This window comes from Pelophylax lessonae (genome assembly GCF_965119305.1).
Source record: "Pelophylax lessonae genome assembly, chromosome: 2".
In the NCBI taxonomy this organism is placed as follows: Eukaryota; Metazoa; Chordata; class Amphibia; order Anura; family Ranidae; genus Pelophylax; species Pelophylax lessonae.
Genome location: NC_138769.1, coordinates 390,609,943 through 390,682,031, shown reverse-complemented (window position 1 = coordinate 390,682,031; position 72,089 = coordinate 390,609,943). Strand labels below are relative to the sequence as shown.

Genomic DNA, 72,089 nt, shown 5'->3' with positions numbered 1-72,089 from the left:
CTTTACAGAACTCTGGTTTAGCTACATTTTGAGTATGCTGTCAAGCTCTGGTCAACAGTCCACGGGAGGCATGTGCTGGAACTGGAGAGAGAAGGCCAACAAAACGAATAAGGGGACTGGAGGATCGCAGTTATGAGGAAAGGGTACTCATATTAAAGTGATTGTAAGGCTGCATTCACATGTCAGCTTATAATCGCGGGCAGAACCGCCGCGGTTCCGCCCGCGATTCAGAGATTTATTGCAAATCGCGGGACGCCTAGCGTTGCCCGTTGATTTGCAATAGCCCCCCAAACGCCGAGCGATGTTGCCGCGATTTACGCCCGCCGAATCGCGGCAACATCGCGCAAACAAAATCGCGGGACGCAATACGCTCCAAAGAAGCTCTTGTACTTTTTTGGAGCGTATTGCGTCCCGCGATTTTGTTTGCGCGATGTTGCCGCGATTCGGCGGGCGTAAATCGCGGCAACATCGCTCGGCGTTTGGGGGGCTATTGCAAATCAACGGGCAACGCTAGGTGTCCCGCGATTTGCAATAAATCTCCGAATCGCGGGCGGAACCGCGGCGGTTCTGCCCGCGATTATAAGCTGACATGTGAATGCAGCCTAAAGTCTCATTTTTTGTTTTGTTTTGTTTTTTTTTAAACAACAAACATGTTATACTTACCACCTCCGTGCAGTTGGTTTTGCACAGGGCCCCTCTGATCCCCCTCTTCTCGGGTCCCTGGCTGGTGCTCCTAGCCTCTCCCTCCTGTCGAGTGCCCCCACAGCAAGCAGCTTGCTATGGGGGCACCTGAGCCTAGCTTTAGCTCCGTGTGTCCATTCCGACACTGCGCTGCCATTTGGCCTCACCCCCTCTCTCTTATGATTGGGTAACTGACTAACTGATGGGACTCAGGTAAGTAGTAGGGGGTGTTGTGGAGGCTGCTACACACAGAAAGATTTTTATCCTAATGCATAGAATGCATTAAGATAAACAACCTTCTGACTTTACAACTCCTTTCAAGCTTAAGAGATGCTTAACCTCCTTAGCGGTATTCCCGAGTGTGGGTCGGGTTAACTTTCAGTACCAAAGGTGGTAACCCCCGAGCCACACTCGGGATTACCCCGCAATGTTACTCACCTTCCCTGCGCTCCCGCGCCATCCTCCCTGGCGTCCTCACACTCTCTCCCCGCTCTGTTCACGGCCGATTGCAGGCACTTGCCTTGTAAATATACAAATGACATGATACAAAGCTGTGATCCTAACGGATTACACTGTATCATGCCATTTCCCCACTGGATTGCACCTGGTGACTTTTCCAGTGCCCTGCCTGTGCTTTTCCAGTTCTTTGTGCCTGGAAAATTTTGAATGACCATGGCGTCTAAAAAGCTTTCTTTTTGCGCAAAAGGGCTTTTAGACTAAATGGAAAACAGCGACAGCTAAAAGCGCTTTTTTTCACGCAAAAATAATGCTTTTTGGACACCATGGTCGTTCTCAATTTTCCAGGCACAAAGAACTGGAAAAGCACAGGCAGGGCACTGGGAAAGTCACCAGGTGAAATCTTGTGGTGAAATGGCAAGATACAGTGTGATCTGTTCGGATCACAACTTTGTATCATGTCATTTAGTGTATTTACATTTTTGAAATTGCCGCCGGTTTCACCCCCCTGCGTCGCAACGCTTGCAGGGAAGGGAACTGGAAGACAAGTGCCGGCATCGGCTGGGAGGACAATGGGAGGACGGCGGGGGAGGATGGCAGGGGAGGACGGCGGGAGATCGCAGGGGAAGGTGAATTTTTAAATATAAAACAACAGATTTCCATGCAAAAGAATGTACCGCTTTTAACACAGAAATCTGGACATAATCAGACCGCCAGGGAGGTTAAAGGGGTTTTAAATGCTCGTTTTTTAATTAAATAACAAACATGCCTATACTTACCTGCTTTGTGCAATTGTTTAGTCATCCATTGACACAGACAGCGGACTCAGCCCTGGTCCCAGCTCCCGTGTCACTGGATTTAATTGACAGCAGCGGAAGCCAATGTCATGCTGTCAATCTGTCAAATGAGGAGGAAAAACCTTGAAGCTTTACGACCACTTTAAGAGGAGATATGATCACAATATATTCATATCTAAATGGTAATTCTAGCATAGGGAGAAAACAATTCAGTCTCAGGTCACTCAAGAGGACAATCGACCACTCAATGAAGTTGGATGAGAAGCAATTTGACTCTAAACTACATAAAGGGTTCTTTACTGTTAGAATGGTAATGATGTGGAACTAGCTTCCACAATCGGTGGTGTCAGTGGGCATTGTCAACAGTTTAAAAAAACTTTTAGATAGGCATCCTAGTGTACACAATATACAGGGATATGGGAAGTGGTAGAGACTTAATTACATAGACACACCCACATAGGTTGAACTGGATAAACTGGTGTTTTTATTCAACCTTACCAGCTATGTAACTATGAGTATAATTGCTGCGGGGACATTAAGGCTGAAATGCCAAGGGACAGTCTTTCATGGGTGAGTTTCATGCCTCCCAAACCCTTGGAGTGCTACGTGGCTGTGGAGAGGTGGCTGAGAATCTTCAGGGACCACAAGGACTCTGGTTCCCCTGCCTCTAGTAATTTGCAAAGCATTACCTCCCTCTTGCTCTATAGCCTGCAAAAGGAACCTAGAATTTGTGGCTTTAAGAAGAGGGACTGTTACTGGTTGCCAACCCTCCTTGATCCACGTTACAAGGGGAAAGTTGCAGAGCTCATCCTGCCCTTCCATAAAGAGCACAGGATGAAACATCTGGAGGATGCACTATGAAATAACCTGTGTCACTAATTTCCAGAGACTGGCAGAGGAAAGGTGGCAGAGGAAAGGTGTCTGCTGGTGAAAGGAAGAGCAGCTGTAGGGGTGGTTGCATAGGTGACACCTTTAAAAAGCACTCAGATCTGTCTGCTGCCAGCACCTATTAGCACCTGCTGCATCACATGGTGGCCAATTACCCGGGGTCAAGAGCAGATATAACTACTGGGTCATGATGGTGGACACCTGTCCAGAGCATGACCAGTATGCAATTGAGCTGCTCTCTGAACATGTATTCAGTGTAGTAATGGGCTCTGTGACAGACTAAAGTGTGCATCTGTTCATGAACACTGCTGTTGCTGACATTAGTGAAAATGAATCAGTCTTCAATCAGCAGCAGCTCCCACTACAGGTCCCAAGCTCCTGATACAGTTGCTTTTGCTTAAATATTTGGGGGATCCTGTCACCCTCCTTTTAATGCTTCATTCACAGCTGCCACAAAAACATCTCACATGCTGCCACCATTTCCATGCCTAGTCTCTATGAACCCACCCAGCCACTGTTAACATCTCCTGCCACTGTTGTATACCTGCTACTATTACAGTCAAAAAATTGGGCAATAGTTGCTGTTCTTGCAACAGCAGGGAGAATGTGTGGCCCTCAGGCTCCTTCCTCCCCTGCTCTTTTCGGGAGAGCCCCCCCGATCAAATATTCGACGGTCGGCTTCGGCTGACCTAGAAGAATTGGGTCTGCCAGGCCTTCTGGCTAGGTAGGCCATTGGAACTCTATGTCCCTGTCAGGAGCCTTGCGCTCCGGGGGATCAAGGAGAGGCCCTACCCCTGTGGGGGATGTACAAAGCACACCCTAAGTGCACTTTTTTGTGTGTTTGTTTCACAGGCACGTTTTTTGTACACTTGTTTTTTTTGTTTTTAGGTTTTTGCACCACCATATGAAAAAAAAAAAGAAGAAAAAAAACGCAATTTTAATGTGGTATCCACAATTTTTTAGCAGCTATTTCATAGTTGCATATGCTGTGAATTTGTTTAAAAGGGTCCATTCTGTGCTCTGAAAGCAGCACCTAAAACCCATCTTTTTGCAGCTGGGTCCACCCTGTGTTCTGCAGGATTTGTTGTCCCCACGTGAGTGGGTTATGATTATATCAATGCATCTATGATTTTTTCACATGCACGGCTCCAACTATGATGTATATTCTATGTTTACAATCTGTGACTAATGTTATTAACCATGATGTATAATTTATGTCTCCAATTTGTGATTGCTGTTATTGTAATAAACATCAGTTTTTATATATGATATTCTGCTTCTGGTAGATATTATTAGGGATGATCGAACGGTTCAGGTCAACCATCGGTTCGACCCGAACATTGGGTGTTCGAAATTCGGCCGAATTCCGAACTTTTTGCCGTAAAAGTTCGGAATTCGGTCACCCGAACCGCCCAAAATGCAATGGGACAGGAAGTGGGCTTTAAAAGCCAGTGATTGGCCCAGAAACGTCAGTAAAAGCCAATGAGGGGGCAGGAGTCTGCTAGGAACGTGATTGGAGTGACTACGGGGACCAGAGGCCAATCAGGAGTGAATACGCCCCCCAGTATATAACATAGCCCCGACTAACCTCTAGCACTGTAATACAGAGGCTTTGGAAGAGAGTGGAAGCATTTGTGTTTCTCCTGCTGTGTTAAACAACGTTTGCTGCATAGCCGATTGCTTGTAAAGCTCAATATCAGCAGAAGAGCAGTCAGCTTACAGAAAGATTGTCAGTTTGGTTAGAAATACAGCGATTGTGCTGTTTGAGTTAGAAAAAATAAAAAATAAAAAATTTAAAGGGACAGTGTCAGTTAGAAATTATCTTCTGCTGTATGGAGCTGTTCTTTTAGTGTGAGGAAAGGGATATGCAGTGTAGTTAGGGTACTATATACCACTATAGTTACTTTTTGTAGGGATACTTTTATGTGTCAGGGTTCCGTCTAGTGAGCACGTTGTACTGCTGATATATCTACAGCAGGTATACGTGCTTGCTAGTCAGCTATTGTGCAAAATACATTTCAGCGATACACACATCTGCTGTATTTAGCAACAACTTTGGGTCGCATAGCAGTGTGCGTTTTGCAGGTGAATTTCACTGCGCAGAGTTGCCAAAGCCTCAGTGACAACTTAACGGCTGTTCTTGTTGTAAGCGTTAAGTCCACTGCAAAAGGCTTTGCTACTCTGCGTCACACACATCTACTTTATTTAGCGACAACTTTGGGTCGCATAGCAGTGTGCTTCTTGCAGGTGATTTTCACATCGCACAGTTGATAAAGCCTCAGTGACAACTATACATAAATTAAAATTCATCACAAAAAAAAACAGATTATTTTTCTTCGAATTTCAGTAGCACAGGGATGGTGTTACCCTCCTTTCCTAAAGGGCAAATAAATAAAGTGCATAAATTGCATAAATAATCCAAAACATCCAACTAAGCAAGAACAGAGTCCTTCAAAAGTCTTTTTTTATGTAGTGCCAGAGCAATACACAGTGCCTTTAATGCAGGGTCATTGGTGTCAGTTATAGGAACCACCATACAATGTCACCACCACCAGCTCTGGCACTACATAAACAAAGTCTTTTGAAGGACTCTGTTCTTGCTTAGTTAGATGTTTTGGATTATTTATGCAATTTATGCACTTTATTTATTTGCACTTTATGAAATGAGGGTAACACCATCCCTGTGCTACTGAAATTCTAAGAAAAACAATCTTTTTTTTTTTGTGATGAATTTTAATTTATGTAGTTGTCACTGAGGCTTTATCAACTGTGCGATGTGAAAATCACCTGCAAGACGCACACTGCTATGCGACCCAAAGTTGTCGCTAAATAAAGCAGATGTGTGTGACGCAAAGTAGCAAAGCTTTTTGCAGTGGACTTAAAGCCTCAGTGACAAGTTAACGCCTGTTCTTGTTGTAAGTGTTAAGTCCGCTGCAAAAGGCGTCACACACATCTGCTTTATTAGGAGCAAAAGAAAGGCGCGGTTAAGCAAAAAAGTCATTTATGAAGGTTTGGCATGCTATAAAATTTTTTTTTCAATAATTTTTTCAATAATTGGCTCTTTTTAAGAACTTTTTTTTGCCTGATTCATAGTCCCTGGGGCATGACCCAGAACCCTAGGCACTTTCTAGGGGCATTTATTAGGTTTTAGGGCTTCAAAATGATGTTTTTTGATTCCCGAGGTTCGGGTCCCATTGATTTCAATGGGGTTCGGGAATCCGAACTGAACTTTCGGGAAATTCGGGTGTTCTAGTCGAACCAAACTTTTCAAAAGTTCGATCATCCCTAGATATTATATACTTGGCACATGTTACCAATTAGTATTAGTAACACGCCTCATATAAAGTCCCAAAATTCCCCCTCTCTTATATATGATTAGGGATGGAGGCACACGGCATCATGTACCTCATAGACAGTCCCAAATTCCCCTTGGTTTGCATTTAATAGGGATAGAGTTGTGCCACTATAGCTATATCCATTTACTTAGCCCTCATTGCTTATACAGATGTTTGGTTCACAACCCCCCCCCCCCCTTCCTGAGACCCGTAACTCTTATACACTCTTTTTTTTTTTTCTTTTGGCCGTGTCCAAAAAAAGACACATTCTAGCTGTGGTATAAATCGGTATGCTATTTCCATCACCAGTATCCAAATAAAAAGACACCTTTTTTTGATGCTAAATGCACGCTCAAGCTCTCAGAAATTGTAGATTGTCCAAATGGTCTTTTTAACTGTTGCAAACCTATATGCTTTTTCCATCTATAGTGTCTTCCGTGTTTTCAGATGCTAAGTGCCCCAAAAACAGATGCAAAGTGCCTGCTCAATCTCTCAGAAATTGTGGCCTATTCAAAATGGCTTTCTAGCTGTAGAACCAATCTGTATGTTTTTGCCATAATTGATGTCCAAAAAAACACTACAAAAGTCTGCAAACAATACCTCATAATGTCAAAAATGGGTGGTGCGCTTTATCAATAAATGTGAATGCATAAACTGTGCATGAAAATGAATGTGCAAATCAATATACAAACATATAAGGCACATATAACGAAATCAAAGTCCCAAAGTTTTCTTGATGAGAATCCAAATGAATATTCAGTGACTGATGTAAACTGGTGATGACAAATCAAAAGTAACAGTGATTCCCTCCACCAGTGTGAATTCCTCCTTACCGGACGGATAAAATAAGTGCTCCTCTATACAAATATTAGATGTCTGTGCTCAAGCCCAAAAAAACGATCCGTGTTCACCACCGTGCATGCTTATAAGCCTGCTTGGCCCCTTACCAGATCGATATGGAAAAGCACTTTGCCACAAATTCCTGGACCGCAATGGCTGTCTCTCAGAATGTCCAAGCAACCGTAGGGAGGACTCGGCAGGAAGATGGTATCATCCAACAATTGCATGTAAGAGAATGACCGCTATAGTGCATTACCTTTTAAAAATTATTTATTAAAAGAAAGATACACTTACAAGTATGCGGATTAGACACAGCGAATGAATGTAGAGGAGCAATGAGGAATTCTAATGAGCCCGGGTCCGGCTGCAGCTCAGATCCCGAGCGACGTCGTGACGGCACGCCTCCTGTCTAACGCGTTTCCACCGATTGGTTATCTTCAGAGATAGGAGGTTCCCGCGCGCCGTCACTTCCGTCCTTTTATTTTCAATGGGGCCGCGTCACTTCCGGTGTCAACAATGGAAGCTCCGGAAGTATCTCACGGCTCTCCATCATTTAGAACTTATCTAATCGTTCTATCTTCTCCAAAATGCGGATGTATATTAGTGGGGTAGCGCCTACTAATGAGACGATTTATTCTCAACTGCAAAAGGAGTATTAAAATTGCTCATCCTGTATCGTCGCCACCTGTTAACTTCCGCTAGTGTGCATATATTTTAATTGATGGGTAAATTATAATAAAAACTTTAAAAATGTGGGGGACAAATATATCCACTTCCACATTACCAACTTCTATCAATGGATAAAATAAATGGCGTAAAATCCTATGCAAGCTATTTCAGCACAGTGACACCGGAAGTGACCAGCATTATACTTCCTTTCCAAGAGGACAACTGTTTTGCTTAATGCTTATCTCTCAGTGTACTAATTAGACCAAACGGTCTGAGATACATATATTGACCGGTATATATTACATAAGGTTCCATAAAAATATGTGTAAACACCATATATATCTTAATATAAAATGACAACAAACGGAATAAAAAGATAAAAAATAAAGGTACTAGATGTCTAATGTGAATTGTGATAGAGGGAATATACTGGCTATGTGTTCAACTGTTATTAATATGCGAATTGATATCCCATTCTATATTGTGGCCTCTCGGCCTAAAGCATTTCAATTCGTAAATCCAGAAAGTCTCGCGTCTCGAGATGGACCTTTCTAAATTACTGCCTCTCCAATGAGGGACATGTTTCTCAATAACAGTGATTTTTAGTTTCCTGGAATCTTTATTGTGACAATTGGCATAGTGTTGTGACACACTGTGCCCTGGGAAACCATTATGAATGTTGGTCAAATGCTCTCCAACACGTATGCTCGCTGTCCTTATAGTTCTGCCTACATATTGGAGGTTACATTCACATTGTAACAGGTAAATGACCCCTTTGGTATGACAAGAGATGAACTCTCTTATGGGATATTCCTTCCCTGTTACTGTGGAGGTAAATTTCTTTGTTTTCACTGTGGTTGCTTCAGTACATATCCTGCATCTTTTGCAAGGGTAGAAGCCTTTCATGTTCGGGAATACCTCTGTCTTGAGCGGTCTCTCGACAGGGTTTCGGGCTATCATTTCTTTCAGATTAGTCGCCTTCCTAAAGATGATTTTTGGTTGGGTGGGCAAAGCTGGACCCAAGATTCTGTCCTCTTGTAGGACCCCCCAGTATTTTTTGAAGACATAGTTGAGCCATTTGTATTTGCTAGAAAATTTGGTAGTAAATGCATATTCAAAGTGTGGAGAGATCCCTTTAGTTTTCTGTTTATACTCTACAAGGCTCTTTTGCTCCATTGGAGTGACTTTTTCAATTTCTTCATTCAACTCTGAAACATCGTATCCTTTTTCAACAAATCTCTGTTTGAGAGTGCCCACTTGTTGTTGAAAATCTCCTTGTTCTGTACAATTCCTTCTAATCCTCCTAAACTGGCTGCTCGGTACCGATTTAAGCCAATTGGGATGATGGCAACTATCCTTGGCTATAAAGCCGTTCCTATCTGTGGGCTTAAAAAATGATCGGGTGGCAAAGCCCGAATCTTTCCGATAGATGACCAAGTCCAAGAAATTAATGGAGGTTTTACTGTATTGGTAGGTGAACCTGATGCCCCAACTGTTACAATTCAGGTTGTCCATAAAACTCTTAAGAGAGCCTACGTCACCCTTCCACACCAACAGTGTATCATCGATGTACCTCCTCCAAATGACTAATTCCTTGGCTCGATTGGAAAATATGTTGCGATCTTCCCAAAGGGCCATGAACAGGTTGGCTAAACTTGGGGCAAATTTAGCTCCCATGGCCACACCTGTTCTCTGACGGTAAAAATTTTGATTATAATAAAAATAATTGTGGTTCATTCCAAATATTAGGAGGTCCAGGATAAACTGTTTTTGTTTAAGCGGAATCTCATGGTTAGCATCAAGGAATGTGCTGACGGCTTCGTAACCCATTTCATGCGGTATGATGGTATACAATGAGGTCACATCGGCTGTGACAAGCAAAACATCTCCTTGAATTTCTACCTCCGTTATATCCCTGATGCATTGGGAAGTGTCTTTAAGGAAGGCCGGTGTTCCTTGTACAAGGGGCTGGAGGAAATAGTCAACATATTTTCCCAACCTTGAAGTAACAGACTCTACTCCACTAACTATAGGCCTTCCTGGTGGGTTATCAAGACATTTGTGCACCTTTGGAAGGTAGTATATGGTGGGAACCCTGGGAGAAACTGGAACTAAAAAGTCCTTTTCTTTTTCGTTTAACACACCTGTGGTAAAACCTTGGTGTATCAGTTTCTCCAACTTCCTTTTATAAACCAAGGTGGGGTCATTCCTCAAGATTTCATACGTGGTGGGATCTGCTACCAGGCGGTCCATTTCTCTGATGTAATCATCCTTATTCAATAGCACAATCCCCCCACCTTTATCGGCTGGCCTGATTACTAGGTTTTTTCTCTCACACAGAGACTTGATTCCCTTTTGTAAATCACCTTCAGGTTTGGATTCCAGCTTTTTCTCCTCCAGTTCTCTTAATACCAAATCTCTAAAAACCGTAACATGATGGTTTGGTGCTCCTGGAGGGTTAAATAGTGAGGCGTTCTTTAGGCCGGAGGGAATAATAGATGATGTTTGATAGGATACATAGTTCCTTTCTCCAGCTTTTGAAAGAAAGTGTCTTTTTACATTCAACTTCCTCACATATTTGTGGATGTCCACAAATGTCTCAAACTTATTTAGGGTTTTTTTCGGGGCATATTTTAACCCTTTACTCAGTGTGTGTTTTTCAGATTCAGAAAGCTCCACCTTACTAAGGTTAAAGATTCCTTGAGTTTCTTGGTTTTTGATTTTATTCTTTCTGGATCCTCCTCTGCATCCCCTAATTACTTTCTTCTTTTTTTTTTGCCCTTCTTTGGGCCTTGCCCTAAAAAATTCTTCTTATTGGCTTTATTGGGTGTCCTAGTCTGTGGAGGTTCAAATACCTCTTCCCTTTCATCATATCCATTATGTCGCAAGGGTTCAAATTTATTTTGGGTATATTGGGAATAAACCCTGGGAGTATGGGGAGAATCCGTGCAATTCCCTAGATAGTCCACAGGGACTCTTCTTGGTGACCGAGATCTCGATCTTCTGGATTGTCTCTCCCATGAATTCCTTCGATATTCATGTTCTCTTCTATAGGAGTCATGTCTCGCGGGTCTCCCTCTTTCTCTGTTGTTGTAATAATAGTCTCCTCCAGCCTGGTGTTTGGTGTTTTGACTTGAGCCGCTTTCTTTCAAGGGTTTAAATTTCTCAAAATTCTTCGGTCCTGATTGGTCCTCCCCCTTTTTAGAAGGTTCTGCTATTTTCACCTCTTTCTTAGGCACCTCCTTTGGTTCTTTAAAGCCAAAAGGTTCTAATCCCTTTTTGGAGGTCCCTTCACCTGGTGAATTTTGAATTTCCATATTGTTTTCTTCTTTGTCTACAAGATTCGATTGCCATTTGAACACTCTTGATCCATGATAATCTTCAAGATCCCTCAGGTATTTTTTCCTTTTCTTAGTCTTCTGTTCTTCATCCTCCATAGCCAGTATTTCCCTCAATTCTTTATTGTATATCTTGTAGGCTTCTTCTTGCATAGAAGGTAATAACTTCTCTTTAATCTCTAGTATCTCTTTATTCAATTTTAAAACTTTTTTCCTCTTCCTGTCAATGAGGAAATTTAATAGGCCCATCCCTGCCCCATTGAAAAATTGAAACCACTCAATGAGGTCTTGGTCTCCCTGGTCCGGGTGTATGTTCCACCTTAGACTCCTGGGGACCATTTTTTCTTGGACATATTTCTCGAGAAACGCTATGTCCCAAGAGGCATGTAATTCTGATACCATCATATTTTTCAATCTCATAAAGATTCCTCTTAGATCTGTGGTCTCCTGGGTGGTTTTGGTGAAAATTTCATCTACTAGAAGTTTGCGTGTGCTATGATACTCAAAAATATCCATAATGACCTGCTGCTACTCGAAATGAATAATAGGTTGTGAAAAAAAGAAAGTGCGCTAGGTCTGTGATAAGCTGCTACCAGAAAAATAATGTGAAATGTCAAAAATGGGTGGTGCGCTTTATCAATAAATGTGAATGCATAAACTGTGCATGAAAATGAATGTGCAAATCAATATACAAACATATAAGGCACATATAACGAAATCAAAGTCCCAAAGTTTTCTTGATGAGAATCCAAATGAATATTCAGTGACTGATGTAAACTGGTGATGACAAATCAAAAGTAACAGTGATTCCCTCCACCAGTGTGAATTCCTCCTTACCGGACGGATAAAATAAGTGCTCCTCTATACAAATATTAGATGTCTGTGCTCAAGCCCAAAAAAACGATCCGTGTTCACCACCGTGCATGCTTATAAGCCTGCTTGGCCCCTTACCAGATCGATATGGAAAAGCACTTTGCCACAAATTCCTGGACCGCAATGGCTGTCTCTCAGAATGTCCAAGCAACCGTAGGGAGGACTCGGCAGGAAGATGGTATCATCCAACAATTGCATGTAAGAGAATGACCGCTATAGTGCATTACCTTTTAAAAATTATTTATTAAAAGAAAGATACACTTACAAGTATGCGGATTAGACACAGCGAATGAATGTAGAGGAGCAATGAGGAATTCTAATGAGCCCGGGTCCGGCTGCAGCTCAGATCCCGAGCGACGTCGTGACGGCACGCCTCCTGTCTAACGCGTTTCCACCGATTGGTTATCTTCAGAGATAGGAGGTTCCCGCGCGCCGTCACTTCCGTCCTTTTATTTTCAATGGGGCCGCGTCACTTCCGGTGTCAACAATGGAAGCTCCGGAAGTATCTCACGGCTCTCCATCATTTAGAACTTATCTAATCGTTCTATCTTCTCCAAAATGCGGATGTATATTAGTGGGGTAGCGCCTACTAATGAGACGATTTATTCTCAACTGCAAAAGGAGTATTAAAATTGCTCATCCTGTATCGTCGCCACCTGTTAACTTCCGCTAGTGTGCATATATTTTAATTGATGGGTAAATTATAATAAAAACTTTAAAAATGTGGGGGACAAATATATCCACTTCCACATTACCAACTTCTATCAATGGATAAAATAAATGGCGTAAAATCCTATGCAAGCTATTTCAGCACAGTGACACCGGAAGTGACCAGCATTATACTTCCTTTCCAAGAGGACAACTGTTTTGCTTAATGCTTATCTCTCAGTGTACTAATTAGACCAAACGGTCTGAGATACATATATTGACCGGTATATATTACATAAGGTTCCATAAAAATATGTGTAAACACCATATATATCTTAATATAAAATGACAACAAACGGAATAAAAAGATAAAAAATAAAGGTACTAGATGTCTAATGTGAATTGTGATAGAGGGAATATACTGGCTATGTGTTCAACTGTTATTAATATGCGAATTGATATCCCATTCTATATTGTGGCCTCTCGGCCTAAAGCATTTCAATTCGTAAATCCAGAAAGTCTCGCGTCTCGAGATGGACCTTTCTAAATTACTGCCTCTCCAATGAGGGACATGTTTCTCAATAACAGTGATTTTTAGTTTCCTGGAATCTTTATTGTGACAATTGGCATAGTGTTGTGACACACTGTGCCCTGGGAAACCATTATGAATGTTGGTCAAATGCTCTTCAACACGTATGCTCGCTGTCCTTATAGTTCTGCCTACATATTGGAGGTTACATTCACATTGTAACAGGTAAATGACCCCTTTGGTATGACAAGAGATGAACTCTCTTATGGGATATTCCTTCCCTGTTACTGTGGAGGTAAATTTCTTTGTTTTCACTGTGGTTGCTTCAGTACATATCCTGCATCTTTTGCAAGGGTAGAAGCCTTTCATGTTCGGGAATACCTCTGTCTTGAGCGGTCTCTCGACAGGGTTTCGGGCTATCATTTCTTTCAGATTAGTCGCCTTCCTAAAGATGATTTTTGGTTGGGTGGGCAAAGCTGGACCCAAGATTCTGTCCTCTTGTAGGACCCCCCAGTATTTTTTGAAGACATAGTTGAGCCATTTGTAATTGCTAGAAAATTTGGTAGTAAATGCATATTCAAAGTGTGGAGAGATCCCTTTAGTTTTCTGTTTATACTCTACAAGGCTCTTTTGCTCCATTGGAGTGACTTTTTCAATTTCTTCATTCAACTCTGAAACATCGTATCCTTTTTCAACAAATCTCTGTTTGAGAGTGCCCACTTGTTGTTGAAAATCTCCTTGTTCTGTACAATTCCTTCTAATCCTCCTAAACTGGCTGCTCGGTACCGATTTAAGCCAATTGGGATGATGGCAACTATCCTTGGCTATAAAGCCGTTCCTATCTGTGGGCTTAAAAAATGATCGGGTGGCAAAGCCCGAATCTTTCCGATAGATGACCAAGTCCAAGAAATTAATGGAGGTTTTACTGTATTGGTAGGTGAACCTGATGCCCCTCATAGACAGTCCCAAATTCCCCTTGGTTTGCATTTAATAGGGATAGAGTTGTGCCACTATAGCTATATCCATTTACTTAGCCCTCATTGCTTATACAGATGTTTGGTTCACAACCCCCCCCCCCCCCTTCCTGAGACCCGTAACTCTTATACACTCTTTTTTTTTTTTCTTTTGGCCGTGTCCAAAAAAAGACACATTCTAGCTGTGGTATAAATCGGTATGCTATTTCCATCACCAGTATCCAAATAAAAAGACACCTTTTTTTGATGCTAAATGCACGCTCAAGCTCTCAGAAATTGTAGATTGTCCAAATGGTCTTTTTAACTGTTGCAAACCTATATGCTTTTTCCATCTATAGTGTCTTCCGTGTTTTCAGATGCTAAGTGCCCCAAAAACAGATGCAAAGTGCCTGCTCAATCTCTCAGAAATTGTGGCCTATTCAAAATGGCTTTCTAGCTGTAGAACCAATCTGTATGTTTTTGCCATAATTGATGTCCAAAAAAACACTACAAAAGTCTGCAAACAATACCTCATAATGACAATGTGAAAGAAGTTTGTTTAAAATCCTTGCAAATTTATTACAATTAAAAAAATGAAGAAATCACATGGACATGAGTATTCACAGCCCTATCTATGACACTTAAGATTGAGCTCTGGTGCACCCTGTTTCCACGGTTCATCCTTTAGATGTTTCTACAACTTGACTGGAGTCCACCTGTGGTAAATTCAGTTGATTGGACATGATTCGGAAAGGCACTCACCTGTCTATATAAGGTCCCATAAGGAAACAGTGCATGTCAGAGCACAATCCAAGCCATGAAGTCCAAGGAACTGTCTGTAGACTTCCGAGACAGGATTGTATCAAGGCAGAGATCTGGGGAAGGGTACAGAAATATTTCTGCAGAATTAAAGGTCCCAGTGAGCACAGTACCCTCCATATTCTGTAAATGGAAGAGGTTTGGAAACACCAGGACTCTTACTAGAGTGGGTCGCCCGGCCAAACTAAGCGATCAGAGGAGAAGGACCTTATTCAGGGAGGTGACCAAGAACCTGATGGTCACTCTGACAGAGCTCCAGCATTTCTCGGTGGAGAGAGGAGAACCTTCTGGGAGAAAAACCATCTCTGCAGCACTCCACCAATCAGGCCTGTATGGTAGAGTGGCCAGACGGAAGTCACTCTTCAGTAAAAGGCACATGACAGCCAGCCTGGAGTTTGCCAAAAGACACCCGAAGGGCTCTCAGATCATGAGAAACAAAATTATCTGGTCTGATGAAACAAAGATTGAACTCTTTGGCCTGAACGGGAAGCGTCATGTCTGGAGGAAACCAGGCACCGCTTACCACATGGCCAATGCCATCCCTACAGTAAAGCATGCTATGGTGGCATGCTGTGGGGATGTTTTTCAGTGGAAGGAATAGGGAGACCAGTCAGGATCAAGGGAAAGATAAATGTAGCACTTTACAGAGACATCCTTGATGAAAACCTGCTCCAGAGCGCTCTGGACCTCAGACTGGGGCGAAGGTTCATCTTCCAACAGGACAATGACCCTAAGCACCCAGCCAAGATAACAAGGCAGTGGCTATGGAACAACTCTGTAAATGTCCTTGAGTGGCCCAGTCAGAGCCCAGACTTGAAGCCGTTTGAACATCTCTGGAGAGATCTGAAAATTGCTGTGCACTGCTCCCCTTCTATCCTGATGGAGTTTGAGAGGTCCTCCAAAGAAGAATGGGAAAAACTGCCCAAAAATAGGTGTGCCAAGTTTGCAGCATTATACTCAAAAAGACTTGAGGCTGTAATTGGTGCCAAAGGTGCTTCAACAAAGTATTGAGCAAAGGCTGTGAATACTATGTACATGCAATATTTTTTCGGTTTTTATTTGTTATAAATTTGCAAAAATTTCAAACAAACTTCTTTCACGTTGTCATTATGGGGTATTGTTTGAAGAATTTTGAGGAAAATAATGAATTTAATTCATTTTGGAATAAGGACATAGCAAAATGTGGAAAAAGTGAAGCGTTGTAAATACTTTCCGGATGCACTGTATATAGAAAAGATATTTTGTGCGCTCAGTGTATAATAGGATGCAGAATTCTAATGGTCTGAACACAAAACTGAACGAACTATCTGCGGCCTGTTCAATAAGGTTTTCTAGCTGTGGTGCAAACTTGTTTGATATTTTCATTGTCGTTGTTCAAAAAAGACCCTTTTTATTTTAGATGCTGACTATTCCTCAAAATCTCAAATAATGCAACCGTTTCAAACTGACTTTTTCGCTTTGGTGCAAAAAAATACATAATTGTTCTTTGTGGTAGGGACGCAACAGAGTGTGTTATTGAATAGAAGGTCCCAACAAGCTATGCTCTGTGACTTGTTTTGCCCATTTACATGACATTGATAGTGTTAGCGTTTTTATTATAGAGTATACACAATACATATGTAACAATAGTTTATGGCTGTTTTGCCTTTTCTGCTTTCAATGTTCAATTATTACGTCTAAACAGAATTTTTTTTGCAAAAACTACCTATTACACATTTCTTTTTAGGGTGGAAATCAGTAACTTTGGGTTGCTGCTGCCATATGTAAGCAGAGCAATTATGTAAAAGTAAAGTACATGAAGAGACATGCAATTTATGTGGTGCCAGAATATGGTGTTGCTGACACTGTCTGCAGGGGTCTTAAAGTGATATTAAAGTCTAAGTGTTTTTCCTTTAAAAATAACAAACATTTTACACTTACCTGCTACCTGCAGTGGTTTTGTTCAGAGCAGCACAGATCCTCCCCTTCTCGGGTCGCTCAGCAGTGCTCCTGGCTGCTCTCTCCTGCCGAGTGCCCCCACAGCAAGCAGTTTACTATGGGGGCACCCAAGCCGAGCCACAGCTCCCTGTGTCCATTCTGACACAGAGCTACAGTTTGGCCTCTCTCTCCTCATTGCCTCACTGACTTTGTTTGACAGCCAATGGTGCTGCGCTGCTGTCTCAGCAAATGGGCAGCCGATTCTCTCCTGCAACATTGCTGAATCGAGATGGGGCTCAGGTAAGTATTAGGGGGCAGAGGGGGGCTGCTGCACACAGAAGGTTTTTTATCTTAATGCATAGAATGCAATAAGATAAAAAACCTTCTGACTTTACAACTATTTTTACGTACTATAATTTCATGTACAGCTTTGAAGAAATCCCAGGTATGTTATTTAAAGTGTATTTATATGTTACTCATCTATGATTAGTTTCAAAGTTGGCTTCATACAGCTCAGTATAATCATAGTTACATAGTTAGTCAGGTTGAAAAAAGACACAAGTCCATCTGGGTCAACCAAAAAACCCAACCATACAATCCCATATACACAATCCTATACCCGCAGTTGATCCAGAGCAAGGTGAAAAAAAACCCCAGCAAAGCATGATCCAATTTGCTACAGCAGGGGGAAAAAATTCCTTCCTGATCCCCCGAGAGGCAATTGGATATTCCCTGGATCAACTTTACATAAAAAAAAAAAATTAGTACCCATTTATATCATGCAATGAGGTTTGTAATGACTGGTCCAAATTGGTATTAATGTGATAATGAGTATGTCTTAGCACTGGAAATTCTTGTGCAACACAGGACCATTCTTACAGAAATACTTAGCACAAGATGATTCCTATTATTCTCCTGTCTTGGAGAAACCGGTTTAGATATTATAGTTGTGCTGTAAAAACTTGGTTTACTAAAACTGCTTGAACATTTCCTATCTCACATTCTGAGAATCTAAAGGACTGTACCTAATACACAGTAAATCCTCTTGTGTGCACCAATCTTGTTAACAAAAGCACAACATTTCCACATACTTAACTTTGTTAATTAGGTGATGTGTCTTTGCGTTAGGTCACCTTGTGTCTTTCTCCGTTGATCTCCTTTTAAGTAAAGAAAAAGAGAGTAGATTACAGATTCAAAATCATAAGCTTAAATGTTTTAAGAAAAAGATCCTCTTTGGAACTTTAAATCTCCTAGGCTATATAAACTTTGCCAGTTATTTTTACTCTTCTTTTCTTTGTCTCAAAAGCACTTGTTATAGTAAGTGAATTACAAAAATGAGAGCAGCAAACATGTCAGCTCAGAAGATTCCTGGACCATTTGAAGGACCCCAGTGGCCTCACCTTGCCACTCGTAGTACCTACTTAATTATAGTAGTCCTCATGGGTTTGGTGGTGGTCCTAGCTTCTTTTGTTAATAGTATGGTTATAGTGGTCACAATTAAGTACAAGAAGCTAAGGTCCCCTCTGAATTACATACTAGTCAATCTTGCTATAGCTAATCTGCTTGTCACTATTTTTGGGAGTAGTGTTTCTTTCCACAACAATATCTTTGGGTACTTTACTCTAGGCAAAGCAATGTGTGAATTTGAAGGATTCATGGTGTCCCTAACAGGTAAGATACATTTTTATGATGTGTTAATACCATTTTAATATTGCACACGTTTAATGAATTGCAGTAGATCAATTAGTAAAATACTAATTTGTATAAAAGTACTTATTTTAATATAGGTATGCTAAACATATACTAGCTGGTTTTAATGCAATAACAGTAGTGTTCATTAATAATCATTATATAGGATTATTTATCTATGCAATATATGCCACCTTCTACTACATACAGTATATGCATGTTAATGTATATTATTCAATTGGTTCTTACTATATATACAGTATTTGTTTTTATATATACATATATATATATATATATATATATATATATATATACTATCTATTTTTACACTATATTCTTGAAACACATTGTTGATCTGATCTTGGTTGTGCATTTGAGGACAGTGGAAAAGAACTATTTTGATGTTGTAGCAACTGTCATTATTATTCTACTGACCTCTAGCAGTAAAGTGTTTTATATCTATTTAATCCAAATTTGGTTTGAAACTATGGCTATTCCTATTAACACTAAAACAGACATTACTAAATGGCGGACCGTGGGCCTAGTCCGGATCGGGTCAATGCTCAGTCCAGCCTCGTCGCGGTTGCGTCATTTAGGATCGTCTTTTTTTACCCTCCGCCACCGCTGCCCGCTAGCTCTGTTGTCTTTACAGAGCTGACATCGGAGGAGCAGCACAGTAATGCATGGAGGGCCCAGATAACTGATTGATTGCTAGAACCACCCTGTGTTCTAGCATCCAATCAGTTAACTGGGGTAGGTCCCGCCCTCTGTACATCCCTTTGCTGCACTTCCAAAGTCAGCTGCTGCGCCTCTGATGTCAGCTGCTGTGCCCTGTGTAAGGCAGGACAGGAAATAAGGCACTGCTGATATAAAGAGGGGAAAAAGGGGTGATATAAAAGAGGCAGGGCAGAAATGTAAAGGGAGTGATATGAAGAGGGATATGTTTCTACAAAGAGGTTGAGGACAGAAATGTGAAGGGGGGCTGGAGACTGCGGTGTGAAGGGGGTTCTAAAAAAAAGGGGGTGAGCACAGGAATGTCGGAGGGGGGGGGGGTGTTATAAAGGGAGTGAGGATAGGAATGTTAAGGGGGGGCTGGGGACTGCAGTGTGAAGGGGGGTGCGATAAAATGGGTGAGGACAGTTATGTGAAGAGGAGTGCTATAAAGAGGGTGAGGACAGGAATGTGAAGGGGGTTTGCTGTAAAGAGGGTGAGGACAGGTATGTGAAGGGGGGTGCTATAAAGAGGGTGAGGACAGTTATATGAAGGGGGGTGTTATAAAGGAAGTGAGGACAGTTATGTTAAGGGTGTTGCTACAAAGGGGACAAGGACAGTTATGTGAAGGGGGTGCTATAAAGTAGATGAGGAGAGTTATGTGAAGGGGGTGCTATAAAGGGGGTGAAGACAGGAATGTGAAGGAGGGGTACTATAAAGGGGGCAAGGACAGAAATGTGAAGGGGAGATGATATGAAAAGGGCTGGGAATTGCAATTTAAAGTAGGGGGTAATATAAAGAGGGGCCGCAGACAACAATGTGAAGGGGGGCTAAGGACTATAATGTGAAGGGGGGGGGGGGTGATGTGCAGGGGGTCTGAGAACACTTATGTAATAAAAAGGATAGTGATGTAAAGGATCTGAGACTAGGTTCACATTATTGCGTAATGCGTGTAGGTGGCCTATTTATTTCAGTGGGCTGCCTTATAAGCAGAAATGCAGAAAAATAAGTCCTTGACCTTTTTTTTTTTCTTTTAATTACTGTGGCACCATGCGATGTGACACTCGTAAAGACGCGCCACGTTTGCCCATTGTGCAGAGGTACCATTGAGAGCCAAACATATGATTCGGACCTCGGCTGGAAGAAAATTTTACTGACTAGACCTTCATGAACTTTAATTTAATATCCCTGGCTTAAAAAATATGTAAACCCAACATTTCATCTTCCTGATATGTGCCTGCTATACTTTTAACATTTACTTGTTTAAAAAATTCTCCTGTTCCCTTTGTGTTGCTTCCTTTGTGTAAAATCCCTGGCGATCCTGCCAGTACCTCTGCTTTCCTATTTAAAAAAATACCACACTAGGCATGAGAGCACATTGTGCTCAGTTTTCTAGCTGTGCTGGGAACTCAGCCTGCTCTCCTCCAATAATCGGACTTGTCCTGAAAGCCCCCCCCCCCCGCACAGACATTTCCTGGGAAGATCAGTGTTCCGCTGTTTATCCTCCCCCAGCTCTTATGCAGCCGGCTGAGAACAGAGGAAATGTGGTCACTTGTAGAAAAAGGGAAAAAAGGTATATATAATGTTTCTTTTTTACACTAAATGGGTTATTTTACAAGCTGAGGGTTTACATATGCTTTAAGGTACTTGGTGTCTTTTAATGACTTTATAAATGGGGGGGTTGAGACCCATTTAAGGCCCCCTTTCATACCTGAGCATAGCAGTAACAAGTGTTCCTCTTTGCGTTTTTTTTTTTTTTTTTGCATGTTTATCACACAGTATTGTGCCTTACACCTAGGGCTGCTCTTTAGCTTGAAGTTAGCCATACAAAGTAGTACAGTAGAGTCAATGTACTTGTTCATTCACCTCCGCTCTCATTGTTCTGTTTGGAGGGGACTCCTGTGTGCCGTCCTGCTATGTAATAGTATGATGTCACCTGAAATCCCACTTACCTAATTCCCTGACCCTGAACTACAGCCTATGAAACTGAATGAACCAGTGCTGGGTCACACAGCATCCTCATAACCCAACAACCCGGCCCTGATGTACAGTATGTTGATGGAGTGACTTCACTTAAATTGGTTTAATTCTTTTTTTCACAATAAAAGTTTATTGAGTTATAAAAATTGTAACACAGCAGTATACATAATATATATCATAGATAAACATATACATAAAATTAAGGTTAGAAAAAGAGAACAAGGATATATACATTATATTACCAAAAGTATTGGGGCGTCGGCCTTTACACCAGGCATCAATAAATAGTGGACCGCGCACCAAGTCCGGACCGAGTCAATGCTCTGTCCGGCCCCGCTGCGGTTGCGCCATTTAGGATCTGCTTTTTTCCCTGCCGCTGCCCCCTAGCTGCCACAGTACCAAGCTGCATGGTACTGTAGCACCATGCAATGTGACACTCGTAAAGCCGCGCCACTTTTGCCCTTTGTGCAAAGGTACCATTGAGAACCAAACATATGATTCGGACTTTGGCTAGAATAAACTTTTACTGACTGGACCTTCATGAATTTTATATCAATACCACTGCCCTACTCTATTCAAGACAAAAAAAATTTTGTATAGACATACACTTTAACCACTTAAGCCCCGGAGGATTTTCCTGCTAAAAGACCAGGGGGTATTTTGTGATTCAGCACTGCGTGACTTTAACGGACAATTGAGCGGTCGTGCGACGCTGTACCTAAACGAATTTGACGTCCTTTTTTTCCCACAAACAGAGCTTTCTTTTGGTGGTATTTGATCACCTGTGCGATTTTTTGATCACGCGCTATAAACAAAAAAAGAGCGACAATTTTGCAAAAATAGCAATATTTTTCACATTTTTTATGTGAAATTCCCCCAAAAAAAATGTAAAAATCAAAATTTTTTAACATTTTCGGCCAATTTGTTTTATCCTACCTATGTTTGGTAAAAAAAATTGCAAAAAGCGTATTTTTATTGGTTTGCGCAAAAGTTATCGCGTTTACTAACAAAGGGAAAGATTTTTGTCATTTTTGTTTTTTTTAACGCGTAATGGCGGTGATCTGCGATTTTTTTTGCGGTACTGCGACATTGCGGCGGACAGATCGGACCCTTGACTGACATTTTTGACACTTTTGGGGTTACCAGTGACATTTCTACAGTAATCAGTGCTATACATATGCACTGTTACTGTAAAAATACACTGGTAGTGAAGGGGTTAACTTTTTTTGGGAGGGAGGGGCTGTGTGTGTCCCTAGGGGCGTGCTTTCTACTGTGATTGGCTGTGGCTTGAGCTGTAAGGACACTGATCAACGGATCTACATAGTAGATCCGTGTGATCAGTGTCTTTACACCGAGGAGAATGACAGGCAGCTTGTTTACACAAGCTGCCTGACATTCTCCCTCTCCCCCGACGATCGCCGAGTGACCGGCGGACATCGGGTCCGCTGGTCACACGCGCGGGGGGGGTCCGTGACCGCGCGGGAGCGTGAGCGCGCCTCCGCGGGCGCGCGCCCGCTCCCCAGACCCTCCCAGGCTAGTGACGTTAATTAACGTCACTCTGCCTGGCAGGGGCTGACCGCCGCAGTAAATCTACTTGCGGCGGTCGGCAAGCGGTTAAGAAATCAAATAATAATGTTTAACCACTTACCCACTGGGCACTTAAACCCCCTTCCTAACCAGACCAATTTTCAGCTTTCAGTGCTGAATGACAATTACTCAGTCATGCAACACTGTACCCATATTAAATTTTCGTCCTTTTCTCACACAAACAGAGCTTTCTTTTGGTGGTATTTAATCATAACTTGATTTTTTTTTTTTGCTATAAATGTAAAAAGACCGATAATTTTGTAAAAAATGCATTTTTCTTCGTTTCAGTCTTAAAATTTAGCAAATTTAGTAATTTTTCTTCATAAATTTTGGCCAAAATGTATACTGCTACATATCTTTAGTAAAAATAACCCAAATAAGTATACATTTTTAGGACTTTGTGAAGGTTATAGAGTCTACAAGCTATGGTGCCAATCATTGAAAATTGATCACACCTGATGTACTGACAGCCTATCTCATTTCTTGAGACCCTAGCAAGCCAGTAAAGTACAATTACCCCCCAAATGACCCCTTTTTGGAGACATTGCAAGGTATTTAGTAAGAGGCATGGTGAGTTTTTTGAAGTTGTAATTTTTTTCCACAATACTTTGCAATATGAAGATTTTTTTTTTTTTCACAGAATGGTCATGTTACCAAGTTATTTCTCACACACTTTATTGGCATACTTGCAACTACAAAATACATTCTGCTACTCTGCTACTCCTCTGAGTATGGCAATACCACATGTGTGGGACTTTTCCACAGCCTGACCACATACAGAGGTCCAATATCCAAGTAGCACCTCCAGGTGTTCAAGAAGCAAAAATTACACATATAATTTCCTGACAGCCTATAACATTTTTGAAGCACCAGGACAATGGAAACACCCACAAAATGACCCCATTTTGGAAAGCAAACACCCCAACACATAATCTAGGAGGCATAATGCATCTTTTGAACATGTAATTTTTTTTCCACAAGTTTTTGGAAAATGTGGAAAGAAAATGAAAACGCTTTTTTTTTTTTTTTTTTTTTTTGTATAGGCTTTATTTATAATTATAGAAAATGTAATAAAATAATTGTAATTAAATATGATTTTATTTTGGCTGTAATCTTTTAAAAAGGACAGTGTTGTTACCAGCTGTATTGTACTGTGTGGAAAATTTTCCCTTTTTAAAAGCAGTAAAAGCAGAACTAGTAATCAGTTTTCTTACAGATGGACATTTAGTGCCATTGCTGATCAATGCAAAAACAAATAAGGGACATAGCTATAAAGCAGTGAATGTGACTTTGAGCATATATTCACTAGTGAATGACTGGGAAGATGTGTCAGCAATATTTACTACTATCTGTTCTTCAATTGTGTTTACTGTACTGTTTACCCAATATATAACCTGGTACCTGTTTCATTCATTACACATTCCCTAAAACATTCTCAAATGGTAAATCTGTATTTTAAATGGCGCTTTAATGGTCTGGAAATGCACGAATTGTAGCTAACTGGCCATTTGACACTTTTATAGTGATGTCACTCTGGTATATCAAAATGTCTCCAATCAACATAATAAAGTTCACTGTAATACTAATTTAAAACAATTATAATTTGAAGAAAATGTATATTAATAAGTGCTTTTATATACAGTGGGTACGAAAAGTATTCAGACCCCCTTAAATTTTTCACTCTTTGTTATATTGCAGCCATTTGCTAAAATCATTTAGGTTCATTCTTCTTCCTCATGAATGTACACATAGCACCCCATACTGACAGAAAAACACAGAATTGTTGACATCGTTGCAGATTTATTAAAAAAGAAAAACTGAAATATCACATGGTCCTAAGTATTCAGACCCTTTGCTGTGACACTCATACATTTAACTCAGGTGCTTTCCATTTCTTCCGATCATCCTTGAGATGGTTCTACACCTTCATTTGAGTCCAGCTGTGTTTGATTATACTGATTAGACTTGATTAGGAAAGCCACACACCTGTCTATATAAGACCTTCCAGATCACAATGCATGTCAGAGCAAATGAGAATCATGAGGTCAAAGGAACTGCCTGAAGAGCTCAGAGACAGAATTGTGGCAAGGCACAGATCTGGCCAAGGTTACAAAAAGATTTCTGCTGCACTTAAGGTTCCTAAGAGCACAGTGGCCTCCATAATCCCCAAATGGAAGACATTTGGGACGACCAGAACCCTTCCTAGAGCTGGCCGTCCGGCCAAACTGAGCTATCGGGGGAGAAGAGCCTTGGTGAGAGAGGTAAAGAAGAACCCAAAGATCACTGTGGCTGAGCTCCAGAGATGCAGTCAGGAGATGGGAGAAAGTTGTAGAAAGTCAACCATTACTGCAGCCCTCCACCAGTCGGGGCTTTATGGCAGAGTGGCCCGACGGAAGCCTCTCCTCAGTGTAAGACACATGAAAGCCAGCATGGAGTTTGCTAAAAAACACCTGAAGGACTCCAAGATGGTGAGAAATAAGATTCTCTGGTCTGATGAGACCAAAATAGAACTTTTTGGCCTTAATTCTAAGCGGTATGTGTGGAGAAAACCAGGCACTGCTCATCACCTGTCCAATACAGTCCCACCAGTGAAGCATGGTGGTGGCAGCATCATGCTGTGGGGGTGTTTTTCAGCTGCAGGGACAGGACGACTGGTTGCAATCGAGGGAAAGATGAATGCGGCCAAGTACAGGGATATCCTGGACAAAAACCTTCTCCAGAGTGCTCTGGACCTCAGACTGGGCCGAAGGTTTACCTTCCAACAAGACAATGACCCTAAGCACACAGCTAAAATAACGAAGGAGTGGCTTCACAACAACTCCGTGACTGTTCTTGAATGGCCCAGCAAGAGCCCTGACTTAAACCCAATTGAGCATCTCTGGAGAGACCTAAAAATGGCTGTCCACCAACGTTTACCATCCAACCTGACAGAACTGGAGAGGATCTGCAAGGAGGAATGGCAGAGGATCCCCAAATCCAGGTGTGAAAGACTTGTTGCATCTTTCCCAAAAAGACTCCTGGCTGTATTAGATCAAAAGGGGGCTTCTACTAAATACTGAGCAAAGGGTCTGAATACTTAGGACCATGTGATATTTCAGTTTTTCTTTTTTAATAAATCTGCAACAATGTCAACAATTCTGTGTTTTTCTGTCAGTATGGGGTGCTATGTGTACATTCATGAGGAAGAAGAATGAACCTAAATGATTTTAGCAAATGGCTGCAATATAACAAAGAGTGAAAAATTTAAGGGGGTCTGAATACTTTTCGTACCCACTGTATTTGTATTTATATATTTAAAACATACTTGGGACTGTGCAGTGTGCATTCATTTTATATATTGATATGAAAATAAAAAAAGAAAGTTCTATGGGCAGAGGAATCAGTCAACAAAATCAGAAACTTTATCATTCACTGAAGCGCACTACCTCATTCATAAAATGACAGCTTAAAACTGATCACTCCCCCCCCCCCCTTCTACCAATTTTTTTTAAACCTCCCTTTGCTCGCATCTATCTAGTAAGGTTACTTTACAGTATAAGCAATGAAGCTCAGACCTCTGCAGTATATACATTTTCTTTTACTAAATAAAAATGCTGTACATACAAAACTATTACAATATTAGAAATACAATACAAGACAGATATAACAAGCAAGATGCCTAGCAAATAGGAAACTATGGTCTGTAAACACTGTAAATATGCTTAAAAGTTACTTAACTTCCCAGTCCGTATTTCTTTATAAACTGTTCTGTTTCTTATTCTCAATAAAAATTGTTTATGGGAAAAAAAAAGTTACTTAGAGAGGGTTCATGATCTGTGTAGCAACGCGGACCCAGGCTTCTATAAGCAGTTGCTGGAAATCAGGTGAAAGCGTCTTCAGGTATCTTCTTCTTATGGCTGGTACAGACCTTCCCTGGGTATAAGGCACTATGGAGTCCTCCCTCTCAGTCTCTGCTGTTGGCTTTTATTTGGGAAGTTTCAGGTTGTCAATCTTTTGTCGACAACAGTTACAAACCTGTTTACCCTAGTTATTGAACAACAAATGCTCCAACGCTGCACCATCCCCACATGAGTGATGCAGCCTTGGATTACTGAGTTTTTATTTAGGGAGGCATTCTCAAATTCTACTTCAAGATGGCACTCTGGTATCATACATGCCATAGGTTATAGATGTTCGGTTGTCAATCTATTGTTTACTACAGTTACACAACAACAGGCTTAACAACAGTCAACTGAAATACAACAATGGTATCTAAGTTCCCATTGTTTGAGAACAGCCTGTGTAATTATTACCAAGGCATTAGTTTGAGAAGTATCCACTCAAACACCGCCTGATTTAGGTTTCTTTGACAAACTACTAAACAGATTGCTCCACGCCTGCTCTAAAGTCTGAGAATAAAATTATATTTATATCAAATAACACAACCCCCACTTACCTTGTTGCCAGTCCTGTTCAGTTTAAGGCACTCATCTGCCCAACGTTTTCCTGCTTAAATCAGCTTCTCTTCTGCCCCAGCTCAGCCCGGTGCTTCCATCTTCTTCGGTGACGTCATCAGGAAACTGCCGGCATTTCTGGGTTTAACTGGCGGCTCCCCCGATGACCAACCATTAGGCCAGCTCCCCCCTCCTTTCTCAATGAAGGAATAAGCCTCCTGGGATATGTGACCTATATTTTTTTATTGTACATCACTGGACAGAGCAGGCTATAAACATTACCATCTGGGTGATGCACCACCTATAGGTCAATGGACACTGGCAGATAATTCAAACAAACAAGAAGTCCCCCTCTATATAACTCCTTCCATACAGGAAGCACTTCAATTTTTTCTCCAGTGTCTTGAAGGTGATGGTTACAGTTGTTAAAAGCTCTCTATGAGTTCTATAGTCCCAGACCGGTTTGTGGAAATCAAGGGACTAAATGATCAGATCCATTTTAAATGGATTAATGCAAAGATAAATGGTACCCAGGCCTCACAAACAAGATGAAGGATTCAGCAAGGTTTTGCCTGTAATGGGACTATTTATGGCACTTGACCTTGCGCATAGGAATCCTGGACAACCAGAGACCAAGGCAATACAGGCAAGATGCTGTACAGGTCCAAGGGAGTGGACCCAATAAATGGGGGTACCCAGTTCTTGAAGGTTCTTAGTGGCAAGGCCCACTGTGATAGGTGAAGATTGGGCTTCTGTCTAGTGTCAAGAGTCCTGCGGCAGGATTGGAAAGTGAGCCGTTATGACATAAGCATCAGGGGTATTAATATTTTTGGCAACATTTTTTGTGCTTATGTAGCACTACTCCCTTGGGAGCTGCTTGATGCGGATTTCCCTGGGTTACCCATAGCAACAACTTAGTAATTGAGAGTACTTTAAGTGTTTGGCACAGTCAGGAAACAGTCCAGGGGATTTGTTTTTTGTTGTTTTTATTTTAGAACTTGGATAGGAGAAGGGATGAGTGGTATACTCCAAATGGATGAACTATGCACAATTTTAGGACTTCTAACTATGTTGAGTGTGGTAAGGCCGCTGCTTCACCTTGCCACTGAAGTGAAGTACTTAATAAGCGAACTGTATAGTGAATTACTCTTCAGGGCCCCTCTTGGCACCCCCTTTACCCCTACTCTTCAGGGTTCTACTTGGCACCCGCTTTACTCTTGCATATTGTGTAAGCTGACCTTCTGTCCTCTGACTTCACTTGAGTGGTCCCCCTTCCTGGCCAGACCCCTTGGTAAGCCCCCTGGTACTCACAGACAATGTTTTCCCCACGTGACTCTGCCAGCAGCTCCATCGTCAGCTTTCCAGGATCCTTCAGGCTCAGCTCCACACCTGGCTCACTAGGCTAACTGCCTGTGACCACCTTCCTCAAACTGCAGTAGGAGAGACAGCCATCAACCTCCTCCTGGGACTCTGCTTCCCGCCAAAGACGCCATGTCACATGTGCCCTTGGCTTTTATGATCAATCCCAGGATGCACTGCGGTGATCCCCTCCCACTGGGACTGCCACAAAACCTTGTGTGTCACTGGCCAGGTTTCCTCCACTGTCTAACAGGCTCCCCTATTGGATACAGTGGGGACACTCCTTCAGACCCAGTGACTCACACCTGGACACATGTAACAGGCAAAACTAACAGATCAGGCTCCCCCAATAAGCAGATGGAGCATAATAATGCTTTTAACCTAGCACCTCTCTAGAAGGGTGCTACACTTATTATTACACCCTAAGGACTGTGCTTCCCTCTTTGGCTCCCAGAGGGCATTAGGAGAACTTCTTCAGCCTAGCTCTGTGTTTGGTCACTGTTGTGGGCAGGGAATACCTTCCCCAGATATCCTTATGCTGCTGTATGGTATCAGTTGCTCTAGGAAGAGCTGGCTGGGCTTTGTCTGCTGCTAAAGATTTAGGCTTCCGATTTCTATCAAGAGAGGAGGTAGTGCACGCACAGCTTCACGAAAGGTGGGCATCTCCGGCTGGTGCTTGTAGTGACAACAGCACATGCGTAGTTAAAAGCCGGAAGCTGCAGGCAGCCATCTTGCTTATGTGCCTGAAGCTGTGGAAAGTCAAAGGGGCTGTGCAGGGGACACAGAGCAGGCTGTTTTCTGGGGCAAGTGAATCAAGCGTGTTTGTTCACAAGTGGCAGAGTGTCTAAAGTGTTGCATTTTACTGTGAGGCTGTGGTAGCTGCTTATGCTGGATCACAGCCTTACAGGGGAGTTATTATACTGAGGGACTTTGTGTAATTTTGTTAAAAAACCCAGGTATATTGTAATTTGTGACTAGCTATGTCTTCCAGAAAACGAAATGGGGGAGGCATGGCAGAAAGGGGCATGTGTATACTACAGGCAGCCCGAGGAGCCTAGTAGGAGCTCTGCGGTGATACTTTCCCCTGAAAGACCAGTGGCAACAGGTTAATCTGAACCATTATGCTTACCTGGCATGGTGGCTACTGCCGGTGCATCTGGAAAGCACCAAATTAAGATCCCAAGGCGGCAATGGAGCAAGCACTGGAGGAACCAAATGTGGCCAAAGGTATTTGGAAGAAGACCGCCAAAGCTGACACCTGGGCCTTGATGGTACTCAAGGCCAATTTCTGTTCAACCTCCACTGAAGGAAGGTCAAGATCTGAGCCATCGAGAAGGAGCGAAGAAGAGACTCACACCACGCAATGTACGTCTTCCACGGGGGAGGGCCACCAGCGCGTCTACGGCGTCTGCCAGAGGATACCTTGACCGAGCCACAAACCTCTGCACCTTTCTGTTGAGCCGAGACGCCCCCCCCTGGAGACACATCTGATGAAAACACCTCCAGATGAAAGGACCACTCCCTGTGGTCCAACGCCTGACGATTTTCAACCCCCCGGGAATGTGTACGGCGGAGAGGGGTGGAACAAACCGTTCTGCCCACCTTAGAATACTGGCTACCTCCAGAGCCACCAGGACACTTCTTGCGCCCCCTTGGTGATTGACATAAGCCACGGCCGTGGCATTGTCCGATTTAATGCTCACTGGACAACCCTAAAGACGATCAGTCCAATGATCCAGACACAGTCTGATCGCTCGGAGTTCCAAGACATTGATCGGTAGTCTGGACTCTTCCAGCGTCCAGATCCCCTGAGCGGAATGCTTGCAAAAGGAAGCCTTCCTAGCCGGACAGACTGGCATCCATGGTGACCACTGCCCAATACAGGGGGAGGAAGGATTTTCCCAGGCGAAGAATGTGAAGGTAGGCACCTTTGATATCGATCGAGGCGAGGAAATCCCTCTGAAGCAGGGATACCACCATTTGAATGGACTCTATTCTGAACTTCTGTATCCGCGCAAAGCAGTTTAGCTCCTTGAGGTCCAGGATTGGATGCACTTTGCATTCCTTCCTGGGAACTGTGAACAAGTTTGAGTAAAAACTCTGAAAACGTTCCGAGGTCAGAACCGGGACAATCACCCCTTGAAGGAACATGTTTTGTACCGCCCCAAACAGGTCCTGTAAGCAAGTTGGAAGGTAAAAAATGGATTTTTGTCTTACCGTAAAATCCTTTTCTCTGAGGTTCACTGACGGACACAGCTCCATGTCTTCTTAGACCCTTGGGCTTATGCTGCTCTCTCTTCAGGATTAGGACTAGGTGGAAACAATTTTGGCTACGCCCCTGAGGCAGTCCCAGGGGGTATACCATCACTTCCTGCTAAAGGACTTCAGTTTGCAACAAGCAGTGTCAGAAGAATACAGAATAATTTTCCACACATGTATGTATAAGTAAAATTATCATATATGATTAATCAATAATATTATGCATTTTGTAACATTTTATGTGACTCATGGAATTTCAGATAAAGCATATAATAATTATTGCGCATTTTACAAAGGTAGATTTGCAACAGACATATTTGCAAAGATGAACAGATAGCATTTTTTCAGTTTTGAATAGAATTTGCAACCAATATTTCCTGCCTATATTAGTAACAAGCAGCCGTTTAAGTACCACATTATTTTCCTTTGTATTCATGAAGATCAGAGAGAAGATGTAAGTATCTGCAGCACATACAGACTCATACACATACAGACAAGATACGATCATATGTCTGTATGTGTACGATCATATGTCTACATAAATGATAAAAACATGGTTGGCAACTAGAATGTTTGCAAAACATGGGCATGAATACCACTGGCACAGAAACTGAAAAGAAAACAAAATAAGGTTCCTACCTGTACTAAGCATTGTAAAATACATTAAAGAGTAATTCCACTTTTGTTGAAAAGAACAAAAACAAAAAAATCCCCTCCCGGTGATCAAAGTATATTGCAAGGCTTTTAATAAACTTTGTATCATTAATATAACGCTCACAACCCAAAGCTGTGAACAAGCCGTCAATATCAGTACAAAATTAGGTCATCAACCTCTGCAAAAAAAATTGTTAAATTATCTTACATGCTTCGAAAGACAGAAATTTTCATACCTGGTGATAGCAAACATCATCCTTGCAGAATTGAAACCAGTAGGTCTGCTTTTGGTTTTGACAAACTTAAGTCCCTGACCAGGTCATTTAGTTTCTTCTGTTTTATGAGATGAGGCTTACCAGACATACACAGTTCAAAATACTGAGAATTGTCACTGTCCATGCCTGACTGTTGTATCACAACATATTCATATGTTTTGTCCAAGCTTCATTTCTCTGGTGGCTTTGGAACTGGCAGAATGTCATCATGTGGCACTGGTCTCATGACTGAAGGCGGAGTGGGGTATTCAATTGATTTCCTATTTTTATCAGAGAAACCAGTGACATTAGACAGAAGAAATGCATAGTTGCCAACAGTCCGGATTTGCAGAATAAGCAATTAGCAGAATCCCAGAAAATAGGTTTTGTCCCGGGCAGGGACGGACTGGGCTGGGCTGTCTAAAACCCCGTACATAAAGTCGCACAGCTCCGCAAATCACCTGGTGTCATCCTGGGCCACCCACATAGTAAGGTGGGTGAACTGGGAGTTGGGACTGGGTGATGGGGGGGGGGGGAGGGAGGGATTTAACCACTTAAGCCCTAGGCCTATTTTTGACACTTTTTGTTTGCAAGTTAAAATCAGTATTTTTTGCTAGAAAATTACTTAGAACCCCCAAATATTATATATACTGTATATATATATATATATATATATATATATTTTTTTTTTTTAGCAAAGACTCTAGAAAATAAAATGGCGGCCATTGCAATATTTTTTGTCATGCGTTATTTGCGCAGCGGTCTTTCAAACGCCATTTTTTTTGAATAATTACGAAAAATCACATTTCACTGCATTTAAAAAAAATGAAACAGTAAAGTTAGCCCATTTTTTTTTGTATATTGTGAAATATGATGTCACGCTGAGTAAATAGATACCCAACATGTTACGGTTTAAAATTGCGCACACCTGCGGAATGGCGACAAACTACGGTCAATAGAAATCTCCATAGGTGACGCTTTAACATTTTTTAACAGTTACCAGTTTAGAGTTAGAGTACAGCTCTTTTTTTTTAAATGATTGCTCTGGCAATCGCGGTGATACCTCACATGTGTGGTTTGAACAGTGATTTCATTTGCGGCTCCACTTCCATATACGTTTTCTTTCATGCGGAGCTAACCGCGACGGGGGTGGCTAAAATTTCTTTTTTTTTTTTTCCTATTTATTTATTTTTTATTTTAACACAGGTTTTTTAAAAAAATTAAATCTGATTACTTTTATACTGTCACAAGCAATATAAACATCCCTTGTGACAGCAATATGCAGTGACAGGTATTCTTTATGGAGGGATCGAGGGTCTAAAACCCTAGACCCCTCCACTAAACTTCCATGTATTCAAAACGTCAAAAACTGCATTTTTGAATACACTCACTTTTTGAATCTGCCGCCTTTAGCAGCCGAGTAACCCGGAAGTGACGTCATGGACGCGCCTCCGGGTTAAGTCATTGGAGACCCGATCGAAGCCGCATCTGGCTTTGATCGGGACTCCATCCAGCAGGCAGACACGCCGGCTGGTTGCTCGGGTAGAGCCGCGGAAGGCGGCAGGAGGGGGGGGAGATGTCCCTTCCCGCTCGCCGGGGTAACGATCGAGCGGCTCCCGAGCCACATTGGTCATTACCGCTGGAAAGCCGACCGCCGGCTCTAAACAACGGTACTAAGACTTTGCCTCTAGCTAGAGGCATCTTCCCGGTATAACCATGCAAAGTCAGCCGACGTAGGGGTACGTCACTTTGCGGTAAGTGGTTAACACAGCTTCAGGCAGCTAGTGGCCCTAGGAGGTAGGAGAAGGCGGGCTGCACCACATTCCAGCCAATGAGTGAACTGTCAATTACTGGCTGTGTGCATGGAGCTGCTGTGTACCCGTGTTACTGATAAGGTGAGGAAGAAGTGTCTTATGTCTGAATCTGATTGTCTTATGTCTGAATAGTTCTTGAATCTGTGTCTGTGCAGAAGAAAGTGTAATGGAACCTGTATGTAGTAGGCGGCAGCAGCTGGTTCTCGTTTGCTTTCCCTCTTTTTTTTTTTTCTCTCTCTCTCCCATCTCCATAGCACTACAAGCCCCAGCAGCATCTCTCCCATCCCCATAGCGCTACAAGTGTCTCTCTCACTCTTATCTCCATAGCACTACAAGACTCTGCAGCATCTCTCGCATCCCGATAGCGCTACAAGTGTCTCTCCCTCCCTCGTTCTTTCCCTCTCTCTTTTTTTTCCTCTCTCCCTCCACCCCTCTATCTTTCTCTCTTTCTCCCTCCTTGTCTCTCCTTCCATCCCTCTTTCTTTCTTCCTTACTTTCTTTCTCTCCCTCCATCCCCTTCTTTTTCTCTCCCTCCATCTTGCTTTCTTTCTCTCTACCTTCCACCATCCCCATTTCTTTCTTTCTTTCTTTCTTTCTTTCTTTCTTACTTTCTTTCTTTCTTTCTTTCTTTCTCCCTCCCCTTTCACCCCTCTTTCTTTCTTTCCTTCCTTCTTTCTTTCTTTCTCCCTCCATCCCTCTTTTTTTCTTTCTTTCTCCATCCCTCTTTCTTTCTCTCTCCCTCCATCCCGCTTTATTTTTTTTCTTTCCCTAAATATTACCACATTCTCCATTATTTAAGTCATCTCAGACTCTATTTAACCACACCCCCTTTAAGCCACGCACATTAGCACAATAGAAACCACTCCCTTTTTTCACCATGGCACGCTAAATGTGCCACATTTTTCTTCTCCTGCTAGACCATTCCTACAAACACATGCCCCACCCCTAATTAAAATGATATTCCGCCTACATACAAAAAAGTGTCCCTAAAAAGTTTTTGAGAATGTTGGCAACTATGGTAACAGCCTGTCAAGTGAATATTCTGTTCACACCATATCATCATGACAGTAAAGTGCGTTGACTTCAGAGTTGCTCTGAACCAGGCTTTAAAATTGGCAGTGCATCTTGCACAAAAGTGAGGAGACCTTCTTTTGACCATTGGTATAACAAACAAAGTACAGTTCATATGCTTCCTTAACAAGTCCAGTCATGGTGCAACAAATGTATTAGAAAGCATCATGATTGTTCAGACATTGGTGAGACATCTCTGCTGTCACTGGCCGTCCTATAGTAAGTTCATAATGTAAAAAAATGTGCAGCACTAAACGTGAATAACATATATTAAAATGGCGAGCTTAAATGAGGTAACAAAGATAAACTAAGTCAGTAGTGAAAAGTATATAAATGTGATAAACAAATACACAATTAATCAAAAGTGAAAAATGTTAAAAAAAATATTCTTTTTGCCACAGTGACCGTGAAACCAAAATTCTTCCAAAACTTGTACTGCAAACGGTGATCATAGACAAAAAAATTTTCGACACAGTCCACCACCAATCATATGAGGAGGCTTACCGAAGTGAGTGGACCCAGTTTGGCATATGCCTAGTGGGTCGACTCATGTGTTGGTGTATGTACTCGTGATCCAAGGCTCGTTTCAGGCGTGGGTGGGCAGAGACTTTACGTGGGAACAGGAACAAACAATGTCCCACGTATCAAGCCTCGTTGTCAATACCACCACTGGAAGGCAGAGAATGTCTATGTTTTTTCCTGTTCCCACGTAAAGTCTCTGCCCACCTATGCCTGAATTGAGGCTTGGATCATGGGTGAACGTGATCCAGTCTCTTTACTATACTTTTTTATGGGCGCATTTAAGTCTAGTACGGCCAACAAGGCTTCACTATTCATAACCCGTATGACTTTTAGTGTTAAGCCCTTGCTTTTGTTTAATCGCTTATTTTCATCTCAAAGTGAGAATGAGGCTTGGATGGCACACACGGGCACCATCTTGGAATGACACAGGAAGTGAATTTTTCCCAGAGACAAATGGAGTCACAGGCTGTAGGTCTTGATTGGGGTCATATTTTTTATTTAAATCACAGTGGCATCGACAGTAGCACACCCCAGATGATGACTAATTAGACTAAATGCGTCAGGTCGATTCCTGCCCATGCTACCGCGGATTGAAGCTGTATACAGATTTATTTGGTAAGCGCTTTTGATTCTACCTGATTGTAAGTGTTCTGAACTTTTTAAGAAATACCGGTCCCTTATGGTTTTACACTATGTGGAGCATATTTGTTTCCTTTTCGTAACATTTTGATCCTATGTGGGAAAACATATATCTATTCTACACACTCTGTTGGATATAAGGAACTGGGATTGAGATTGATGTGAGGTGCCCTTCAATATTGTCCTCGGCACACCAGGTGTACATACACCAACGCATGAGTCGACCCACTAGGCATATGCCAAACTGGGTCCACTCACTTCGGTAAGCCTCCTCATATGATTGGTGGTGAACTGTGTCACAACCATTTTTTGTCTATATTCACCGTTTGCAGCACAAGTTTGAAGAATTTTGGTTTCACGGTCACTGTGGCAATAAGAACATTTTTTGGACATTTTACACTTTTGATTCATTGTGTATTTGTGTATCACATTTATATACTTTTCACTATTGACTTAGTTTATCTTCATTACCTTATTTAAGCTCACCATTTTTAATATACGTTATTCACGTTTAGTGTTGCACATTTTTAACATGGTTTATTATTTGCACTAGTACAAGTGTTGTGCTGGTTGCTGTTGGTTTGGACATTAAAGCGGATTTCCACCCATTTTAATAAGTTGAGATGTACGTAATCCCTTTTAAATATGCTTTTACCAATGTAAAAATTTTTTTTTTGTAAGGAAATACTGTTTCTCTTCTTTATTCATCTGCACTTCCGGGTCCTGCTGCCTATAGGCGATTACGTCACTAGGCGATTCGCAAGGGCTCCTGGGATAGCGGTGTCATGTATCCCAGCAGCCCTTGCGAATTGCATAAATCTTGCGTTATTTCCAGACCGGCACCAGCTGTTCTCAGGCATGTATTGCATTCAGTCCACGCTCTGCCCCGCCTCCTCTCAGTGAGTTTAACGGGATGTAATGCTTTCAGTCCGCGCTCACTGAGAGGAGGCGGGGCGGAGCGCGGACTGAATGCAATATATCCCTGAGAACAGCTGGTGACAGTCTGGAAATAACGTGAGATTTCGTCACTAGGCGATTCGCAAGGGCTGCTGGGATACATGACGCCGCTATCCCAGGAGCCCTTGCGAATCACCTAGTGACGTAATCGCCTATAGGCAGGACCCAGAAGTGCGGATGAATAACAAAGAAAAATGGTATTTCCTTGCAAAAAATAAAAAAAATAGTTTGCATTGGTAAAAGCATATTTAAATGGGATTACGTACATCTCAACTTAATAAATGGGTGGAACTCCGCTTTAAGCGTGGTAATTACCTTTACTATTGTAAGTTTATAACTGGCTTGCTTGTACTGTAAATTACGGTAACATAGACCATGCTATGCCTTGAAACACTTTATATCGAAATACATGGAAACTGACATCAATGAAATGAGTAGCATCTGAGCATGGAAGTTCCTTTTGTAGCCTTTTCAGGCAGCATCCATTAAGCCTAAGCATGCCTGGGCATGTTCAAACTGTACCAGTGCCACAAGTGTTATGAAATATGCCCTGAATGCATGCCTGGACATGTATGAGTTACACAAAGTATCTTATAACGCAAACAAAAAGTAAACTTAAAATATATAGAAGAAGTTGCAAACACAGATTTCTTAAAAATAGTACATGATAGGTTAAATTGCAGAATCTTTTTGTGATTAGCAGTCAAAAATCTACATACACCCAAGAGAGTTTAATAAAAAAAAAAAAAACTCTATTGTCCAGCAATATGGATTAATACAAAGTGAGAAATTAGCCTTTCCATTGCATCAGTAATGCACAGTATTCTCTATTGTGTTGTAGGTATTGTGGGCCTTTGGTCACTAGCAATATTAGCCTTTGAGAGATACCTAGTAATCTGTAAACCCATGGGGGATTTTCGTTTTCAGAAGAAACATGCTATTATGGGTTGTTCCTTCACCTGGATTTGGGCTAGCATATGGACATCTCCACCCTTGTTTGGCTGGTGCAGTTATGTTCCTGAAGGTAAGCTATTTTTTTACTTATAAATGTAAATTATTATTTGACTCTTGCAATCTGGCACCATTTTAAAAATAACCACCGCAAAACATTTGTTTTAACTGTGTCCAATGCAAACACTGTCAACTGTATTTAGGCTGCTAAAAACTTTGTAGCAAGTATATGATAGATGTTCCCTTAAGATTGTAATCTGTTCAGAGAACTTGAAAACAAATAATGCAAAGATCACTGTTGACATGTACAGTGCAGTAACCCAATAAGATTTAACCTTTCGTAAGTCATTGCAATTACAAATGACTGCTGTATGGTTGTTCTAGATTACATGCACTTTATACTTTGCACTATGACTTTGGTAATTAAGCCTACTATTGACTCTGAATATTACTTTGCATAAAAGTCTCTTACAATATGTACATAGGTTTATTTTAGAAGTCAATGCAAAGAGCTAGGTTTTTTTTCTTACCTGTAAAATCCTTCACTTGGAGTACAGTATTGGACACAGGCTTAAATAATTAGGTCCATGGATTATATTATGCCACCTTCAGAGGACACTACCAAACAAAGCTATTAGGACAGCATATATTACCTCTATTACCAGCAATTCATAGTTTTTTTTTTTTTTTTTTTGGGGGGGGGGGGGGGGGGGTTTAGCAAGCAATAGGAAAATAATTTAGGACAGAGTAGAGGGTGTCTTGTGTTCTATAATAAAAAGGATTTGCAAAAATCAGTGTGCAAAATCAATTACCAAAATCCTTTTTGACTTAATCATACAATGCTGGATATAGGCCTCTGTTGACTCTAAACCAGCAACCAGTAAAAGGCTAATAAAATGTCACCTATGGAGAATTTTGGGTACCATAATTGTTTGCAATGTCATGGGCTTGACATGTTTGGTATCTATTTACTCAACAAAACCACATCTTTTATACTTTGCTAAAAATCGGGTACAACATTGTGTGCACTAAAACTTATTTTAGTTCCTTTTTCCCCGAAAATATGCATTTGATAAATAGCTATGCAAATATTACATAACAAAAAAAATTGCAGCTACCAACTTTTGATTCCCCTGGACTCTCTGCCTTCAAAAAATATATAATTTTTAAAAAAAAAAAAAATTGGGGGGAGGGGGGGTAAAGTAATTTTTTTAGCAAAAAATGCAGATTTTAACATGTGTGCAAAACATATAAAAAATGCCCGGTTGGCAAGTGGTGAATCAAGACCATGGTATTCCTCCCAGCAATACAACTAAAGGGTGGGTAACCCAGTAAACAATGCCAACAGGCCCACAATTGTAATTATATTCTCAAACTGAAAGAGTAGCTTAAAGCACCTTACATACAAATCTGGCATTAATAGAGGCCTAAACACCCACCTAGTAAAACTTAAACAAAGGAGAACCAGCTGGCAGCTTTGAAAAACTGAGAAATAGAAAACTGGTGCTGAAAGCCCAAGAGGTACCAGCTGAAAAAGCTGAATGAGTTTTACCAGGAAAAATATTCCTATTCTTCATAGCAAAAACTTTAGCGAAAATATGCCTAATCCACCTACAAATATTAGGAGGCGATGCAGGACACCCCTTGCGGGATCAGACACGCTGAAAAAAAGAATTTGAATATTGGATAGAAGCACGGACTGAGAAAAAAACTCATGCTAATCCTAACCCTAGGGTAGGATGATGTCCTGATTAAGATGGAAGGGAGAAACCCCCTTGGGAAAAAAGGATGCCCAGGCTTCAAAACCACCTTGTCCCCATGAAGAACAATAAAAGGCTCTGTATCAGAAAAGACTGTGCATCCACAAGAAAAAAACACCTTACAAGTAAGGTCAGCCAAAGGAGTATTCCAAATGGACTAGAAGGGACTTTTTTCTGAAACCGACAGGACCACATTAGGATCCCATATTGAGACTAGTGAGTGAATGGGGGACACTATGTGAGCCACTCCTTGAATAAAGGCTTTTACCAGCAAATTAGTAGTCAGAGGTCTCTGAATGAGAACATCCAAGACTGAAACTTGACCCTTCAGGGTGCTCAAGGCCAATTACTGATTCAGCCGAAACTGGAAAAAGGACAAGACGCACAGAGTCTAGGGTAAAACTTCTGTGCTGTGCCAATTAAGTCTTCCAAGTGTAACGATTACCATTCCGAGAGGGCAATTTAATAGCTGAAAGCAGTGTAGAAATAATAGAGTTAAAGAGACCTCAATCCTTCAGGACTTCGGCTTCAACAGCCAAGCTATTAAAGCCAGTAAATATGAAGCAGGATGGTAGACTGGCCCTTGAGGCAGTAGATTGTGTTGGTTAGAAAATGCCAAGAGTGTCTCCGAGGAGTACCAAGTCCTTCAAAGCTAGTTTGGTACTACCAAGATCACCAGCATGTTCTCCATCTTGACCCTTCAAAACAGTCGAGAAAGATGTAATAGCGGAGGGAAGGCATATATTAGGTGAAACCAATCCCATGGGGTCACCAGCACATCCACTGAGAAGGCTCTTAAGTCCCAGGCAATGAACCTTTCCACCTTGTTGTTGAAGCCGATGCTAACAGCTCCATGTCCTGCATCCTCCAACCAAGACAGATGTCCTGGAACACTTTGAGGAGAAGAGACTATTTACCCATTTTCAGGTGCTCATGACTCATGAAGTCTGTCTGCCAACTGTTAACTCTAGGTATATGGACTGTAAACGAGGCTGGAATGTGCTTTTTGACCCAAGCTAGAATTAGGTCAGCTACTCAAAGGGCTACAATTATTCTAGTGCCACCTTGATGATTAATGTAAGGCACAGCTAAGGTTTTGTTCAACTAAACTCTCCTTGGTTATCTCTGAAGTGTGTTGGTTCACCACAAAGGGTAGGCAAATAGCCCTTAGCTTGAGACTATTAATGGGAAGTCTGGATTTCCCCAAGACCATGTCGCTTAGACTGTTTTTGTCCCTGAGACTCCACCACAGCCTGACAGGCTGGCATTCATTGAGAGAACTGTTAAGGTTAACAGGAGAAGGGACTTCCCTGTTTACAGCGCTGGGCTGGTCAGCCACAAAATCATTGATATCCTGGTCTGGGGAGACAGGCGCATGAGCCAATTCAGCTACTAAGGTCCCAAGCAGTCAGAAAACTGAGCTGCAGAGATCTGGAGTTAGACTGGGCAAACATCACCACCTTAGGGGGACAACTATGAGGTCCATACTCTTAAGGGTCTGGACATGAGCTTCGAGGGTCAGCAGGGAAGAAACACCCTGGCCTGGGCCATGTTTAAGACTACGCCCAGTTACTCTAAGCAATAGGTTAAAATCCAACACAGACTTCTGGAAGTTAAGGATCCACCCGAAGCTCTAGAGTGTTTAAATCATCCACCAGACATTCCCCACCAGGGTGTGGGTGAAGAGCTCCTTTAAGAGGAGTTCTTACAAAGATCTGACAATGTGAATGACATAAGAGTGTAACACCACAAGGAACAAGGCAAGACCTAGGGAGCTGCGAACAGGCCAAAGGGAAGAGCCAGAACCTGGGAATGATGCAAACCCACTGCAAATAAAGGGAACCACAGATGGGGGAGGAGGGATGTGAATGTATAAATCTTTGATGCTAGAAATTCCCCTTATTTCAGTGAATAAAAGCCCTGAAATCGTTACTCCTAGGGAACTTGAACAATCACTCCTGAAGAGTAAATTTTCTGCAAGGCAGTTTGAAGGACCTGCAATCTCTCCGGAGAAGTTGGTAGGGTTGAGGGCAGAAAGCAGGGAGAATGCAAGGATCAAATATGAGCCTGTAGATCTGGGACACCAAAGATCCCAAATGTCCTGAGTCCAGGCATGTGAAAAGGCCAATAGACATCCTGCACATATAGAAGTGGGAGCACTCCTTAACTGTGAGGAGGACTTTGCTGACTTGGACATTTAGGACTTGCAATGAAACTGAGTGGAGTAGTTGAATTTAGAAGCCAAGTTGTGGGAAAGATAAAAAGAACATTTCCAAATTCCAGAAGAGTACAATTTTGTGGCAGGCACCTTAGCTTTCCTCTAAGTAAGAGTTTGCTCTTTGGGGAGTGCCCGACTTCCGGGATGTGAGGAGCGTTTTTAGGCAGCTCCGCCGCCACTGAATCATCGGCCACATAATCCTGCACCATCCGCAGCTCTACTCACCTCGATTTGCCTCATCCATACACCGGGAAGCCTCCTGAACTACACAGACATGGTAAAGTACGGTAGGGATGTCCTGCCGTCCCCGGCAGGCCGCGGCTCGGGTTCCCCCGAGCAGGCCCAAGATGGTGGCCGCCCTCAGTCCCCAGGCGTGGAGGCCTTGAATAGTCCGCTCCTGCCATAGCCGGATGATGGGGGGGATTGGCCAGCACTGCAGCCTTCACCTAGCCTTACAGGGGGGGCTGGAAACAAACCGATGGGGCGGATGGTGGAGCCTACCTTGTTCCAGATCATGGACGCCATTAAAGGGTGCCAGGCCTCTCTAACATCCCACATAGATGCCCTGCGAGTGGATTTTTCGTGTATAGGCGGCAGAGCAGCGAATCAGTTCTGTGGAGGATGATGTCTTCCCTCTCCCTGCAACTATCCGGGACATACAGGCTGAACAGAGGGCGCAGGTTGAGAAGCTGGGCGATATGGAAGATCGACTGAGCCGCAACAACCTCCGCTTTTTGGGGTTCCCTGAGGGTGCTGAGGGGGGACAGGCAGGGGACTTCCTCATGGACTGGATGCGCAGGTCCCTGGGCCCAGATACTTTCTCTCTGCTTTTTGCCATTGAGAGAGCTCATCGGGTCCCCTCCAGGGCCCCGGTGCCTGGAGCTAGGCCCAGGCCTTTGCTTGCTCGAATTCTACACTTTAAAGACAGAGACGCAGCCCTGCGGAAGGCCAGGGAGCTACCTGACCTCAGCTTCAAAAACAATATTATTACCATATTCCCAGACTTCTCTGCCACTACGCAAAAACAGAGGGCTGCCTTCTTGAGTGTTAAAAAAAGGGTTAGGGACCGCCATCTCCAGTATAGCATGCTCTATCCTGAAAAACTTAGAGTGGTGCATAAAGGTAAAGTGCATTTCTTTCTGGATCCTGCTGATGCTAATCAATGGCTGGACTCGCTGGGCAGAGCTTGATCTCCTGATGTCTACTGTGGGGCTCCTGCACTGACCTGTCTTGGGGATGGCCTGCCGTTATGTCCTCTCCTCATTCTGAGGGTTCCACCGTCCATGATTCTTTTTGCTACCCAGTTCATTTTTTGGTTGTTTTTGTTATCCTTTTCAGCGTTGGACCTGGAGGTCTCCTATACTTGAGGCTCATGTACTCCTGCAGCTTGGATGCTATATATCTGTGGAACGTGTTGTGGCCCCGGAGGTCCACATCACTGATGCAACTTTGTGTACTTTCCCTACGGTTCTACACCTGGTTTGGTTTGGGGCATAGGTTCGCAGCAGATGGGGTTGCGAACAGGGTGGGGGGTTTGGGTTTTTTTTTTTTTGGGGACTGTTATCCGACCTATATATTTTCATGCCTTTTTTTCTTGTTTTTTTTATTTTTCTGAGTCCAGTGTTGCTTTTACTTCACGTGCTTGCCCTGGTGTCCGTTAGGGGCGCTACCTTCCCTGGCGGGGGATGTCGTCGCCTCTTCTGTTATGATGGCTGAGGAGGCGTTGATGCTCCTGTCTTGGAATGTCAGGGGCTTAAATGACAGAGTTAAGAGGGCTAACCTGACTGGCTCCAGGACTATGGCTCTTAAACGGGCCTTTGTTGCGCATACATTTTTTATGCAACATTTTCTAGCCATGCTAGGGGTGTCTCCATTTTGGTTGCACGCTCTTTAGGACGTACGGTTAAACAAGTGATTACTGTTATATATGGTCGCTATGTAATCTTACTCCTTCTCATTGATAATGTGGTATATACCTTTGTGTCTTTATATATCCCTCCCCCGTTCACCTTGGCTCTCTGGGATGCTATAATGTCCCAGCTTCTCCGGGTGGCGGAGGGACCGGTGCTGATTTCCAGGGACTTTAATTCTGTCTTATCCCCTGGTACGGATAGATGCCCAGGTGAAGATGGGCCTTCTTCCTCGTTGGCGGCCTCCCTGGCCGCGTATACCCTGGTGGACTTCTGGCGATGGAAGAATCCGGATAGTAGGGAATATTCATGCTATTCTGCTACCCACAGAACTCTAGAATTGATATGTGTTTGGTGTCTCCGGATTTGCTTAACAAAGTGTTGGCTGTCTCATATTTGCCAAGGGCTATTACGGACCATTCTCCCATGCTGATAAGGTTTGACCTTTCCAAGGCGAGGGGACTTAAAACCTGGCGGCTCAGCCCATTATGGCTGACTGAGGAAATCTTTCTCAATGCCACGGCTAAGGAGATTGCCCACTTTTGGCAGGTTAATCCGGAGACGGCTTCTGGGGCTATTGTCTGGGACGCCTTTAAGGCCTCCATGAGAGGTATGGTTGCAGGGGTTATTCACCAGTTAAGGGAGGACAGGGCATGGCGGGTGGAGTCTTTACAGTCGGAGGCGACTGCGGCAGAACTGGAGTATGTTAGAAACCCTTCCTCCTCCAACTATTCTTTTTGGTGAGACAGCGCCCGACAATTGGACTTGGTACTCTTGGAAAAAACACAGAAAAAATTGGTTTATCAAAAACAACGTCTATTTGAATATGGGGACAAAAATAGTAAAATTTTAGCTTTTCTTTCTCGTTCTGAACACCCAGTTACGGCCATTTCGGCAGTTTATGATGAGACCTCTTAATTATGCACCACTAGGGAGGATATCAAGGCAGCGTTTGTCTCCTTCTTTACATCCCTATACACCTTTCAGGTTTCCTATACCACTGCTGAGCTGGATGGCTATTTGCAACACATACCGTTAGCTGTGCTGGAGGATGAGGATAGGTTGGCCTTGGAGGCACCTGTCTCTGTCGCAGAGATAGAGGCTGCTGTGGCTTCTTTTGCCGCCAATAAGACGCCGGGGCTGGATGGCTTTCCGATCGAGTGGTATCGTGCTTATTCGGAACTACTCACCCCGCGCCTGTTGGCCATGTACACAGAGGTTTTTGATAGTGGGGAACCCTCATAGTTCTAATCCCCAAGCCGGGCAAGGACCCCAAATACTGTGAATCTTATCGTCCTATTTCTCTGATAAATGTGGACGTTAAGATTTTGGCTAAGGTCTTATCCCGTAGAGTGAATACCGTACCGTTATATCTAAACTTATCCACCCGGATCAAACCGGTTTTATTCCCGGACGCTCTACGGCCATAAACCTGCGTAGACTCTTCACGAATCTTCAGCTGCCTTCGGAGGCTCCGGACGCCAGGGTGGTGGTGTCCTTGGATACTCATAAGACGTTCGATTCTGTGGAGTGGCCTTACCTGTTTGCGGTTCTCGCGAGGCTGGGTTTTGGACCTAAGTTTCTTGGATGGGTTAGACTACTATATAACGCCCCGGTGGCTAGAATTCGGGTTAATAATATTGTCACTGAACAGTTCTCTGTGAGTCATGGTACCAGACAGGGGTGCCCATTGTCGCCCCTGCTGTTTGCCATGGCCATAGAGCCCTTGGTGGCCCTACTTAGGGGGGATGAGTGGATAAAGGGCTGTAAGATAGGGGATCTAGTTGAAAAAACTTCACTATGTGCTGAGGACATGCTTCTTTACCTGGCAGATTCTGATGAATCCTTGACGATGGCACTGAGGGTGATTGAAGACTTTGGGCGATACTCAGGGTTTAGGGTCAACTGGACTAAGTCGGTGATCTTTCCTTTTGATCCTACCTTAGTGTCCAAGATGGTTTTTGCTTCAAGTGGTTTCCAAATTTAAATATCTGGGGGTGACGGTTCAACAACCGGTCTGGTCTTATGTTAATATTACTCCGCTGATTCAGAGACTTAAGTTGACACCGTCCACCTGGATCATGTAGCCTTTGAACTTGATGGGAAGAATCAATATTTTTAAAATGATTTACCTACCTCGTTTTCTGTATCTCTTCTGGCAGGCCCCGGTGTATCTCCCTAAGTCTCTTTTTAAAGCTATCGAGTCTCTCCTCATGTCCTTTTTTGGGGGGGGGGGGAAGCTGGCGAGGATCTCCCTTCAGACTTTGCAGCTCCCTGCTACTGCTGGGGGGCTGGCTGTCCCTGACCTCCAGGCATATTATCTAGCAGCCCAATTGACCCATGTGCATGCATGGTTCTTCCCTAACCTCCCGAACGCGGCAGTTACTACTGCAGCAGCAGTCATGGGCTCCTATGAAGCCCTCCTAAACTCTTTGTACAGGAAGGGTCCTTATCCTTCAGGGGGGGCAGAGATTCTGAAGCTTTCTTATAAAATAACGCATGTCTGTAATAAATGTATGGGAGGATCCTCCTTCAATAACTCTCCTAATGCTCCATTGTGGTTTAACCCTGGGCTCCCTGAACTGTATAAACTGTCAAATCCCCGAAGGTGGGCAGGCTTTGATCTGAAGTATGCGCATCAACTGTTTGAGGATCGTGCGTTCAAGTCCTTCCCGATCTTTAGGCTGGAGCTGGGTGTGCCCTCGTCTTGCTGGTTCCTGTATCAGCAACTTCGACATGCAGTGGCAGCACAATTTGGCCTTATGGGGGTGCGCTTGGCTGTGGCACGCCTGGAGAGGGAGCTCATGGTCGATGATCATGGCAAACTTATTTCAAGGTATTACTCTTTGCTCCGGCTGGGCCAAGACGACAAATTGGCCAAACTTAAAGGCTGTTGGTGTTCAGACTTGCCACAGTTGGAGAAGAAAGTTTGGGATGAGCTTCTTGAATCCCAGTTTGATGGAATCATAGCGGCAGGGGATAGAGTGATACAGCTTAATTACTTACACAGAATATATTATACTCCGTATAGATTACATTGTATGGGTAGGCTTCCTTCTGCCGCATGTTCTAGGTGTCAGGCCTCTAGAGGGGATTTCTTTCATATGGTGTGGGCTTGTCCCAGCATCCAGGTCTTCTGGAAGGGGGTATGCCGACTCATGGAGGAGAAACTGGCTCTCCCGAATGTCTGTTCTCCGGATAGGTGTCTTCTTGGTAACCTGTTGGAGGAGGACCTTCGGCAGTCATAGAAGGTGTTGTCACGGATTCTGTTCTTCTATGCCAAAAAACTGATTGCGCTGAGGTGGAAGAGTCCTGATCCCCCGTCTGTTGGGGCGTAGGTCTCTCTTGTTAATAATGCACTACCCCTTTACAAGCTCACTTACTTAGCTAGGGGTTGTCCCAAAAAATTTAACAAAATATGGTTGGTTTGGGTGGACTCGGTTACGGATTCCCTGGAGGTATAATGGAGATTTGCTCCTCGGGGGAATCTCCTGAGCATGATGGTGGTGATCCTATGAGCCCTGTCTATATGTGTATTGTCACGATACTGGTACTTATATTTTATCTTGTTTTTTGTATGGGTCGGATGGTGGGGTGGGGGGGAGGGAGGGGTTTTCTTGTTGACTCGGTTTCATGATCGTCTGTTATGTCGGATTTTCTGATGCATGTGTAATCCTTGCATACGCATTTCCTGTTTTTGACTGTCTTTTGTAAACTGTTTTATTGCCACTGTTTGCCATTGTTATCTGTTTACCTTTGTATTAATAATAAAATACCTTTAAAAAAAAAAAAAAAGTTTGCTCTTTCCTCCCATGACTTAACAAAGATGTCTATGGACTCGCCAAAGAGTCATTCTCCATCAAATGGAATTCTTTCCAGATGTTTCTTAAAGACTGCCTTCAAAGACCAGTTTAAAGAATCCTGCACATCTAGACTGACATAAGGAACAGGCAAAATTTTGTCCGAGGGAGTTTGCCAAACCATCTACACAGCTACTGGGAGGAGCTCCAACTTTTGGAGTAATGAGAGATCCGACAGAATCAATCCAGGATTGCGTTCCATATGCTTGACTGCACATCTGTAAACGGTCATAGAAACCACCGTTGATTGCATGGCCAAGCTTGGCAGGGCAGAAAAGCTTTTAGGAATACCTCCTCTATTATGGAGGGTGTCTTCGTGGATTGGGTCACACCTGTGTGAATCATCACTGGTCTAGACCTGCTAGTGACTCGACCTGTAAAGCACCTAATAGCATTTTGTTGTGTTGTTGTACCAAGGGTGTGTGACAAACGTAGAGTTCAGTTCCAGAGGTACAGCCTTGCATCTTCAATGCAGCAGGGGTCAATAATCTGGAAGCTGCAAGACTTCCAGTGGCTATAGATGCATCTATGGTGAGAAGTACTGCTTGAAGAACAGTGTGTAGGCTTACCAATCTTACAGGAAGAAATTGGGATTATAAACTAGAATCCTGCTCCCAGTAGTGAGAGGTTGTCTATCACCTATGGACACTAGCAAAAAACTGAGGATTGCTGATAATTGAAGGGGTTATATGAGCTTTAACAACTTTGTTTGTCTGAGTCATGGCAGCATATAACCCATGGTCTTGATTAATGGAAGCCTGTGTTCTGTATTGTACTATTAAGACATAGCATTAGAGTTACTAAAATACAGAGGGGAAAAGCTAAAATTTCAGCCGGATGTGTATTGCTGTCTCTGTCTCACCTGGTGAGATTTCCCCTTACTTCATGTACTGATGACCCATGGAAAGGCAATGCAAGGGACTGAAACCTGACAGAGGTTCCAACTCTTCACCGCTATATTTAAAAAGAAAAGTATTTTTTTTCTTCTCTCTCTTATTATATTAGAAGGATTTAACTTCATTACCTGTCTTGTGATGTAGCATTTAATATACTCAATGATTTTGTCTTTACAAATCTGCAGGCCTTATTTTCTCATATCCTAAAACTTTTAGAATTTCTTACCTAGGTCTGAGGACATCATGTGGACCCAACTGGTATTCCGGAGGTACAAACAATAACAGTTATATAATGGCTTTATTTATCACTTGCTTCGTTATGCCTCTAAGTACCATCATATTCTCCTATTCTAACCTTCTAATGGCACTACGGGCTGTAAGTACTAAAAATACACTTTTCCCATATCAAGTTACTACCATGTGCTTTCATACTGATTTATGTCTGCTCAATGTAATATTAGGGGGGGGGGGGTTCTTGTTTAATAGGAGTTTAATTTACAATAATTTGAAATAATATAATGTGCCATATTGTCATTTTTATTTAAATTACATAGCACATCTCCAATTCAAAAATCATAATGAAAAAAGAAATTAAAAAAAAAAAAATCATAATGAAAACACTATTTACTTCAGTCTGCAAACTCCCCCATCCATCCATGTCTTCATGCTTCATTTTGCTATGAATTCACTTTGAAAAACAACCCCCTAGCATTTCTGGCTGTGGCCATCTGGTGTAAAGGCAGATAATTAACCTCTTGATGCCGGCCGCAGGAAAATATGCATCCTGTCGGCGGATGGGCTATGGCGCCGAGTGGCGGCTCCCACCACAGTTACCGACGGCTAATGGAAACGATAGGGAGCTTTTCGATCATGTAGCCACTGTGACATCCAATCACAGCGGGTACCAGATCCTAAACCCCAGGCATGCTAAACCCCTTAAAGGGCTGGGAGGCACTGGCTCCAAGGGGTCAATTTAGCATTTATTTCCTTGAGTCCATCTGCCCTTAGCTCAAGCATGCATGCAGGAGAGTGTGCTTACCTTAGAACATCCCTTCTCCTCACCACCCCTTCTGAAGACTCCTGGGATTTATGACATCATTTTCCCAGGCAAGAACCTAGGAGGTTACTGAATAAATATAGAAAAAAAAAGTTTAACTACTTCAATACCGTGCACTTTCACCCACTTCCTGCGCAGGCCAATTTTAGCTTTAAGCACTGTCGCACCTTGAATGACAATTGCGCGGTCATGCAACACTATACTCATATTCAATTTTTATCATCTTTTCACACAAATAGAGATTTATTTTCGCGGTGCTTAATCACCACTGGGTTTTTTATTTTCTGCTAAATAAATGAAAAAAATAAAACACGTTTAGTATAAAATTTTGCAAATAAATACTTAGTCTGTAGGAAAATTATAGAATGCACAAACTATCTGAAAAATTATCAATCCTGATGTACTGTACCTATCTCATTTCTCGAGGCCTGAAAACGCCAGGACAGTGCAAATATCCCCTAAATTACTCCTTTTTGGAAAGCAGACAATCCAAGGTATTTAGTAAGAGTTTTTTGATGCAGAGCGCAGGGAAAACAAAAGAGAAGAAGAAAGAGAGGAGGAAGGAGAATTAGAAAGAAAAGGGAAGAAAATTAGGAGCTGGCATTTTTAATTTGAGCAGTGTTATTTTATCTGAAGCCGAAATAAAGGTTTTAAATTTAGGGCTGAAATATATACCCCAAGTAAATATTAACAAATTTACAACATACACTGATTTACATATATTTGTACGAAAATTAAGTATTAAAACATATTTTGAAGTGAATAAACATGATGTGAAGAACTATGAACAGAATGATACAGAATACCAACATAGTACTCCTAGAAATACTTCGAGGGTTCATCACACTTTATATGATACTATGCATATCTTTCATAAAAAATGGGAGAATTGGTTTACGGGCTAATCCTGTTTTAAGTTTTCATGAGGTTGCCCTTTTTCAGCACTCGGTGGTCTACTTGGGGGTCCTACCCCAGACAATAACTTATATCTCAGGAACAATCTGTTAATACTGTTACTGTTAGTTTTTCCGAAGTATGCACTAAGAAAATTGATATGATCAGGATATCAAGCTAATATACTATAGCACATTTATTATGACATCGATATTCATGCCTTACTTTCCAACTGGGATTCTGATATGTCTTATCATTCTTTGCCTTCTACAAACACATGACTATACCCCTGGTTATTAAGCATGTGATATCGCTGCCTTACATAACTTGATATACTGTATACCTTTTCTTTTTCTTTTCTTTGGTATATATATTTACCTTACCATGTGCTATATATGACGTGTTTGGAATAATATGTACTGACACGGCTTTGATATGTCATACTTTGGTTTTGTTTTTTGGCTTTCTTGTTTATAAAGCTCAATACAAACGTTTGTATTCAAAATACTTCTGTATGTAACCCAAATAATAAAGGGAATTCATTTTTACAAGTGTTCAAAACTTTGGTTGAAAAAATAAATACCAAACAGGGCAAGAGGTATCCCGATCATATAGAACAGGTCGTTTAGGAGCTACAAAAGAAAAGGAAAATAGTAGTGAGAGCTGCAGATAAAGGGGGTGGGGGAATTGTAATCCTAGATAAGAAAGATTAAGAAATGGAAAGATTGTTATCCATAGAGAATACTTAAAAAAAAAATATCTGGGAAAAAATTAAAACATAAGCTGAAGAAAATCATAAAAAAAGGAAAACAAAATGGGGTCAAAAATATTAACAGAAAAGGAAGCAACATAACTGCATCCAAAAACACAAAATATTTCTACAATATATTCTAAGATTTAAAAAATAAAGTGAAACCCCTGGGAAGACCCATTGTAAGTGGGAATAATTCCTTTTTTTTTTTTTTTTTAAAGCCCGTGGTGTGTGAAACACACTCAAAAGACTTAACACCCGGTGCATAAAAAAGTGCACACACGCAAACGTGGACACACAAAAGTGCACAAGGCGTACACACATGGCCCTCCTCCGAAGAGGCCCTGACCCTGATCCCCCGGGGCGCGAAGCTCCTGACAGGGACTGAGGTACTCACTTAGGTCCACCCAGCCGAAGCCGGGCAGACCCCATTCTTCAGGGGGACTGCCGAAACAGCCCACCCCGAGTACTAGGTAGGGCTCCCCCGAAGGGAGACCCCATGGGAGAGGGCGAACTAAGCCAAAAGGCCATATCCACCCCCTCCCAAGACTTACAGGGCAGGCCCGAGGACCTACGCCATCAAAGTCGTGCAAAGTGCTCAACCAAAAAAGGGACAAACGTGACACACAACAAAGAAAAAACAGAGTGGGGAAAAGGGAAGTGGAGAAGTGCAGGGTAGTGCCAAAGTGCAAAACCTTGGCAGGCCCCCCGGCCAGGAATAAAAAATTCCTCTGGTGTTGGCCAAAAGGCCCACCCCAAGAGGCAGGTGCTTGAAAAAGTGTGATGGTGCAGTGACCAAGGTGCCACAAAAACTCAGGTGAGCTGCCCCTCACCAGTGAGATTGAGGCACCCCTGGGCTGCCACCCCAGGGGCACGTACACCACGGGCTTTTTCGGTCTCAGCCAACATTCTTACAGTCAAGTGACGCTTTAAAATTATACACAATCTTGAGGTCATTCTAAAGTGTAAAAAACAAAAATAATATTTTTATACAAATCAGAAACATCCACACAGGTAGGACACCCAACTTTAGAAGTGATTTATTCTTCCAGTGCAATACACCTTTGTACATTGGTACTGACAAATATTCCAATGTTTCTCTTCTCTCTCAGTTTCCATTCCTCACGCTAATCTAACACCAGTTCTGATGGAGAGGGGTGGGGATGGTCAAACAAAGCTTCAGTGCAGGTGCCAGACATCCTCTTTACTAACTGATGATGTCATTGGCCAGTGGCTAGAAGGTTGTAATGGTGCACAATGAAAACCTGTGGCTTTGTATAACTAAAAGGCAGATTTCATCCACTTGCTGGCTTGCATACAATTTTTAGATAATGTTTAGCCATTTTGCCAAGGCACCCATGAAAAAACCTGTAGGCACCCTGGTTGAAAAAAGGCTGGTCTAGATAACATTTAACCTTGATGCCCTGAGTTCTGAGAAAAGCAATACCCTCAGATTAAAAGGTAAGCCGAAAGGCAGTGCACTAAACTGGAAATGTCTGTCTGTGATTGCAAAGAGCAGAAAGTGCTGAAGATGTGGATAAATGTAAATATAAAAATATGCATCTTGGATTTCTATGTATGTCCCAGAGGGGCAATAACCAATAACAAACTTCTGGAATCTGAAGGTATTTGTGAGGCATTGTAAGCCCAGAATAGGACAAAGACCACCATTGGACATTTGTACCGTGAACAGGTTAAAAAATAATCATTTGAACCGGTCTTGTGGGGGTACTGGCACTAATACTGCCTAGGACAAGAGATGGTACAGGGCATTCTGCAAATCTGATCATCCTTGGGTAGTTTTTAGCTGATTTGAAAAAGAAAGTGTACCACTTTGAAACCACTGATTGAACCCAAAGGGTTGAGAGGTCTGTGATCCAGACAGATGCAAACTGTAACAGACTCTTGGAAGTAAGGGTGCCCCGTCATTGGGATGTGTAGACCTTTGGCTGAATAAATGTTCTCCTGAGACTTTCCCATGGCTCCTTTTTCTCCTGGTTTCCACAATAGCTAAGGACTACGCTATTATCCTGTGGGGTAATGACAGAGTAGAGTGCTGAATATAGGGTAAGTGTGTCTGGAAGACATATGTAGCAACCTGGGTGTAGACCATCATGTAGCGAAGTCCTTGAGGCAAAAGGGTGGGGGGAAGCAATTGAGTACCTTTCAAGGGCTCTAGGGGGAAGTTTCAGTAGAGTGTGTAACCATTTATGTGATGTAACACCTGGTCATCCACCTAAGAATAGGCTGGTTGAGGTTCGGTGCATACATTCCAATCATAGCCCCTACTTTTACAGTAATGGTCAGAGATACAGGGTGACCCTTTCTTACTTGTTCACACTGCTAGACTGTTTATAGGGTCCAGGCTTTGCCTGTCACAGTTAGCAAACCCCCAAAGGGGCCTTCAGGGCTGACTGTTTACATTGCACAATGCAACATTACAGGCCGTCCACCACAGAGTAAGGTCTGGGTATTGCTCTCAAGGTTTTACAAAGGTTGTGCCAATCTGGATGCACTGTTTCTGTTTGTAGTAATAGAAGACAGTGATGGAGATGACTAAAGAGTTTATTAAAGATTTCAAAGATAAAATGAAAAACGAGTGAAGCTATAAGTGATTTATCCGCAAAGAAGAAGAAATGGATCACCTTAGGACACTGGCAAAAAACTTAGGACACATGGAGGGGGGTAGGGTTTTAGGAGAGGCACTAAGGTGGCAAGTCAGTGTCCAATCACCTGAAGGTATTAACCCAGGTTCTGAATACTTTGTTGTGTCCTGAACTGTACCATTAAGATATGTATTTTGAATGAATTTGTGCATGATTAGCATTAAAAAACTGTTTATAATATTTTTTTACACATTTACAGATTTTTTTTTTAATTATAAGAAACCATTGTATAAAAATGCCATTGTGTGAATTGTTGTAGCATACTTGTCAAACATAGGCAGGTCAAGATACTATGTAGCAACTCTGGCACTTACTGGTTAAGAAAGGTGTATCTGAAAGCATGTGAGTGCTTCAGGCCTGCTTAAGGACTTATTCACACCCGGTGCAGTAGAACAGTGGTTCTCAAATCCGGTCCTCGGGACCCACTAACAGGCCAGATTTTAAGTATTACCTTGGGGGATGCAGACTAGAATACTGCAATCACTGAGAAGCAAATGAGATCACCTGTGATGTAATTTAGTTATCTTGCAAACCTGGCCTGTTGGTGGGTCCCGAGGACCGGATTTGAGAACCACTGCAGTAGAACTGCAAGAGCAGCTATTTCAGGACAACCCCAAGACAAGACAAGGCAAGGCAAAATGCTTTGTCTCATACCTTGCCAGTGTAGACCACCATGTTGCAGTGGTGTGTGCTGAAAAAAAGTTCAACATGCAGTTCTTTTTTTTAGTGCAGCGCAGTGCAAGCCAACCCAGCACCTCACATCACACTGCAGCCAGTAAAAGTCCATGAAATTACATTTTGTAACCTGTCAATAATTTGTTAAAAAAAGTTAAGTGCGTCACGCCGTAATTAGCTCATTGGCACTGTGGTTATTCTACAACACAACAGCAACTGTGTTTTAGCGCAGCTGCTGGTGTGAACGGGCTCTTAAAGGAACCTGTCATGACAGAAGTACAGGGGCTATGACTGTTGCTCTCCTGAAAATGATACTTGCTTGGTTGGCATGCTGACACTCTAACTTCAAATACTTGATCTTGAACAAGTGTATAGATCAGAAATTCTGACTTCAAATGCAAATTGTTTTGTGCCTCAATTATGTATTGAAGAAAAACAGTAAGGCAGGTATCTCTTTCAAAAAAGAAACTCAGCACTGGCAGCTTTTCTTTGTTTCTTAACAAGTTTCCTTTAACCATGCTCTATTTGGATAGCATAGTTATGCCTCAATCATTCACCCCCAATACTCTGCTATATGAAAAACATGAGCATTACTCCTCTATCTGGTATGTGAAACTTTTAGTCATATACATAATTCAGTTCTTACACAATACATATGTTTCTTGTACTCTCACAGGTGGCTGCTCAGCAGAAAGATTCAGAGACTACTCAGAGGGCTGAGCGGGAGGTGTCCAGAATGGTCATTGCTATGGTATTGGCCTTTCTTATCTGCTGGTTACCCTACGCTGCATTTGCCATAGTTGCAGCATCTAATAAAGACATTGTTATTGATCCAACGTTAGCATCAATGCCTTCTTACTTCTCAAAAACTGCTACAGTATACAACCCTGTCATCTATGTCTTCATGAATAAGCAGGTTTGTGTCTTCCTAACTGAACAATAGTGTTTAAGCAGAAATATAAATTGGTAATGTTATATGGAGACCTGTAAAGTGACTTGTAGCATTTCATTTTTTCCACCCATATCTTTCACAGTCTACATGCAGGAATGCCTTCAACTTTACTCACAATGCTTGTCATATTTGTAATTATTTCTCCCATGCAGTATAAAAAAAAAAAAAAGGTAGTTCCTGTAAATCATTATCTCTCCCAACCTTATCTAAAGCTCAAATTCATGGTTCAATTCAGGGATAAGTATCCTCACTACTGAGATGCTAACAGCAGTAAGAAGAGTACAATGCAGCGAAATGGTGAAGTCCATGGTTTAATTATTGCGTTTGCAGAGGGTGCAGCTGTAATTGGTTTTATGAGGTCAGAGAGTCCAAGCATAACGGCCAGCCCCCCGGTACTGTATTTAACCGTTGTACACCCATATTACATTTAGTGCAGAATGCAGTAGGTCTGATTACAGCAAACACTTTTTCTGTAATGCCCCGTACACACGTACCGATTGTCGGGCCGTAAATATTCGGCCGACGACCGATCGGCTGATTGTAGGCTTGTTAGTATGATGCTTCCGACAGCCGACAGCGCATTTTCGGCCGAACGGAATCTGTCGTGCAAGCATTAAAATTTTTGTTGGCCAACACCAGAACGGCCGATTGTTCGCCAGTCAGTACAGATTTTGGCCGATAGACAGCAGATTTGCAAGACTGGGCATGCTCAGAAAAGAAAAAAGACAAGGAAAGTTAACCATCACATGACATCACTTCTGCAGTCGGCTGTTGTTGGCCGACAAAATTCGTGTGCAGTCTTTTGCAGTTTTCAACAGACGCGACAGCCCTGGACAAAAGACGGCCGATCGTTCGGCAGACAATCGGTACGTGTGTACGGGGCTTAAGGCTATCTCTTGTGTGAGCTTCTGGTAGGCTAATTAAAAAGCAGAATGGTCCTGTTTCATGATGCTTAATGTCATATTAGTGTGTTGCTGTTAAGATATTTGCCCCAGGTGTTCTATATACATACAAATATTAACCACTGTAAGACCGGAAGGATTTGCCCCCTTAATGACCAGGCCCTATTTTGCGAATCAGCACTGCATTATTTTAATGGACAATTGCACGGTCGTGAAACGCTGTACCCAAATAAAATTGATGTCCTTTTTTTCCCACAAATAGAGTTTTCTTTTGGTGCGATTTTTATTTTTTGAGATATATACAAAAAAAGCGACAATTTTGAAAAAGCAAACAATATTTTTCACATACTGCTATATAACATCCCCCCCCCCCCCCAAAAAAAAAATTTAAAAATCAAAATGTTTTAAAATTTTAGGCCAATTTGTTTTCTGCTACATATTTTTGGTAAAAAAAAAAAATCGCAATAAGCGTATTTTGATTAGTTTGCGCAGAAGTTATCGTGTCTACTAACTATGGGAAAGATTTATGTCCTTTTTATTGTTTTTTTACTTGTAATGGCAGCAATCTGCGATTTTTTTGCAAGACTGTGACATTGCGACGGACGGATTGGACCCCTAACTGACATTTTTGACACTTTTGGGGGTACCAGTGACATTACTACAGTAATCAGTGCTAAAAATATGCACTGTTACTGACACTGGCAGGGAAGGGGTTAACCCTGTGGGTGAATAAGGGGTTAAATGTAAGCCTAGGGGAGTGATTCTAACTGTGGGGGGATGGGCTTGTGAAATGATCACAGAGACATGTGATCCTATATAGAAGGATCACATGAGCTCTGTGATCATTTCAGGGAAAAGGATGGTCGGCTGTGTTTACAACAGCCGACCGTCCTTCTCTCTCAGCGGGCAGTGATCGTAGGTGTCATGTGCCAATTAGAGCCGTCTGACACACGCATCGGCTTCCCCTGCTGATGATCGGGGCGGGAGCGCTCCTCCTAGGCAAATGACGTACCCATACGTGGTTTTGCCTGGGAGAGCCACTCTGCTGCCGTATTTATACAGTATGCGGTCGGCATGTGGTTAAGGCATAGATTTGTAGGAAGGCAATATTTGTCAACCTAGGGCAGGATGTCGGGGGGTAGCAGGTTGTGGTCAGCAAAGGTGGCTTAGGAGGCCACATAACTGAAATCCATCCCTGTCCAAGGCATTTATCTTCCAGAGATTAAAGCGGTTGTAAACCCTAGAAAAAAAAAAAAACCTGCAAGACAAAGGCATAATGGGCTAGTATGCATCGCATACTAGCCCATTATGTGTAACTTACCTTAGAACGTAGCCCCGACACGGACCCCTGGACATCGCTGCGGGCGCTGCCATGATCCCTCGCCGTCTCTTCCGGGTTCGGCGGCTCCGGCGCGGTGATTGGCCGGAAGAGACGGCTCTGGCGCGATGATTGGCCGGAGCCACGATGACGTCACTCCCGCGCATGCGCACGTGAGTGATTTTCCGGCAAGCTCCCGGCAAATTAATTGAAGGTCCCCCCGGACCTTCAGAGCGCATGCGCCACTCGCGAGAGCGGCTGCATGCACTGTAAATATCTCCTAAACCATGCCGGTTTAGGAGATATTATTTGTATCTACAGGTAAGCCTTATTATAGGCTTACCTATAGGTAAAAGTGTCAAAAAGCGGGATACTAACGCTTTAAGATGCTGGTTACTGCTGCCTCATCATAATAATGTATGATGGGGCAGCAGTAACCAGCATCTTAATGTCCACCTGGCATTTTAGTATATAAAATACTTGTACATTTGCATAAAGACTACAACTTAGATCGGTCTATCTTCTATACTGTTAATGACAATGCCACCAGAAGATTAATTTAGGGTTTCACTAATGGGCCATCTGGTCAAGGGACAACTAGCTGCAGGGGAGACGTCATTCTTCATGTCTTCTTGTTCAGAATTAATGTATTTATGTATTTTTTCACAGTTCCGAAACTGCTTAATGACTCTTATATGCTGCGGACGCAATCCTTTTGGTGGTGAGGATGAAACAAGCACGGCCAGCGTCCGTACAGATGTCACTACAGTGTCTGAAGGAGGTGGAAGCAAGGTCACACCAGCATGAGAGCTTTTGTATGCCATCTGCATTCTAAAGAATTTCAACTGTATATATATAATAAACCACAGATTTGGTTAAATATATGTGGTCTTATCATGTTCATCAACTTTTCATAAAATAAACATATCAATTAATAAAATCAAAAATGTCTTACTAAATTAAGTGTAATTAACAAAATATAAAGTACAATTCCTTAACAATACTATGCAGTATTTGAAATGAACATATCTATCACAAAAGGTTTTATAGTGATTTCTGATTGTGATACTGATGTGTGTATGTTTTTCTTTTTTAAGTTGTATAGCTATACTGTAGGAGTAGAGTTTGGAAAAATTCTCAGTTGCCATTAAAACAGATCAGCTCTTTCCAGGATGGTAGAAACATTGCTGGAAAATGAGAGTGGATGTGGCTGACAAGCTGAGGAGGCTTTCAAAACTCTATTTGATGAAGAACAGTTGCTCACAGGGAGAGAAAGAAGTGTGAAGCTCCATTGTCCTGATCCTAATTAAAAATGTGAATAGCCGCTACAAAACTGGATCTAATAAAAAAGTATAGAAACTACTCACTAAGACGGTGCAGGTACATGGATTGGGAACTCAACCCCTTCATCCTGTATTGGTAAAAAGCAGCATTTCTAGTCCAGTCGGTAGTGTGGGAAAGACTCCATATATCAGTTAGTAAGAGATCCAACGCAAAGCTCTGTACAAAAAGTTTTTTTTTTAACAAAACATAATAAACAATAAATTTAACAAAAAAAAATTATTGAAAAAATAAAATAAATAGGAAGCATTAACTTACTATAGAGCAGCACCTAGGAGGCCCTGGACGGCAGGAAAAATGGTACTATATATGTGCTAGTGCGCACAAATAATATGCCTCCTTTTTTTTGGTTATTAAAGCTTTCTGGTAAGCTTCTACCTAAACGTTTGTGTGTGAACACCTGGGGATTGCATGCAGCACTAACGAAAGTTTAAGAAGCATAATTTATCCATTTTGAACTACCGAGAAAATCCATTAGTAAAGACTGTTGATATGTTCCTACCTGTTCTGAGATTTTTACACTTGTGCACATAAGATGGACTATTTTCTATATTAACCAGTTCTTGGATGTATTATAGTTACTGGTGGCACAATTTTTTTTTTTTTTTTGCACTGTAGCACCTTGCACTTTGTGTTTTACACATACTTTCTATTGAGTATTTGTTTTAATGTTGTATGCACCTCCGCACTTTGTCATCTGCCTCAACCATGCACATGGTTAGATAAATTGATTATTCATTTGATCTTGGATGTGTTATACACACTGATGTCATAGATCAAATCATTTTTTTGCACTTTAGCACTTTGCGTTGCAGAGTTATAAGCACATGTTTTTTATTTGATCATTTGCCTATTATCACATGCAATTTTGCATCCGTCTTAACCATTTATATGGTTAGATAAAAGGATACAGGAGATTTGAGGATGTTGACAGGATACAGGAGGAGATTTGAGGATGCGGACAGGATACAGGAGAAGATTTGAGGATGCGGACAGGATACAGGAGGAGATTTGAGGATGCGGACAGGATACAGGAGAAGATTTGAGGATGCGGACAGGATACACGAGGAGATTTGAGGATGCGGACAGGATACAGGAGGAGTTTTGAGGATGCGAACAGGATACACGAGGAGATTTGAGGATGCGGACAGGATACAGGAGAAGATTTGAGGATATAGACAGGATACAGGAGGAGATTTGAGCATGTAGACAGGATACAGGTGGAGATTTGAGGATGTAGACAGAATACAGGAGGAGATTTGAGGATGTAGACAGGATACAGGAGGAGATTTGAGGATGCAGACAGGATACAGGAGGAGATTTGAGGATGCGGACTAGATACAGGAGGAGATTTGAGCATGTGGACAGGATACAGGAGGAGATTTGAGGATATAGACAGGATACAGGAGGAGATTTGAGGATGTGGACTCGGCTCCTGGCGCGCTGACCTGCACTGTTTAATCACACTACAACAACAAGTCTCCTTCCGTCAGCCCGCGGCTCGGCATTTTAAATTCTATAGGCCGTTGGACTCGGCCGTGCGGCACGACATCATCAGTGGGCGGCGCGGAGACTCAAGATCGGATTGACTCGGCGATTTCCGGAACTGCGCATGCGCAGTTCTCACCCGAGCCCGTAGCTGCCATTTTTACTGGCACTTCTCAGCTCTTACGGGCAATCTAAAAATTCCCTGTTTTTACGGGCTGCCCATAAATTTACGAGCGGTTGGCAACACTGAACCACTCTGCCTGTCTGCCAACCACAAGTACCTGTTTGCTTTGCTCAGTTCTCGCCTGCCCTGGCGTGGTGGCCAGGCACTATAGCATTGTGTAAAAGTCTTGGGGAAAACTGCCTGCAATAGGTGGAGAACACAGTATCCAACTATAGGGTCTGACCACCTGCGTTTGGGGTAAGTGTGACATTATCACAATAAAAACATTTCTGTTAAGATGGACTCTACACAGGCACGTTTATTTGCTGAGATTTGCAAAGGGACAAGTCACGTCCAGGAGCTGTCTGTGCATGTTAACGCACTGCCAGCAGTAACACAGGAGCCAGAGCCCAAGTTTAACCGCCTGATCATTTTTGTGGTGACCCCCATATGATTATTTTTGTGGTGACTCCCATATGTTTTCTGACTTTAAAAATAGTTGTAGGTTATACTTTAAGCCATGCTCTTCTGGTTGTGAAACACAGAGGATTAACCTGATTATTACACGGTTGCAGGGAGACCCCCAGTCTTGGTCCTTTAGTCTCCCCACTGATGACCCAGCCAGGAGGTCAGTTGAAAAACTTGTCAAGGGCCTGGGTTTACTCTGTGATGATCCTGACTGTGTCCACTCAGCTGAAACTAACCACAGGTCATTACTTCAGGAAAAACGCACTGCTGAGCAATACTGTCCTGATTTCCGCTGTTGAGCACTTGACTCAGAGTGGAATGACTCAGCTCTACGAAGCCTGTTCAGGTTAGGCTTATCAGACTCTATCAAAAACAAACCAAAGACAATTCCCAGCTCAACTTACCGACCAGTCTGCAACCAACCAAATTATCCTGTTTTAACAGTAGGTGTTAAAAATGGGGTTAGTTTGCACACATTTGCAAATACATGCATAAGCTACAGAGCCACTTCATGGCACCCCAGTATTATCTGCAGTCCTAACTCTAAATTTTGAGAGCCTCCACATTCACAGGACATGCATTACAATGGATAGGCAGAGGGCAGGTGAGCCTATAGGGAGCCCATGCCTCCTTAAAGGCACAGGGGCACTGGACACCCTGCATATAGCACAATAAACGCAAGGGTGTCCAGTGCATCTCCTTACCATTATTCTAACAGTACAAACAAATGGCCACTTCCCCTACCTTTAATTGGCTTTTGCAGCAAGGAGCACATGGAAGGGCGATGCATGTCAAACAAAACCAAGGAAAACTCCCAGCTCAACTTACAGACAAGTCTGCAACCAACCAAATATTACTTTGTGTTATCCTTAGTGCACTACCTTGAACCAAATTTGTTGAATGAAGCCACGCAAGTATCCATCTTTATAGAAAGGCGCTTACAGGAAAGGCATGCTGATTTTGTTTCTTTGCCCCCTAGTATGCTGCCTATTTCTTCTTAATCAGACCTTCCTGAGCCCTCTCAACCTCTCCATGAGGATGAGCCCATGCAAATTTGCGTTACTCATTTATCCTTTTGGGGAAAAGGCTAGAAGAAGATCCAAGGGACTCTGCTTACATTGTGGCAACCATGGCCACTTTGTCACCAGGTGTCCCAATAAGCCAGGAAACGGCAAGAGTCTAGTGCAGCTGGGGGTCTGCTTCTTTAGACTATACAGTGCCGGGTACCCTATGAGATAAACTGTTCCTGCACAACTTAGTTCTGCCAAGTTTTCTCATTACCTCTCTGCTTTCATTGAGTCTGGGGCAGCTAGCAATTTCATTGATAGGGACTTAGCACTCTGTTTACAGATTCCTTTGACTAATGTGCAGAGACGCTTTTCAGACTTGGGTGTTGATAACTCTCCCTTGTCCATGGGCCTGGTCACCATGTGCACTGTACCTATTACTCTGACCATTGGGGAATTTCATTGGGAGACAATCAGCTTTTACTTGATAAGATCTCTTGTCTTTCCCCTTATCTTAGGTTATCCTTGGCTAAAACTTTATAACCCACACATAGAATGGGCTACAGGGGAGATTGGGTCCTGGTCCCAGACCTGCATCCAGAACTACATTAAAACTGCTGACCAGATGCTCATATGTAACTCTTTTGTGGCTAGTACCAGTCATGTGGCTTCATTACAGTCCTATTTGGATCTTGTTAATGTAAATTTTTCCAAGTGTGACTCCATTTTGTATTACCATTTGCCCTCATATGACTCTGATGTAGCAAAAGATATTACCGAGTTTGTTGAATCCTCTACAGATCACCTCTCCAGCCAATTGCCACAGTCTGAATCTTTTCCTTCAAGTGGCTGAACGTACCCCCTATCTCGCAGCCTTGAGCCCTGTTTGGAAACTTCCTCTAAGTTTCATATCTTACCTCCAGCACAAGTAATGGGGGCCCTTTCCCCTGACCTTTTGGACTCTATTTTAATGGCTCAGTATTGTGTTCTGCAGAATATACCCCCTGGAAAGCTGTTTGTTCCCCTTCACCTTAGGCATAAAGTGCTTTCAGAAGCACAAGACACTAAGATGGCCAGGCACCCAAGGACTAAAACATTTTCATTGTTTCTTGCATGCTTTGGTGGCCCTCTCTCTCTGTTCTGATGTAAAGTCTTGCAAAACCTGTGCTCGCTCTAAGTTCTCAAAAGTCAGGCCCTCTGAACTACTGCTACCTTTGACAATACCAAGGGATGGGGAGAGGAGAAAAGGAACACCAGGAAATCCACTCAATGCCCCTAAAAATCCAAGGGCATGAGGATGTGACAAGCATGGACTAAAGTTTAGCATATAATTAACCAACGGTGTATGACCGGTGAGCCAAGCAACTGGAACAGTAAAGTGAACAAAAAGGGGGGAAAGAAGTTGCATATATGGCTCAGTCCAGAGGAATAATGAAAACTCCACAATAAGTGATATATGTCCAGGGGCTAGAAACAGGGCTATGGATTAGGAAAGGCAAGCTTCAGGCACGAAGAGCCTACTGAATGGTGCTCCTGAGACAGATGTCACTCCTGTAGTGATCAAACTGAGCGGCTTGGGGGCTCAACCACTAATAACTCTGGCATACAGGCATTTAATATCAAATGGAAATCCTCCGCTAGCACAAAATTCTGTGGAAGCAAACACAGCAAAAGCACAGCAAGTGTATCACAAGTCCAGCAGTGCAATGAACAGCAATTGATGAAACAGCAGGAAGCAAAAAAGCTGGGCGGTATGTGGACCTCTTCGAATCTAAATCCCTCCTGGGTCAGTAAGTCAGGAAATTGAATACCACCTCTAAGTATGGGCATGAATGGAAGTCCATAGAGAGTGGTATATGCTGTGGCAATGGCACACAATTTGTGGAAGATCAATAATTGCTCCAGACCCAGGCACTGGGGCAGAGAAGAGGTACACCAAGCAGCTGAAAGCAGTGTAAGGCCGAATGCTGCGGCAGGTACAGGTTTTGCAAGCAGAGAAGCCGGTTAGTAACAGTAAAGTGCTTGTAGATCGGCACTCACATACCGATTTCTTGAACCATCCATGGAGATCCGGTATGCATATAGCAAGGGTTCCGGGTAGAAATCTTAGAGGTAGTGAGATGCCAGGATGCCCGCCAGAGGTGTGGGAGATTGCCGCGATCACTTCAGGGTTGGCGCCAAGAAGCCGGCATAGGTTGAAGGAGCCCGCGGTTGCGGCGTGAAGGTGGTGGGTGGAGCCGATGGCGTAACAGCGTGTGACGTAGACGCGTTTCGCGTTTTATCTAGATGTCTATGAGCATATGTAATTTCTGTTTTTGATATTTTATCTGTCTTTTTTGCCTCAATAAAGTACCAATTTTTTATACTGCTACCTTTGCCTGTCCCTAAACGCCCTTGGGCGCACATCCAGGCTAATTTGTCCTTAAGTTCTGCTGCCTCTACACCTGCCAATGCGGTCCAGTCTGTCTCTGCACCAGTTCTGGTTCAGCCTCCTGCTTTTTCATATGCGGGGCTTAGTAACCTGACCTCACCCTACTGCAACTATATCTGCTTGAACCTGTCTAAGAAGATTCATCCATCCTTTGGATAGACTGCCTTATTCAACCAGGTTGGACCTTAAATCTTTTATTTTACCTCGCTGATCCCATGGCCTTAGCCAAGCCTGATGATCCTGTGCCAGATGTCCGGCTTGTCTGTGAGGGTCGGGGCTCCTCCTGGGGGGGGGGGTGTATAATGTCAAGAGCGTTTAGCTCTGATGTGGGGGGGGGGACTCTGGGGAAGAGAGACCAACTTCCGCAGAGTGAATATGCTAAGGTAAGGGGGGGTTACTGATATAAGGGGGAACCATTATGTCATTGCCCACTTACATTATTGTATTCACGTATTCACTCCCCCCTTACATCAGTGACCCCCCCCCCCCAGACTGGCCGGGCGGTGCTGTCACTGACCTCCTCTCAGGTGCACTGTGCAGGGCTCAGTCAGGATGGTGGCTCTGGTTTTATCCCATAGTCTCCTCTCCACAGTCCACAGACGTCTGACCTCTCCCATAATCTCCATCCCCGCTCTCACCCTTGATTCCTCTCCAGGCTCCCCTTCAGAAACTACAGACATGATAAAAGACAAGCGATGGTCAGAGGATGCGCACAGGATACAAGAAATGGTCAAAGGATGCGCACAGGATACAAGAGATGGTCAGAGGATGTAGAATTGGTACTGGTGGCGGTCAGAGGGTGCGGATAGGATACAGGAGGAGATTTGAGGTTTCGGACAGGATACAGGAGATTTGAGGATGTTGACAGGATACAGGAGGAGATTTGAGGATGCGGACAGGATACAGGAGAAGATTTGAGGATGCGGACAGGATACAGGAGGAGATTTGAGGATTCGGACAGGATACAGGAGATTTGAGGATGCGGACAGGATACACGAGGAGATTTGAGGATGCGGACAGGATACAGGAGGAGATTTGAGGATGTAGACAGGATACAGGAGGAGATTTGAGCATGTAGACAGGATACAGGAGGAGATTTGAGGATGTAGACAGAATTCAGGAGGAGATTTGAGGATGTAGACAGGATACAGGAGGAGATTTGAGGATGTCCAGCTTGTCTGTGAGGGTCGGGGCTCCTCCTGGGGGGGGGGGGTGTGTATAATGTCAAGAGCGTTTAGCGCTCTTTCTCTTTATTCCAGCATCCTGGTTTTCGGCTATGGCATTCTCCTTGTCTGTCTGCCCACCTGCAAGGTAATTAATGTGGCCAGTCTCTGGGTGGAGACCAGTCCGAATTTAGGCCAGCCAAACCTTTAGTCTCATGCTTGCGATAGAGTGTATTAGAGTGTTATAAAGTGTAATATCTGATCAAGCTCCCTGTCTGTCTGCCCTGCTAGATTGGATTTCACTGTGTATAACCTCTGACCACATAGTGACTATTCTCTGAACTCTGCCTGCCTTTTACCTGGACTGTCATTTAACCACTCTGCCAACTGCAAGTACCTGTTTTCTTTGCTCAGTTTGCGCCTGCCCTGGCATAGTGTCCATGCACTATAGCATTGTGTATAAGTTCTGGGAGTAACTGAGTACAAATAGGCCTGCTTGCCTTATGGGAAAGGGGGTTGCTATCGGTGTAGAACAAAGTAACCAGCTATAGTGTCTGACCACCTGCGTTTGGGGTAAGCATGACACCACCCTTCTCACCATCAACAACCTCCACTCTCTCTGATATAAAGGCTAAGTCAGAAACCAACTAAAAAGGTGACATAGGGGTTGTTCTCTTGCAATCTATATGGCTGGAGGTCTCCCACAGGGCAGTGAGTTGGCCCTTGAACTCTGCTAAGGAAGATTATTCATCCCTGCTTAAAAAGGAGGCATAGGAGGGCCCTGAGGGGTTAAGGCAAAAGCTGAGGAAGGGAGGTCAACAAGAGAGCCAGGGCCCCCACTATAAGCCTTAGTGTCCCCAGAAATTGAATAGTACTCATCTCCAGGCTTATTGCCAGATAGAGTGTCCTGAGGCCCTTTTGCCTCAGCCCCTCTCTGCTTGTGGTCAACATATGGGTGAATAGGGCTTAGGGGGCACACACTGTAGCAGTGGGTGAGGGGTGGAATGCCTGCAATGTAAAAATCATCCTGCTGTTGGTTACCTGAACACACCAGTTTGCCTCGGCCACTTACCACCATGGAGGAGCAGACTCAGTAACCAGTCCAATCTGAAAGTGACATAATGGCACCCAAGCCCTGCCCTTTGAACAATGGATATGTGTGCAGCTGCTGAAGGACCCCAGAGGCGACATGGGGCAAGCCTATTGCTTGTATGAACTAGGCATGGTAGCTGCAATAGGATGCAGCACATGGGATGGGCAAAAATAACAACAAAGGGGCATACAGTAGGCACCTTCAACCAAACAGGTGCTCACTAGACTCAACGAACATCTACTCTCCCTATCCCCAGGAAACCCAAAGGTGTAAAAGTGTGAGAGAAACTTTGCTGCTGCCCAAGAGGGCAGGGAGCTGCAGACAGGGGATACCAAAGTACATGCTTAAAAGGCCAGACCCAGACTTACCATCCTAAGTAGTGAGAGTCACAGATGTCTAACAGGATTTACAGTACCCTGCTTAAACCACTCTGGATGGGTGTAACCCCGAGAAGTCATCAGGGGCGGGGTCACACCTTATGGAATGCTGATGCTTTGGACCTGTAGAGCACCCTGCGGCCTACTCCACGTTATGTACAAAGTACCAAGAGGAGCGCCAAAAGCAGGGTCCAGTACCGAAAGCAACATTATAGGTAGGCCCCACTTTTTCTCCTATAGTGGGGTCCAGGCACACTCTCTGCAGCATGTCCAGGGCACTGCTCTAGAAGCAATTCAGTCTGAGAGAGACGGGTATGTAGCTTGTGTACTTTGAAGTAGGAATTCACTCAAGAAAAATGACAGGTAAAGCTAATAACAGTTGAAAGAAGACACCCATCAACATAGGACACTAGCAAAAACTCAGAATTGCTAGGAGCAGGAGAGGTCAATTGGGGGTCCCAACAGCTCTGTTTGCCAGTGTCCAATCACTTGAAGGTGGTATATAAACCAGTTATCCATTAATATGTCTGTGTTAATGAGAAAAAACCAAAATGGGCCAAGGTCATGCAACAAACAGTTTTATTAACTTTTTAACAGTATGAACAAAATGTATCAGAAGACACATCAAACAATCTAATGACAAACATTCTTATGTCATTTGAACATAGAAAAAATGACTAAATATAAAGACAAGGGCCAGTCATCAAGCTTTACTTGGCACATCAATTCTGCTTATCGCTTTACCCTAAAAGACAAAGAATAAAAATACATTTATGGTTGGATTTTTCAAAACATATGTATATATTTATTATTAAAAAATAGTATGGTACCTATAGACACCCTTAACCTGATACTTTGTCCAGGTGACAATAAGGCTGTGCATAAACTATCAACTATTACAACAGACAGGCCTGTTTGAAAATTCTATTTTGACCCCCTATTGTTCCTCTTTACAAAACAAAATAAAAAGTTGTTTCAAGGGCCTATGTGAAAGCACACATGATAAAGGGCATAAACAATATTAAAAAAAAAAAAAAAAAAGTTACCTTTTTTTACCTGTTTATTTAGCTGCATCTTGTCTTGTTGTATTTGCAATATTGTCTGTAAAGTTTTTTCTTGCTGTCTGATGTGTCTTAATATTAAAAAACGGAATTTTTGTAAAATCTTACTGTAAAATTCCTTTCTCTGAGTCCTCCGACAGTCGCCGCCCACTCACAAGTCTTCACCAATGGGTATTGACCTTTGCTCCGCAGGAGTAGCTAGGCAACAAGAATTGTTAATACAAAGCTTTTAGCATAGACACACCCCCTAGGGGCTGTCCCCTCAGTCAATACCTCCCTTTACCAGCATTCCCAACTCAGTTTGGTAGCATAGCAGTAAGAGTACACAAAAACCCCAAAAGAGGGGCGGGGGGCGGCGACTGTCGGAGGACTCAGAGAAAGGAATTTTACGGTAAGATTTTACAAAAATTCCGTTTTCTCTTACATCCTCCGACAGTCGCCGCCCACTCACAAGTCTTTACCAATGGGATGTCCCAAAGCAGTGTAGACATGAGGGGTGGGAGACGCAACCGTAGAAAGGCAACGCAGTACCCACATCAGAGAAAAGAACCTTACCCCAGTAAGAGAACCAACTGGGCAACAGGAAAAAATGTGCTCAACAGGAGCAACAACCCAGGAAAAACAAGTAACCCAGGGGTAAAACACCCCAACAACCAAGGGCCCATGAAAACAAGGGTCCCTAGGAGACTGCCGCACTGAGAACTTTACGGCCAAAGGAGGCATCAGCCGATGCCTGAACATCCACCTTATACAACTTTGAGAAGGTGTGAACGGACGACCAAGTCGCCGCCTTACACACCTGGGCCACAGAAGCCTGATGACGGTAGGCCCAAGACGTACTCAAAGACCTGGTAGAGTGTGCCTTCACAGGGAAGGGAGGAACCTTCCCCTTCAAGGCATAGGCTTGTTCAATGACCTGTCTGATCCATTTGGCGATGGTCGCAGCCGACGCAGCCATGCCCTTCCGAGGTCCCTCAGGAAGGACAAAGAGGGAATCCGACTTGCGAAAAGATTTAGTGGACGACAGGTAAACTCTGATCGCCCGGACAACATCCAAGGAATGTAAGGCAACCTCCTTCGGATGCTTAGGCTTCGCGCAGAGCGAAGGCAAGACAATGTCTTCATTCAGGTGAAATTCCGATATCCTTTTCGGAAGAAAAGATGGGTTAGGCTGCAGGACCACCTTATCCTTGTGGACCACCAGGTAGGGAGAATTGCAGGACAAAGCTGCCAGCTCCGACACCCTGCGAGCCGAAGTGATCGCCAACAAAAAGGCAACCTTCTGAGACAACAAGATCTCCCTGATCTTTTCAAAGGGAGCCTGTTGCAACACGGACAGAACCAAGTTCAAGTCCCATGGAGGTAAAGGGTCCCTCCTAGGAGGGGCCAAATGTCGCACCCCCTGAACAAAGGTGCTAACCAATGAATTAGACGCCACAGGGCATTGAAAGAGAACGGCCAGCGCAGAAATCTGACCCTTAATCGTGGCCAACGCCAAACGCTGGTCCACGCCCGTTTGAAGAAAAGCCAACACTCTCGACACCGAGTATGAGCGAGGGGAATACCCCCTGGACTCACACCAGGCAAAATACGCTTTCCAAGTACGGTAGTAAATCTTCCCCGAAGAGGCTTTCCTAGCCTTGATCAAAGTGGGAATGACCTCAGGGGAGAGACCCCTATCCTTCAGGACCTGGCTTTCAACAGCCAGGCCGTTAAAGCCAGCGACTGTAAAGCAGGATGGAATATCGGCCCTTGAGACAGGAGATCTTCACGGAGCGTCGACCGCCAGATTTACGAGGTCTGCGTACCAGGACCGGCGAGGCCAGTCCGGCGCCACCAGAATCACCTTGTGCGGTTCCGAGGCTAACCTGTGAAGAAGCCTGGACAGCAGCTGAATCGGTGGAAAGGCATACATCAGACGATACTGATGCCAGGGCGCCACTAACGCGTCTGCCCGAGGATCGCGCGTCCTTGCCACAAACCTTTCCACCTTGTTGTTCAGACGAGACGCGAACAGGTCCACATCTGGGGAACCCCACTTCGCGCATAACATCTGGAAGACATCCGGGTGAAGGGACCATTCTCCCTGGTCCAGGGTCTGGCGACCCTGCCAGTTCTCCACCCCCGGAATGTGAACTGCCGTTATCGCCGGGACGTGCGTCTCGGCCCAAGACAGAATGTCGGCTACTTCCCGAGCCGCTCGGGCACTCCTGGTGCCCCCTTGGTGGTTGATGTAAGCCACCGCGGTGGCATTGTCCGTCTGAACCCGAACCGGACGGTCCCGAAGCCGGTCCGTCCATCTCAGAAGGCAAAGCTTTATCGCTCGCAATTCCAGAATGTTGATCGGGAGGGAGGACTCCTCCTCTGACCAAGTTCCCTGGGCTGATAGAACGCCCAGAACACCACCCCAGCCCGACAGGCTGGCATCCGTGGTGAGCACCGTCCACGATAATGGACGAAAAGACTTGCCCTCCGACACCGCCGGGGACTGGAGCCACCACAGAAGATCCCTCCTGGTGTCGTGGCTCAACGAGATCCGCAGATCCAGGGATTGCGGCCGCCCGTCCCACTTGGTCAGAATCTCCGCCTGGAGACCCCGCGTGTGAAACTGGGCAAAAGGGATCACCTCGAAAGACGAGACCATTAGACCTAGACATCTCATGCATGTCCGGAGAGACGAGTGCTGGTTGTCCCTGAGGGACCTAACCTCGTCCTGAAGAGTCCGAAGTTTGTCCTCCGGCAGGAAGACCTTCGCTTGGACAGAGTCCAGAATCATTCCCAGGTAGGGAAGGCGAACCGAAGGACACAGAGTCGACTTCGGAATGTTTATGGTCCAACCGAACTCCTGCAGAGTCCGCATCGTGGTGGACAGGTCGGTCACCAGGCTCTGACTGGCGTTTGACCGTATCAGGATATCGTCCAGATACCCCAAGACAGCAATGCCCTGTGCTCGCAACAGGGCCAGAACTGGCGCCAGCACCTTGGTAAAAACCCGCGGAGCCGAAGCGAGACCAAAAGGTAACGCCACGAATTGGTAGTGATCCTCCGCAATGGCGAATCGAAGGTATCTCTGATGACCCTCGAAGATGGGGATGTGTAGGTACGCATCCTTCAGATCGATGGAGGCCATGAATTCCCCCGGACTCAGGGCAGCCACCACTGAGCGCAGGTATTCCATGCGAAACTTGCGAACCCGCACAAAGCGGTTCAGAGCTTTCAAGTCCAGAATCGGACGCACTTTGCCCTCCTTTCTGGGCACAGTGAACAGATTGGAGTAAAACCCCCGAAATTTGTCCCGATGAGGCACCGGGACCACCACCTCCTGGGCCCGCAGGTCCCGCACCGCCAGGTGCAAATCCTGCAAGCGCTCCAGAGACAGCTGAAGATTTGAGGGAAAAAATCTGTCCGTCGGCCGAGAGAGAAATTCGATTTTGTAACCGGATCGAACGATTTCCTGAACCCACCTGTCCCGAATGCGGGCCAGCCAAGGTTGTAGGAAACCGCGCAGACGTCCCCCCACCCCAGAAACGGGTGAGGGCGCCCCTTCAGGCGGAAGTGGTATGGGAAGTTGAACCGGACTGGCCGGACTTCTGCTTCCCTGCCCACGGCTTCTTCTGGGAGCCTTGGCCCTTGAAGGGCTTGCCCTTGGACTGCGACCGAAAGGCACGAAAGGACCCCTGAGAGGGCCTAGACGAGGAATTCCGCTTACCACGGAAAGACCTATGCTTGAAAGACTGGGGCAGGAGAGTACTTTTGCCCCCCGTAACCCCTTTTATCAGGGTATCCAAAGCCTCGCCAAAAAGGCGAGACCCCGCGTAGGGAAAATCCGCCAGCGTCTTGCGAGAAGATTGGCCGACCGACCAATTCTTCAGCCAAATCAGACGACGGTTCAGTAGCGCCACGCCGGACAGGCGCGCAGCCAAGGGAGCTAACTTCAAGTCCGCATCGCACAAGTACATGACACCCTGATGGATCTGGTCCACCATAGCCAACGTGGTAGGCGGAGCGGAATCAG

At 43.4% G+C, this 72,089-nt stretch overlaps 2 protein-coding genes across 2 annotated transcripts in view; one reads left to right on the top strand and one right to left on the bottom strand.

Annotated features, from left to right (window-relative positions):
- Window positions 1-18,062: 18,062 nt before the first annotated feature.
- Window positions 18,063-58,289, top strand: LOC309547310 (pinopsin-like; the record flags this gene model as incomplete). Its single annotated transcript, XM_082247144.1, has 5 exons — window positions 18,063-18,414; window positions 37,514-37,696; window positions 48,498-48,643; window positions 54,987-55,226; window positions 58,152-58,289. The coding sequence occupies exons 1-5, from the start codon at window positions 18,078-18,080 to the stop codon at window positions 58,287-58,289; spliced, it is 1,044 nt and encodes a 347-aa protein (XP_082103270.1). The 5' UTR covers window positions 18,063-18,077.
- A 9,788-nt stretch (window positions 58,290-68,077) lies between these two features.
- Window positions 68,078-72,089, bottom strand: part of TEX14 (testis expressed 14, intercellular bridge forming factor) — a gene marked incomplete at both ends in the record, with an annotated part of 675,561 nt that continues 671,549 nt past the window's right edge. The window contains one exon of the mRNA XM_082248092.1: window positions 68,078-68,145. Within this exon, the coding sequence (XP_082104218.1) occupies window positions 68,078-68,145 (68 nt within the window). The remainder of the gene's footprint in view (window positions 68,146-72,089) is intronic.